At 33.3% G+C, this 64,679-nt stretch overlaps 3 protein-coding genes, 1 long non-coding RNA gene and 1 other non-coding gene across 12 annotated transcripts; all 5 read left to right on the top strand.

The window, feature by feature from the left end:
* Positions 1-9,892: 9,892 nt before the first annotated feature.
* LOC113715234 (small nucleolar RNA R71) lies at positions 9,893-9,999 on the top strand. The gene has a single exon (XR_003453876.1). It is a non-coding gene; the product is annotated as a small nucleolar RNA R71 (small nucleolar RNA).
* Positions 10,000-16,243: 6,244 nt separating this feature from the next.
* LOC113714639 (indole-3-acetic acid-amido synthetase GH3.17) lies at positions 16,244-21,102 on the top strand. 4 transcript variants are annotated; one of them, XM_027238611.2, is made up of 5 exons: positions 16,244-16,410; positions 18,359-18,652; positions 18,806-18,907; positions 19,004-19,785; positions 20,211-21,102. In XM_027238611.2, the coding sequence occupies exons 2-5, from the start codon at positions 18,360-18,362 to the stop codon at positions 20,777-20,779; spliced, it is 1,746 nt and encodes a 581-aa protein (XP_027094412.1). In that variant the 5' UTR covers positions 16,244-16,410; position 18,359; the 3' UTR covers positions 20,780-21,102. The 4 variants fall into 4 exon arrangements, with proteins under 4 accessions (XP_027094412.1, XP_071925398.1, XP_027094414.1 ...); XM_072069297.1 differs by having other exon boundaries at positions 16,244-16,415; XM_027238613.2 differs by lacking the exon at positions 16,244-16,410 and adding an exon at positions 16,437-16,459.
* A 14,460-nt stretch (positions 21,103-35,562) lies between these two features.
* On the top strand, positions 35,563-39,991 carry LOC113714637 (indole-3-acetic acid-amido synthetase GH3.17-like). Of its 3 annotated transcripts, none has more exons than XM_027238599.2 (5): positions 35,563-35,742; positions 37,256-37,549; positions 37,703-37,804; positions 37,901-38,682; positions 39,095-39,991. In XM_027238599.2, exons 2-5 carry the CDS (start codon positions 37,257-37,259, stop codon positions 39,664-39,666), a joined length of 1,749 nt encoding a protein of 582 aa, XP_027094400.1. In that variant the 5' UTR covers positions 35,563-35,742; position 37,256; the 3' UTR covers positions 39,667-39,991. The 3 variants fall into 3 exon arrangements, with proteins under 3 accessions (XP_027094400.1, XP_027094402.1, XP_027094401.1); XM_027238601.2 differs by having other exon boundaries at positions 35,563-35,791; XM_027238600.2 differs by having other exon boundaries at positions 35,563-35,796.
* A 2,631-nt stretch (positions 39,992-42,622) lies between these two features.
* On the top strand, positions 42,623-44,875 carry LOC140016056 (uncharacterized). Its single transcript, XR_011822391.1, has 3 exons — positions 42,623-42,789; positions 44,185-44,247; positions 44,742-44,875. It is a non-coding gene; the product is annotated as an uncharacterized lncRNA (long non-coding RNA).
* A 4,690-nt stretch (positions 44,876-49,565) lies between these two features.
* On the top strand, positions 49,566-54,397 carry LOC113714641 (indole-3-acetic acid-amido synthetase GH3.17-like). 3 transcript variants are annotated; one of them, XM_072069632.1, is made up of 5 exons: positions 49,566-49,800; positions 51,721-51,988; positions 52,137-52,238; positions 52,333-53,114; positions 53,495-54,397. In XM_072069632.1, exons 1-5 carry the CDS (start codon positions 49,623-49,625, stop codon positions 54,064-54,066), a joined length of 1,902 nt encoding a protein of 633 aa, XP_071925733.1. In that variant the 5' UTR covers positions 49,566-49,622; the 3' UTR covers positions 54,067-54,397. The 3 variants fall into 3 exon arrangements, with proteins under 3 accessions (XP_071925733.1, XP_027094417.1, XP_071925734.1); XM_027238616.2 differs by having other exon boundaries at positions 49,660-49,800; positions 51,695-51,988; XM_072069633.1 differs by having other exon boundaries at positions 49,719-49,854; positions 51,695-51,988.
* The last annotated feature ends 10,282 nt before the right edge of the window (positions 54,398-64,679 follow it).

The following is a 64,679-nucleotide window of genomic DNA, read 5'->3' as shown; positions in this document are numbered from 1 at the left end:
AGTCTTGGAAATCACACATGGCAAGACAATCATGAGGATGAAAAGAAGTATAATAATTTTATCACTTGGTTGCCTCAATGGTTGGAAATAGAGCTAATTGAAGCAGATCCAGAATTGCAAGTAGTGGTGAGAAGAAATCTTGCGAAGGGAGATAATGAATTGAAATACCTTCTCGTAAGTCAACTGGATTTGGACTCAAGATAACCGCACATATTCTGGCAGATATCTGGCTTGTGCAATAATAAATTCCTACCCTTAAAGATGTAAACAAGTACAATGACAAGTAGGGTCGTCTCCGCAGGGATTAGGAGAAAAATTTGTTTCTTTCCAAGTAAAAATTAACTTGGGGGAGTTTGGATAGTTGAAAATAAAAATAAACAATCAATGCAAATGAAAAATAATTAAACTAAAGCAAATTAAATTTAATTCAAGAATAAACGAGCTCTAACCAGGGAAATAACTTCGAGAGTGGTTCAAACAACTAATCATCAATGCAAAAATTATTTCAATTATTCGCTAATAAACAGGTTATAGTTATTATACAAGCGCTGAATAACTAACTTTTCCTTAGTGTTACGATAGTTAAGATACGCTCGTTAACTATTTCACTAACCAAGAGATAACCTAAGTACGCCTATAGGATTTAATTTCTTGATTGCATTAAAAATTAGAAAAATCTTGTTCTAATTAACAAACACACTACCAGGATTTATTTAAATTAGATAGTATGTCTCCCTAATATGGTCTCAATCACATTAGTTGTCACTAATTTAAGACAATCAAACAATTACGGATTTAATTGTCCTAATTGATAATAGTTCGTTAGGTTGAATTAAATATCAGGCGTCTTTGATATTCAAACAACTAACAACCATAAGAAATTCAATCAGAAAACATGCAAATATTAATGAATAAAAGAAATTAATAAAAATAGTTAGATCTCACAGTTATTGGTGAACCAAACTCCTTGTTAATCCTCAGTTAGAAATAAAAGTTTAGCTACACATCATGGAGAAAAATCCACAAGAGTTTCTTGATAGAAATTTCATTCGGTTCGGGTCCATCCCTTTGTTCCTTCTTGTTTCCTACTTAACAACTACTACTACGAATAAAACTTGTTTTTCAAATAGAAAAAGGAAACTACTAAAGATCATAATCCAAATTTCCTAATTCAATACTAAAACTAATAATGAAAATTAAAATCTTCAAAATCTTTCTCCAAAAACTACCCTGAGTTCAACTTGGATTTGAAAACAGACCCCAAATGCACCACTATCAAATCAATTCTTAGAATGTTAGAAAATTGCTCATTTCAATCATGTTTCGCATATTTCCTTACAAGTAGCACTATTAATCAAATATCAGTAAAATCCGACAACTAAAACAATATTTAGCAAGAATAAAAGGAAAATTAATCATAAATTTAATAACAAATTTCAACCTATCAATTTTCCCCACACCTAATCCATGCTTGTTCTCAAGCATGAGAACAACAATTTAGTAAATAAACTCAAACAATGGTCATCACTTACGCCATCTATTGCAAGATGCAATCAACCCACGTCAAGCATTAGTGGCTAAGTTCCAAGACATATTCTCCAGTTAACTTCTAAAATAAAAAACTCATCCAATTCACAACTAACTAATCTAAGAAATTAGAATATTATACCAGCATTTATCAGCAATTGGTTCAATTGTTAACCAAAATTTCAACACTAAACCCATGGATCAACAGGTACATTTTTCACCTTTTTTTTCACAACTCTCATTCATTTGTCATCGGTTTCTTTTTTCTGATTTTTTGAAAAAAAAGTCTTTTGACGCGAACTCTAATATCTACCAAATAAGGAACCCGAATACTCAACTTTTATCGCCTTAGAACCACATATTCATAGATATCACCACTTTTTGACGCGAAAATCGATACTTTTGGTGAAAACTCCCAATTACTTGATGACGACACTAGCAGAGTACAGCCAAAAAACATTCAAACAGCACCAAAGTGAAAAAAATAAAATTAAAAATCACAAAACCTATTTCATTTCTCAAACATGGAGGACTAAGGTTAAAAATTGACCAATTTATATAATAAATGCCAGACAATATTCACATTGCCTAAACAAGTTAGCCAAGAACCATAAAAGTCACAAAATTTCAACATTCACCAAGGAGATATGCTCAGATTTCGCCACATCAGACTCAACTCATAAGAAAACTTAGCAATAGAAAAGTTTGAGCCATCTAACTATATTTGATCACAAACAACCATAAAACTACCCAAAAGTGACAAAAAGAAAACAAAACACCTAAAATGAACAGTACTCGCTATACTCTCACCCCCTCACACCTAAACATGACATTGTCCCCAATGTAACAAGTAAGAGCACAAAGAAAAAGAGAGGCAATGAGACTTTCCTGAATAATCGTGAGGGAGGACCGTGGCCAGCTATAGAATAGGCAGGAATGGCGGCATAAACTCCATATGGTGGAAGAATGCCGCAAAATTCTAGGACATCTAGGACATATGAAGTGCAAAATTGGTCACCCGCTCATCGATATGATAAACTTGTGCTCGAAGATGCCTCAATTCAACATCCAAAGATAACTGCGACAAAGGCGCGGAGGTAGAGGAACTAGGCTCATCGACGGCTACTCTCGAAGTAGATGAGGGGCCAGCATGCATGAAAGAACAGTGAGCGGGGATACGAGTAGCCCCAGGAGAGGAAACTAATATATGTTATTAACTGACTCCATGATGCCTATTTTTTCTAAGCAAACTTCATCCAAAGGATCCATTTGACAAGTTACATGCAAATCGTGGTCAAATAGATCAAGAACGCCCAAGTTAACTGCCAAATAGGTGGTGTACAAGTCAAGAATCAAAGGGTTGTTTTGTTTAGTCAAAATTGTTTTAAATTGAGAGGCCAGCCAACATTCCAAGTTAACTTTGATATTGTTTTGCATACAACAAATAAAAAAAATTTTAGGTTTAGAAAAGGTTCCTGAGTTGTCCTTCCTAGCTGGATAACTGTAAGCCAAGAAACGCTAGACATAACGAGGACTGGGGTCCTTGAGATAGAAACTCTTGGATTGATTAGGATCATAACAATCCCCGTCCATAAACACCTCATTCCATATGTCCATGTGAAAGGAGAAGAATGACTCTACATAATTACATGCACTCTCAGCATACTCCCTAGAATTGGCATACTCGTCGTCAATGAACCCAAAAGCCAAGTTAAACTGGGTAATGAAAAAATTAACCTGCTGACCCATAAGCCTAAATCGAATCACATCGAGAGTTGTTATAGAATAACCTGTAGGAAGGTCAAACTCGAAAGTGGCGTAAAACTCTCTGACCAATTCAACAAACACAGGACAGTAAACTGTAGCATAAGGGCGCCACCCTATGGTTGTGAACATCCGCTCAACATTAGCCTGGATGCCCATAGCAGTCATGGTAAGATTGTTAAGGTACTTGCAAGGGATAATGCGCTGTTCACAACAAGTTGAGTATCATTGCTTGTCAACGGCTCTGGTGAAATTCAAATGACCTCCAAAGTGAGAGGGGGAAGAAATATGGACCCTTGTCCCTACCTAAGCGTGCTCGTTTACCTAAAGAAGAATGGTGGTGTGAATCACTGGCAAGGATAGTTGGTTGTAATGTGATGGTCTTGGCCTTAGAGGTTTTGATTTTAGAGGCTAACTTTTTCTTAGCCACCGAGACAGTGAATCAAACAGAACACCAAACAATGATTATGAAATTGCTACGGACAAACTCCCAACGGATGCCGAACTACTAATTACAGCCAAGCAATCTTAACAGAAAGTAAAGCAATAACACTTTAAGAAAGTGAACTTTAACAAATAGAAGAACGGAAATGTCAACAACCACAGTCAATGGCAATAGCAATAAGGAAATAGAATTCGCAATGGCACAGTCAATTTTCCAGATGAGCAAAGAAACACAGTAGGTCCAATTCATCCAATCTAATGACTAAATCGATTAAAAAAACCACCACGCACCAAGAATTAACTATGTCAGGACAATTAACACGAGTAGTCAATCCCCCAAGTAGCAACCAAGTAGTCAAGAAAATAATAATAAATTTCTCTTTAAGTTGCCCAGGCAAAGTTCAATACCAAGAGCCCGAGAAATAGAAATTAAAATTAACAAGGCAATAGTCAACTGTGGAGACAATTGATGCAGATTTAAACAAGCAAAGAAATAATTGCCACACAGATAATGTCCAACTAGTGATAAAGAGAAACGAGAGGACAAGGAATAACTAACTAGTGATGGCCTAGGGGTGAACGGCCAGAAGGTGACGAACGGCGATGCTGACACTGGTGGACGCGATGACAGATGGAAACGAAGTTGACATCCAAAGCGTAGGAGAAAGCCAGCGATCAGAGAAAACCACAAGTGAAGGCTACAGGAAAAAAGGGCTAATGGCGACCACAGGGTCTTGTGGTGAAAGGGATTGCGGCGCGAGATGGCGATGGTGATGATGATTGACGATAGTGGCGAAGCGGGAAGGTGGCACGGAACAGGGGCTATGGTGACGGCGGTGGGAAGAGCAAGGGGTCAGGCATGCATCTGGAGAAGAAAGAAAGAAAAAGGGAGAAATAAGAGAGAAAGAAAGAAAGTGGAAAGAAAGAAAGAAAGAAAGAAAAAAGAATATTCTTTTGATTAGTCAGTTTATTTTTTTTTTGCAAGAAAGAAAGAAAAAGAAAAAAAGGGAAATTTTTTTTTGCCCTCCCTTATTGGAACAAGACGTGAGCATGTCTTGTAGATCTAGAGTCTTCTGATGGTGAGGTTGAACAATTTCTCATTAGTACGTGTTCTCAAGGCATGGGCACATCTTGTCACTTTGTCATCCAGTGAAATTTTTAAAATTGGAATAGAGTTCTCCATCAACATGACATGGGCACATTATATTGGTCTATAATCTTCTGATTGTGGAGTTAGTTAATTCCATATTAGCACGTGCCCACAAGACGCAGACACGTCTTGTTAGGGGGACATCTGCTAATCATAAAAAATGCAAATTAAACCTATTAACTATATAAAATCTAGGATAAACATAATAAAAATGGACAGTCAACAGAAAAAGAATTGGATTACCTCCCAATGAGCGCCTTTCTTTAACGTCTTTGGTTAGACAGGGTTGAATATTGCTCAAACAGTATATGTGAGATCTTCAAGATGTATTATGTCCACTTTCTCCATTGAAACACCTTCATGATAGGGTTTAACATGATGGCCATTGACTAAAAATTGCTTATCTATCTATAAATTTTGAATTTCCACTGCACCATAGTAAAAATATTAGTCACAACAAATGGACCAATCCAACGAGAATACAGCTTACTTGGCAAGAGTTTTAAACAAGATTGATAGGGAAGAACTTTTTGCTCAACTACAAAGGATTTTCTTGTCACTTATTAGTAATGAAAAATCCTCGTTTTTCCCTTATAAATGATTGCATTCTGGTATACCTTCTTTCTCAACTCCTCCAATTCTTGTAATTGGAGTTTTCTATGCATTTCGACCTCATCGAGATCGATGCTCCAGTTTTTTATTATCTAATATACTTTGTACTCTAGTTCAACTGGCAGATGACACGACTTTCCAAATACTAACCTATAGGAAAACATCTCTATAGAAGTCTTGTAGGTGGTCCTATAAGTCCATAATGTATCTTCCAACCAAGAACTCCAATCTTTTCTATCGGGGACTCCAATATAGACTTGATTTCTCGATTCGAAACCTCTGGTTGACCATTCGTTTGGGGATGATATGACATAGACACCTTATGAGTCACTCCCTATTTTCGGAATAGAGCCACCAGCACTTTATTACAGAAGTGTTTTCCTCTATCACTGACCATAGCTTGTGGTACACTAAAATGAACAAAAATATGTGATCGAATGAAATTTGCAACCACTTTAGAATCATTAGTTTGGGTGGCTTTTGCTTCCACCTATTTCGACATATAATCTACAGCCAACAATATATAAAGAAAATTATAAGACAAAGGGAAGGGACTCATAAAATTAGTATCCCACACATAAAAAATTTCACAAAAAATCATAAGAATTTATGGCATCTGATTTTGATAGGATATATTTCCTATCCTTTAGCATCTATCATAGGATTTACAGAATAAATATGCATCATGGAAAATGGTGGGCCAGTAAAAATTATTCTCTAACACTTTGTGAGCCATCCTTTACGGTTCAAAATGACCTCCACATGTATAAGAGTGAAAAAAATGTTTGAATTGAATTGAACTCATTTTCACTTATGTATTTTTGTAGTACTTGATCTGCACATTGTCTCTATAAGTAGGGTTATCCCACAAATAATACTTAGCATTACTCCTAAACTTTTTTTTTTTTTTTGCTTTTGACCAACCTGCAGGCAGTGATCCACTGACCGTCCCATTGGGCCGGGCCCCATGATGCGATTAATTATTGATTAAATAGTTCACAATATCTGCATACCAAGGGAGAGAAGAGTGGAAAATAGTTGCTCATCAGGGAAAATCTCCCTTATTATGAAATCGTCTTAAACAACGGGTGAGCAACTCAAATGGTCTGCAACTAAGTTTTTTGCTCCTTTTGTCATCACGAATCTCCAAATCAAATTCTTGTAGAAGTAAAATCTACTTAATTAGTCTTAGTTTAACATCTTTCTTGGTCAACAGGTATCGTAGCGCTGCATTGTTAGAATACACAATCACTTTAACTCCTAACAAATAAGAACGAAAGTTTTCTAAAGAAAAAATAACTGCTAAAAGCTCCATTTCAGTGGTTGTGTAATTGAGTTGAGCTCCACACAAAGCCTTGAACACATAGTAAATCGCATGTATAGCCTTTCCAGTCTTTTAGCCCAGTATAGCCCCTATTGCGCTATCACGTACATCATACATGATCTTAAATGGAAGATTTTAATCCAAAAGTTGTATAATGGGTGAAGAAGTCAACAACTCTTTCAAACGATCAAATGCTTTCTTGCACTTCTCATCAAAATCAAATGTTATATCTTTTTGCAGGAGTCTAAACAATGGTGCTCCAATTTTGGAGAAATTCTTGACAAATTTGGGATAAAAACCTATATATCTCAAGAAAGAATACACTTCCAGCACACTGGTAGGTTATGACAAGGAAGATATGAAATCTATTTTTACCTTATCGACTTCAATACCCTTAGATAACACTATGTGATTTAAAACTATCCTATACTCAACTATAAAGTGACACTTTTTCCAATTAAATACGAGATTAGTTTCAATACATCTTTTAAGAATTAGAGTCAAATTCTTAAGGTATTCATTGAAACTATCTCTATTGACACTAAAATCATCCATAATGACCTCTATTATTTTCTCAACATATTAAGAAAAAATACTTATCATACACATCTAAAAAGTCACAGGAGTGTTACACAATCCAAAGAGCATTCTTTTATTTGCGAATGTACCGAATAAGCATGTAAAAGTAGTTTTCTCCTGATCCTCTAGCGTTATTGCAATCTGAAAATATCTTGAAAAATCATCCAAAAAATAGTAGTAAATATGACAAGCTAATCTTTTAACCATTTGATCAATAAAAGGGAGAGGATAGTGGTCCTTTTAGTGACGGTATTTAACTTCCGATAGTCGATGTATTACCGCCATCCCGTTAGTTTGTGAATAGAAACCAACTCCCCATCATGATTAACTTCTACTGTAATCTCGACCTTTTTTTAGAACTATTTGCATTGGACTCAGTCAGGGGCTATCAGAGATGGCATAGATCATTCCCACATCCAGCAATTTGAGTATTTTCTTTTTTACAACTTCCATCATTAAAGAATTTAGTCTCCTCTGTACTTGTCTTACAAGTTTTGCACCTTTTTCAAGCCGTATTCTGTGCATGCACACCAAGGGACTTGTACCTTTAATATCAGTTATGATCCATCCTATTACCTCTTTATGGTCCTTTAAGATACAAATCAATCTTTCTTCCTGGTTGGGATCTAATTTTGCAAAAATGATGATAGGAAGCATCTCTTTATCTCCTAAATATGCATATTTCAAGTGCTCTAATAGAGATTTCAGTTTCACTTCAGATGCCTGTATCACAGAAGGTAATAACTTTTGAAGAGAATCTGGTGTGGAAAGAAGTGCAAGTTCATACCTTGTTTTTGCAAATGCCAACGACTGCAGGGTTCCAACCATACATTCAAGCTCTTCTTCTAATTCTATATTATAAGTTGCCTCCAACTCGAGATGTGTAGTAAGAGCAACCTTTAGTTCATCCCTACCATCAATCTCAAAAATTTTTTGTACCATAAGGTCAATCACACTCTCATAGCAAAGATAGTATGAGAGTCAGATGTGTATTTCATACTTTCAAATATATTTAAATAGACCACCTCCTTATCAAATTCCATTGCTAGTGTGCTCTATTTAATATCTATTTTCTTCCCAACCATACTAAAAAAAGGTATCCCTAATATAACCGGTAATGGATTTAGTAAACGTTCATCGTTCATGTCAAGCACATAAAAGTCAGCGAAAAACACAAGTTCATTAATTTGGACCAATGCATCTTCAACCAATCCATCGGAGTATGCGTTAGTACGATCGACTAATTGAATTATAATGCTCGTTTCCTTTAAGGGTCCTAGATTTAAGAAGGTATATATATTTTTCGGCATCACATTAATAGTAACTCCTGAATATCCATACTTTGGTGAAAGTTTCTTTTGTAATACAGTTGAAACATTTTTTCCCACTATAATTCTTTCATTGCCTCTCAATTTCTATCAGTTGACGCATAAATTCTTTAGAAATTTGGCATACCTGGACACCTGCTTAATTGCATCCAACAGAGGAATGTTTATCTCCACCTTCCGGAATACCTTTAGGATCTCCTTCTCCTTGTCTTGTCTTTTTAACTTTTCTAACTTGCTACGAAAAGGTGGTGGGATAGTGTTAATTTTAATTGAAGGATCCGGAGTTACCTCAAGAATTGTCTTGTTTCTTACTTATTCCTCTGGTTCCTTTTCAATCTGATCATTGTTCCTGTCCTTCGGAACTACGGGTTTTGACCCTTCATTTCCTTCCCACTTCTAAGGGTCATGACGCTCACGTTCTTAGGATTCACCTCAAGTTAAGAACGTAGTCTCCCTGATCCTCGGAATTCCGGATGGTTTGTCACAGAGGTTAGCTGATTTACCTGATTTCTTAGATTTTGTATACTTGCATTCGCCATCTGCTGAAATTGCAAGGTATTTTGCTGAAATTGCGCAATGTTAATAACTAATATCTTGACCATATCCTCTAGGGATGTATCTGTGTTGGATGAGGAGGGTTGAGGTTTTGATGGGTGTTGTGACTGAAACCCTTACTGTCTGTTGGGGACAAAATTTTGCTTATTCCCCCCATAGCTAAAATTTGGGTGGTTCCTCCAACTCGGATTATATGTGTTGTAGTAAGGGTCGTATTGCCTACGGGTTGCGAGCATGTATCCAACCATATTTACTTGTTCTGTGCTATCATCTTGTAGCATTAGACATCCATCAGTGGGATGACTAATATTTTTGTAAATTCCACATGTTTTGACTTGCTGTATATTCCCCATTGCTATCTGACGAATCACAGAAGTTAACTCTGCCAACTACTCTTGCACCAATGAAATGCTTACCTCATTAACACGATGAGTTGGAGTACCCTCTCTTGTGCCGAACTACTGGGAGTTTCCAACCATTCTCTCAATTGATTCCCAAACTTCTCGAGGGATTTTATTCAATAAAACACCTTTACTTGCATCGTTAATGATACTCTTATCTCTGTAAAGCAAGCTTTCATAAAAGTATTGGATGAGAAGTTGTTCGCTAATTTGATGTTGGGGACAATTGGTGTACAATTTCTTGAATCTCTCCCAATATTCATAGAGAGATTCTCCCGAGTTCTACTTAATTTCGCAGATCTCTTTCCGTAAGCTAGCAGCCCAGGATGTAGGGAAGTATTTTTTTCAAGAAATTTCTTTTCATATCCATCCATGTTGAGATACTCCCTGCTGGCAAGTAATATAGGCAGTCCTTGGTAGCTCTCTTTAATGAAAAAGGGAATGCCCGCATTTTGATTTGCTCCTCAATGACATCCGGTGGCTTCATACTTGTGTTCACCACTATGAATTCATGTAGGTGCTTGTGAGGTTTTTCACCTGGCAAACCATGAAAATTGGGGAGAAGGTGTATTAGTTTTGATTTCAATTCAAACGTTACATTTTCAGCATAATCAGAAAAAAGTAATGCATAAAGGCTGCTGGTTTAAATCCTAAGTAGCCAACTCCTTCAACGTTTGACTATTATTTGCCATGATAATTTTCTCGTGCTCAGTATCGCTTGAGTACTCACTTGCGGATTCCAATAAATCCATAGCCAAATTAATCCCTAGAGATGTAATAAATGACTGCTCTTCCTTTCGTATTCGGGTTTCTTTTAGTAGCCTACGCACTGTTTTCTCAATCTCGCGATCAAAAATTAAATCCCCTATATGAGAAGAACGAGACATAAACTAGCAAAAATATCAGAAAATAAAATAAAATAACAAAAGAAACAAATATTTTAATGCCAATCTCCGACAACGGTGCCAAAAATTGACAGTTGTCGGGAATTGTGCAATAATAAATACCTACTCTCAAAGATATAAATGAGTACAATGACAAGTAGGGTCGTCTCCACAGGAATTAGGAGAAAAATTTGTTTCTTTTCATGTGAAAATTAATCGGGGAGAGTTTGGATAATTGAAAATAAAAATAAACAATCAATAGAAATTAAAATAATTAAATTAAAGTAAATTTAATTTAATTCAAGGATAAGCGAACTCTAACCAAAGAAATAACTCTACGAGTGATTCAAATAACTGATCATCGATGCAAGAATTATTTCAATTATTCGTTAATAAATAGGTTATAGTTGTTATACAAGCGATAAACAATCAACTTTTTCTTAGTGTTTCAATAGTCACGGTACGCTCGTTAACTACTTCCCTATCCAAGAGATAACTCTAAGTACGTCTAAAGGATTTAATTTCTTGATTGCATTAAAAATCAGAAAAATCTTGTTCTAATTAACAAACACATTACTAGGGTTTTGTTTAAATTAGATCGTATATCTCTCTAACATGGTCCCAATCACATTAGTTGTCATTAATCTAAGACAATCAAACAATTACGGATTTAATTGTCCTAATTAACAATAGTTTGTTAGGTTGAATTAAATACCAGATGCCTTTGATATTCAAACAATTAACAACCATAAAAAATTAAACCAGAAAACATACAAATATTAACTAATAAAAGAAATTAATAAAAATGGTCAGATCTCATAGTTGTTGTGAACCAAGCTCCTTGTTTCTCCTCAGCGAGAAAATAAAAGTTTAGCTATGCATCATTGAAAAAAAATCCACAAGAGTTTCTTGATAGAAATTTCATTTGGTTCTCTCAAAAAGTAGATGGAAAAAAAAAAGAAGAAAAAAAGAACCAAGCAATGGCTCTTTCATGCTCCAAAGAGTCACCTCCAATTCGTTTTCTGGCCGACTCCTAATCAAATGGGTCCGTCCCTCTGTTCCTCTTTGTTTCCTACTTAACAACAACTGCTAATCATAAAACCTGTTTTCCAAATAGAAAAAGGAAACTACTAAAGATTATAATTCAAATTTTTTAATTCAATACTAAAACTAATAATGAAAATTAAAGTCTTCAAAATCTTCATCCAAAAACTGCCCTGAGTTCGATTTTGACTTAGAAATAGGCCATGAACGTGCCACCATCAAATCAATTCTTAGAATGCTGGAAAATTGCTCCTTTTGATCGTGTTTCGCATATTTTCCTATGAGTAGCACCATTAACTAAATATCAGTAGAATCTAACAATTAAAACAATATTTGGTAAGAATAAAGGAAAAATTAATCATAAATTTAATAACAAATTTCAACCTATTATATTCATTTGGCTATTGAATCAATTGGGTGTTAAAACTGTATTGATTTAGATGTGTAATTCGGTATTATATTAGTTGATAGTTGAAGGCAAATGGTTGCTAAAAGAAATATTCTCCAAAGTGAAGATTTGTTAGGAAATTGACTTAATTTCTTTTAGGCAGATTTCTTAATTTGTGTGGAAATAACTAGTTTTTTAATTTGTTCTAGTTACTCGAAGTAGTAACCAAGAAATTTCATATTTGTATGAGTTTAGGAATTAGGAGTTATTTTCTTAATTTGTGTGGAAATAACTAGTTTTCTAATTTGTTCTAGTTACTCGAAGTAGTAACCAAGAAATTTCATATTTGTATGAGTTTAGGAATTAGGAGTTATTTTCTATTCCTTGTGAGATTAGGAATTAGCAATTATTTCTTGTTATTATTTGAATGTTGGCCAAGTAACGTAACTTATAAATAGGTGAAGTTGGCATGCTACAGGGTAGCACATAAGAGCGATATGTAGTCTTATACATGAGGTGAGAGAGGATTCTTGAAATATGAGAGATCGTATATAAGGGGTAAACTTGGGTTCAAATTATATTCTTGTATAAAGTTTTACTCTCATAACAAAGAACGGATTTCTCTCCATGGACGTACACTCAATGATGGAGGCAAAGCACGTTAAATCTTGTGTGTCGTTTATCTTTCATATTTATGGTTTATTTGTCATTAAATTATTATGTACTTGATATCTCAATAGTCATGTATTCCACACTTGGATCCCAACACAAACTTCAAGGGTAAAAATTCAGAGGTCATACATTTATCTTTTTTAAATGACATATTTCCTCCAATGGGAAAATGCTATTTTCATCTGATGACATGAGAAGGGTGAACTTATCAAGGCTAGAAATTATGATGGCATAATTGTCTTTTCAGCTACTGACATGAACCAAAGTTCATTTCATGGGTTTGACTATTAGTCATGGGGTTTGATATGCATACTTGGTGAATAAAGGGGCAAAATTATAATTGAGCCTTATTGCATGTGGCTACTCCAATTAACCTAAATTTATCATGGCTGGATCCATAACTCACATTAAAAATTGTACAACTTTCTTCTGTAAATCAATATGTTGATGTTAATTGTCGAAAAATATATGAATTCGTTGTGTTTGCTCCACCATTAACCAGTCATCATAAACTTTTGAGGTTCATCAAGTTGTTCGGAACAGAGCAGGAATACAATGTTGCTCCGTTAAGTTAGTGGTAGAGCGACAAATATAGACACAATTGTTGTTTCAGCTAGTTTGATCCAATGTTTTGAAAACCGGACCGGACCGGACAGTTCGACTAGTTGAACCGCGAACCGACCATGCCTCCGGTCCGATTTAATTAAAAATCCAAAGAATCAATTGAACCGGTGAAAACCGGGAGGTTCAACCGGTTTTTATTAAGTATTTATTTTCTAAAACAAATATTTGAGTTGTATTCAAAATTTTTAATACAAAAATGAATAAAAAATTATTAAACCTTTGAACCAGGGTCGAACCGATCCAACCGTGAACCGAAAGGTTCTCCGGTTCACTCTCTGATTCGGGTTTAAAAACATTGGTTTGATCTAAACAAGTCCTAATAGGATGCCAAAAAAAGCATGTAGTCTTAATTTTTTTTAGTAATAATAATGTTTGAGTACGTGGAGAACAAGATTATCTTATTCCAATCCAGAGCAAGCTAACGATGCATTTATCAGTACAAAAAATGCCCAGAAATTGCACAACAAATTCTTCTCGAAATTCTCCATATGTCATATAAAGCACCTTAAAATCCTCTAGATGTCACATGGAGTGCCTTGTAGTAGTTCTTATAGATTGCTTATTAATGAGAGACTACTGGTAGCGAGATTTGTATTTGAACTTCTCTTAGATAATGTGAACGAACCTTACCAATTGAATCCACTCTCATAAATACTAGTAATACAACAATATGCAAAATTACAATGAATGTTTCTATTCACTGCAACTAATTGTGTCTTGACAATCAAGCCTATCAATCCAATTTCAAATCCACCACCACCATGTATGAAGCAATTGCCTAGCAATTTCAGAAAGTCCCTTCCCCCAGTTGACTACCAAATGAAATTTATACACATGGAATGGAAAGTAAAACATGTGGGAAATTAGGTAAGGAAAGATCTAATAATCTCATAACACAAGGGATTATCTGTTTGGGAGAAATATAGTTTTGGTTCTCAATGTTTAACCTATATGTCAAATTAGTCCTCAATATTTTGTCAAAAACAAATTTAGTCCCCAAAGTTTGTGATTTTAGACAGCTTTAGGACAACTAATGGAAAATCATCATAACTAATGGTCAACATCAAATTAGTGTTAGTCAAAAAGTTTTGAATTTTATATTTCTAGTCCCAAATGTTTCACTTTTCGATCATTATGGTCCCATAGGTTTTAAGTAGTTATAACTAAGGCTTTTAAAATAAAATAATATGTGAATTAAATTAAATATATGACAAATTTGTTCCTAAATTTCTATAAAATTTCATGAAAACACATTATATTGATACAACATGATGGTAGCTTAAGTAGTACATCTTTGTTAAATAAATTATAATTGGATGACAATATACCAATAATAAATAAAATATAAAATAGTGGAAGAAAAAGAGAATTCTAGTTTTATAATTTAAGTTTATTATAATTACTACTACACAAATTGTTGCATGTCTTGCGTATGTAGACTTCAAATCCTTGTAGTTAGCCATTGTAATTATAAAAACTAGTGAAGATAAGTATCAATATGAAGTGATCTTAGGAATTCTTTAGAAAATTTTCTTTATTTCTTGTTGTGTTTCTTATAAATTAAAATCCAATGTTCCAATATTGTAGATTTAAAGCATTTATTTTTAATATCTATGTAATTTTTTTTTATAAAATATCATAATGTCATTAAATTCTATAATAATTGTAGAAATTACATCATTAGACATACACAGATATCAAAGAACAGATCTGAAGAAAGGATACTACAGATATGAAATACAATAAAAATCAAATTTTAAAAAAATGAGATAAAATAATTGTAACTCCATGGACATTTGTGCATGTTTCCAATCGCTAGATCTACGGATTAACTACTTCAAGTCCAATTATTATGGTGAGATCTGCCGAATAGATCCAAAAAATTTCAAATTTCATAATCAAAATCTGAAAAAACTCAGATCTAATAGAAGAAAAATAAAAAAAAAATACAGTAAAACTCTCACTAGGAATTCTAGGAGAGAAGAAAACTCTCACTAAAAAAATTTAGGAGAGAAAAATACTCTCACTAGACGATTCTAACGAGAGAAGAAACACTCACTAGAAAATTTTAGGAGAGATTTTATTCACACAAATGAAAAAAAAAACTATAGGGAAGATTCTTCCCATGGGGAAAGATTAAAAATATTTGATCTCTCTCCCATGGGAGAGTTAGAATGGAGTTTTACTTAAAGAGTTTTCTCTACAGAGAAGGAAGAAAGAAGGAGAAGAATCCAACCTTATAAAGTTTGATAGTCATTTAATGTCCTTTGATCTAATCTATGTATTTTGATAATCATTTAATGATTCATATGATGTGTAAAAAATACCAATTTCATTTCAAACTCAATTGTTAACCTATGAAAATGTAGAAAAATCAAATTAATTACAAAAGTATATATTCAAAGGGAAACTTAATTAAGTTTTTTTAGTTATCATTAAAAATAAAAATAATAAAACCTATTATCAATTAATTATTAATAGTGAGAAACAATAAGACATATATATTTTAACAAATTTTAGACTAACCATGCAAAAAAGAAGAAACATATGGGATACTATTGGCACGAATAAATAAAATAAAAATAAAAAAGAAGAAAAAGAAGTTTAATTAGAATTCCTAATACCCATTTAATATTAAATCCTTAATATCATTGTTTAAAATTTAAGAGAAGATAATAATTCAAAATCAAAATATTGGAGACTAAAAGTGCAAAGTTAAAATTATTGACTAAGGGTAATTTGATGTTAACTATTAGTCATCGATCTATTTCCTCTAATTGTCATAAATCTGTCTAAAATCACAAACTTTGGGGACTAAATTTGTTTTGATCAAAACTTTAAAGACTAATTTGATACATGGGACAAATATTGGGGACTAAAAGTTCAATTCTCCCTAACTAAATATATAATCTCCAGTCAACATTTGATGAATATGGACTGACGCTAACAACTTCCTGTAGCACTGGTAATTGGTCAACCTTTCGAGTTCAGACAGCTTCACTGTTCTCTAGTCCCTGCATCACTGAAAAGCAGTCGACAAAAATTAGGTTTCAAAGGCTTCATTTTCTGCAAAATTTTTGCGGTGGAATCATAGTGCAATCAAGTTTTTTCCAGGTGAGGTATATTTGCGCCGTAGGATTATATGCAATCAAGTTTCTTTTAGGTGATGTATATTCGCTTGCTTTATTAATTTCCTCCTGTTGTTTCTGATGTGATTCATATGTTTTCCTTTTTTCCTATGCGATATGCTTACTTGGCCATATATTTACATCTTTTTGAACGGTTTGCATTTGTAGGTCGAAAGTCAACAAGATTCATACAGTCAAGTTGTTAATCCTGTCTAATATGTAATTCTTTTAGTTCTGTTTTTTCTCTGAGTTTTGGTTATCATGCTGATAAGTTTGGTGATATTAGTTGCCTTTGGTTGAAGGACGAAGCTCTGGTAAATTGGTAGTCAAAACACTACTCACCTTTTTATCTGGCAAACTCCGTTTACTAGAAAACCACCAAAATCAACACTTCTATATTAATTAGGCTAAATTACACTCTATCCTCCTGTGGTTCGGTGCTTTTCCATATAAATTTCTTACCATTTCAAAAACTATACGTAATTCTATCATGGTTTGAATTAAAATGTCAAAATGACTGAATTTACATTCGATAATATAATCTGCTAAAATATAAAAAATACCCCTATGTTAATATGAAAACTACTTGTTAACCAAAGGGATGTTATGTATAGATTTTGAAAACAAAAGGTAGTTTTGTGGAAAAACACTAAACCATAAGCGACTAAAATGTCATGCATTTTGTGTTTTCATTATTTGGCCATTTCAGACATTTTAGTTTCTAGATGAGGATTATCTCAACATTTCAGTTGATAGGGATATACACGAATCTAATCAAGTTGAAAACCCTTATGTTCAAGTTTGTTTGATTATTTTAACAAGCTTGAAATTTTGTTCAAATTTGACTTATTTATTTGCCAAACCGAGTTTGAACGAATTTTTTATCAAGTTTGTATGTTATCGAACATAAAAAACTATTCAAATTTGGCTTGACTAATTGGTTAACCAAACTTGAACGAGCTCTTACCAAGCGAACTCGATTCGAGTATCGAATAGGTTAGTTCATTTTTCAGCCCTATGAGTTGGTTCCCTTATAGAGTACCATTTTTGTCACTTTGAAACTTTAGTCCCAACATAAGGGTTTATGCATAGCTTTGGAAACTATAGAAGGGTTACATGGAAAAGCATTAAATCATAGGGGGTAAAGTATAATTTGCCCTATTAATTATATTGCAGAATACAACTGGTATCTAGTATATTTTTGCCATATTTTGGAAAATGCATACGAATAAGCTTCCTTTTATGTATAGAAATGTGCTATTCATTTAAATTTTGGATCACCTCTCTAGGGGTATTATTAGCCAAATCAAGCCCAAATATTAAGGCACTAGAGCTCAAGATCAAAGAAAGTTAATTTGTGGTTAAGTCCGAGCTCAAGTTCGATGAATATCACGTGTTCATGCTTGAGTTTGACTCAAGAAAATTATGAGGACGAGATGAAGCTCGAGATCAAGCTTGCTCGACAAAATATAGATAAAAACTTTATAAGCTAAATAAGGAATATTATATGGAGATCCCACTCAATTCGTATAGCAACTCAAATTACTCGAATTTGATTTGAGTTAGATTTTGACTGAACTCAAGCATGGATATAGATCCATAAGAGCTCGATTGAAGCTATATTCAAGATCATTTGGCGATTTTTGATTGTGAAAGTGATGAACATAGCATAAGGAGACCAAGCAACTCAATGAGTTTTTCTGTTTACATCATTACAAATTTACAATGGTAACATACAGCAAACTAACTAGGCATCTAGGAGAAGGGAATGAGGATGAGAGGATGGATCACCCGGCCAATGGGTTTAAGAGAGCTTAACCATGGCGTAAATCTTTTCCTCAAGACAATGTAGTTGAGCGTGCTTATTCATTAATTAATTTCCCTGTATATTTCCCATCCCCAAACTCAGATTCTGCATTTCTTTTCTTTACCAGAATGCTGCCAACCTTTGATCCAAGAGATACTGAAGCTGGTTCGAGGATTTTGGAGGATATAACCAGCAATGCTGGTCATATACAAGAACAGGTCCTGGAGGAGATTTTAACTAAAAATGCAAGCACCGATTACTTGAAAAGTTTTCTTAATGGTCACTCTGATAAGGGACTATTCAAGAATAAAGTTCCTGTGGTAGATTATGAAGATATCAAGATTTACATCGATCGAATTGCACTGGATGGAGAGCCATCTCGGATTTTAACTAATGAATCCATTACTGAGCTACTGATCAGGTAAATCAGTTTCTTTGATTTATTGTAAATAGATTAAAGGAAACTCCTAAATGGAGTGAGAGTGAAGTCAATAGTGTTGAAGAGCGAGTTATTTCTATTCGTTTTCATGAATTTCTTGTTTTTCTTAACTGAAAACATCAACTTCGTTGGCAGCTCGGGCACTTCAGGTGGGAAGCAAAAGTGGATTCCAAAAACTGCTGAAGAGGGAGAGCGCAGGGCCTTCTTTTTTTGTCTCCTTGCTACTGTTCAGAATAGGTAAATTCACTAATGCAATGAATTTACAGTTGTTATTTCATCAGCAGAATTATGAGAGTCAAATAAAAGGTGCTAAATGTATAGCTTTGAACTAAGGTACCTCCATGGCTTAAACGATGGGAAAGCGCTGTTCTTTGTCCTTATCAACCCGGATATCCACACTCCTGGTGGCTTAGTTTTAAGAACAAGTACAGCAAGCGAGATAAAGAACAGAAAAGACAGATATCCTGAGGTTATAATGTGTGAAGATACCAATCAGAGCTTGTATAGTCAATTACTTTGTGGCCTTGTGCAGCGAGATGCGATAGTAAGCATTGGTACATTTTTCGCCTCGGGTTTGCAAAGGATAATCAAATTTTTTGAGGAACATTGGCAAGAAATGTCTTCCAACATAAGAACTGGACAAATGAGTGATTGGATCACTGACCCAAAATGCAAAAGGACGGTCTCCTTGATTTTGAGCAAACAAATGCCAGATTTGGCTGATTCAATTGATCTTGTATGCCAAGAAAAATCTTGGGAAGGAATAATTAAGAAGATCTGGCCAAGGACCAAGTATGTCCAGGCCATAATTACTGGGTCCATGGCACAGTACATTCCCGCGCTTGAATTCTATACAGGAAGGTTACCTGTAGTTTCACCAGCATATGTTTCTTCAGAGGCATGTATTGGGATAAATTTTAAACCATTATGCAATCCTTATGATGTCTCGTATACTTTAATACCAAACATGGCTTACTATGAGTTCATACCAATTGGTAATCATGAAGATCCAAACTGCACCAATAGCAAGGATGCTCACTTGAAAGATCACATTGTGGATCTTGCTAATGTTAAGATTGGCCAACATTACGAACTTCTTATCACAACCTGTACAGGTAAGATCTATATACTTTTGACCTAAAAAAAGTTCTCTATACTTTTGATTGACCCAATTGCATATGGTATACTGTAGACGTGAACTATAATTCTGTTAGTCTGTCCCATGAAGAAGTACTCTGCAGACACAAAATTCCCTCTTGAACTGTTTGCATCTTATCACCAGAAGGTGTCTTCCGATTTCCATCTGAATGTATTTATCATGTTCTAAAATGGAAGTATCTCCATTTGTTTCTGCTTAACAATTGCCTTGAATATGTAATGTGCAAAAGTTGATCTGATGTTCAAATTTGTCAGATATAGGTACTGCATTCTGGTTTTTCGTACATCTATTATCCTGATAAACATAAACAATGATGATTAGGGAATTTAGAAGCTCAAACGCTCTAATATCTAGAATATTGATAGAAGCGTGTACTTTCAGGTTTATACAGGTACAGAATGGGGGATATTCTCCTGGTGACAGGTTTTCACAATATCACTCCCCAATTCAAATTTGTACAAAGGAGAAATGTGGTTTTGAGCATTGACACAGATAAAACAACTGAACAAGACCTCCAGAATGCAGTTACAATTGCAATGCATATCCTTGAACCACTTGGCTTCTTTCTTTTGGATTACAGTAGCTATGCTGATACATCTTCTATTCCTGGTCACTATGTACTCTTTTGGGAGCTTCAACTCAGACCAAACGATGATACACCTGAACTTGATCAGGTTAAAATGGAAAAATGTTGTAGTTTAGTGGAACAATCTCTGGACCAGGAATATAAGTTGCTGAGGAATCAGAGCAACACCATTGGCCCTTTGGAAGTAAGAGTTGTCAAACAAGGTTCATTCAATGTGCTCATGGACTTTTATGTTTCTCAAGGAACTTCTTTAAACCAGTACAAGACACCTAAGAACATAAAGTCTGAGAAAGCCATTGAAATTCTGGACTCCAGAGTCGTGGGAAAATTTTACAGCAGAGAAGTGCCTAATCAAGTCTCGTAGCCTGTGGTCTTCAAGAATCTTTTTGCATATTTCATTCTAGGTCATATACCTTGTCTTGCAATGTCGAAATGTAAAAGTACTTCACCATTGTATGGACGTATTTGTTTTCTACTATTTTTCAGTTTGTTTGTGAAGCTTGGTGGATGAGGATAGTATCTGAAACTCTTGTACTCATCAAATTGAGGGTAATGCTATTCTTGTAGCAAAAGATGTTACACTCCTCTCATGGAGTTTCCTAGTGAGTTTATTCTCTTAGGGATTTTGAGTGACAGTTTTCTCCTCTCCTAGAGATTTCTAATGATAGCTTTCGTAGTTTTTTGCTATTTTTTGCATTTGATCTAAGTTTTTGCATATTTGGTTGGCGGATCTGAAATCTTTTAGATCTACCTCGTTAGATCTCACTTTAACATCTGAATTTAAATCAGCTCATTAGCAGATCTGGGAGAAAAAAAGCATTGGAAGCATGCATAGATGATATTGGAACAATAAGTGTTTTATTTTTTGATATTTTTGGAGTTTCACAGTGTAATATTTTATTAATTTTCTAGATTTGTAATATCTAAACAAACACGACTAATTTTGGTTTTCATTTTTCTTTCTTTTGAAAAGATCATCTACATCTGACCCTTCTCCACTTTGCTTTCGCTTGGAATGCCCTTTTGCAGCACATATATTTCTTTATTTAATTCTTGGGCGATGAAGGTGACACTAGGAGATGGTGTTATTTTGTTAATTGTTATCAATTGAAAGCAACTTTTTTTGGTTTAAAGTATCCTTCATTTAAAGTCTGAAAAGACCATTGAAATACTGGACTGCAGAGTAGTGGGAAGATTTTACAGCAGAGAAATGCCTAATCAAGTATCGTAGCCTAGAGCTGAAGAATCTTTCTGTGCATTTTATCCTAGATGAAATACAAAGGCGGTTATACATCTGGTCTTGCACCATTGATATTTACAAGTACTTCTTCACCATTATGGATGCATTTGTGTTCTGCTATGTTTTCAGTTTGTTTGTGAAGCTTGGTGGATGAGGATAGCACCTGAAACTCTCGCACTCGTTAAATTGAGGGTAAAACTATTCTAGTAGCAGAAGAAGTTTTCCTCATAACCAATTGGTTCTACGCCAAATGTAATTAAGTAATTATAAATACTTTCCAACATTAAATTCAAATAGAAGATGAACAAAATTCATCTTTCCTCGATGTAACATAAAAAATAAAATAATTAGTTTCATTCAAGTAATTATGACATGATAAGAGGAGGTATGAATTAGGTCGCTATTTTTAAAACGATTCACGCCCTTATATAGTATTATTTATGTATTAGGTCTCAATATGTTGCTTCTTAGATACAACAATCTAATTTTTCCTACATTGTAAGCTGCTCCAATTTAAACAATTGAAAATAAACAAAAACCTAACCTAAAACCGTTCTTTGCCCCATATAAAAATAGTCCAATAATGCATACATCTCTCTAGTGTATTATTTTCGTAGTAGCAGCAACTTTAGTAGAAAAATAGGGATGATTTCAGAAACCTCCTCTGAGGTTTCTCATAATATTACTCAACTCCTCTGAGGTTTCTAAAATCTCACTTGCCTCTCGTGTCAATTTGATAAGACTAAATATTCTTATCAGATGTCACAAATCCACAATATTACTCTTACTCTTAATAACTATTTAACCAAAAAATCAAAAGAAAATAAAATTTTTAAACCAAAAAATGTAGATTAGAACAAAAAAAAAATTGTTATCTGATAATGGTCTATATTTCTCTATATCGAGATCATGGTGAGATTACAAAGGACGTGGATAAATTAAATCTAGTTAAAATCAACCACTTAGGAGGATTTTGGTGTAATTAACACATTGAAAACTTTCGTAAACAGTTATATGAAAGTCGAGAAATTTTTTTAGAAATTACATTTGAATACATGATGTTGTTTAAGTTGTATTGAAAAATTAAAATAATCTCTTCATATATGTGAATTCTTCAAGGTGTAAATTTTGCTTTGTTTCAAAACAACTAAAATAAATAGTTTAAGTGAAGAAATTCACATGTTATAAGAAGTTAACCTTATTGTATTTTTTATTGTTGTTGGAAACTTTATAAGTAGGATAACATAAAGATAGTACTGGAATAAAAGTTTTATCTTTCTTGCATTTCCTTTAAAGGAGCTAAAATGTTACAATAAATGTCAATTTAAGAGAAGTAAATGAGATTTTAAAAATCTCAGGGGAGCTGAGTGATATTATGAGAATACGTAAAATATAGTACAAGTATCCCCTCATGAATACGTAAAGTTAGAAAGATTAGTGTAAAAAAATATAAAAATAATGTATTGTTTAAACCTCTTTTGATAAAAGTACAAAAAGGGAGAGATGGTGTTGACTCTTTCAATCACTTTTTATTCTCACTTTCCATTCTTCCCAATTACAACTAATGAACACTCACTAAATACCTTTATCACCGATACATGTAATGTAAGGACTATAATTATACAACTTTATACTAGCGTTACATTTTCTATATTAAGAATTCTTTTTCATGTGAATGTATAAATAATCAAACTCTTTTTTCCAAAATAGAAAACCTATTGCTTTACATCCTCTAATAAGCACTGAATGTTAAGGTTTTCATACAAAGGCTTCCATTTGGAAATCAGAAGTAAAATTCCTAAAAAGACACCTATTAAGAATTAAGGATAAAAATTTAGTATTATGTTATGGATAAAAATTCATATAGTGTAGCTAAATACTATTTTCACACAACAAATTACTTATATATATATATATATATATATATATATATATATATTAGTATAATGGAAAAAGTGGGTTGAAAGAGTATGGTAACAATTGAAATAAGTCAGTCACAAAAAGGAGAAATTAAGATGTTTTCTCATTTTATTTTTATTTGCTCATTTCTTAGTCGTTAGTAATTGATTTAGTTCTTTTAATTTAGGTTTGGTTTTTTTTGGATCACATTGAAGCAATTTTTTAATAAAATATTTTTTTAATAAAGTATAGGAACTTTTCTAAATTTGGACAAATTTTGAGGGCGATAACTGTAGTATTTTGCAAGGTGCAATTTTGTCATTTCATTACTACCGTTTGTTGGGTTTAGACGCTATTATTTGCAAGGGTATAAATGCAATTTGCTCAAATCACAGGGTTCATTTGATAATTTAATCAACCTTCAGGGAAGGTAGACGTAATATTTTTTGAACATTTAGAAATTCTATGTAAACTTTTTATACATCCTTACAACAGAGATGTGATATTTTGTTTTTGTTCATGCATGTCCCATATGTAATAATTGTGTCTTTGTTGTTAAGTTTTACAAGTAATTCATCTAGAATTATATATTGTTCAAAAAATATTACATCGTTCGGAATGATTATTGCTAACAACCATTCGTGTTCTTGGTGCAGATGTTAAAACCTGTGGGATAAAAAAGTCGAATAAGAGTTTTATACTATGACATTATCCGGTCGTCATTTATTGAATAAGATTAAAACCAACATCCTCGTCACATCAGTGGTTCAGACAGCTCTACTTTACTGCTCCTTTTGGGACAAAATAGCAGGTCTTAGTCCCTCCCAAAGGCTACATTTTCTACATTATTTTGCCGTGGGATCTCATTACAATAAAATTTTTTATGTCAGGTATGTTTGCTTTTCTTTTTCCTACTCTTTTTTTTTTGCTTGTCTAATGGCAATAATCTATACTACTTCTATTTTATGGGGAAGGGGGAGTGCACTGTTGCACTCTCTGGATTTTTTTGACTTGCCCTCCCTAGATTTTTTGAACAAAGGAAGCAGTGAAACTTCTTTGTAATGCACTAGGCTGAGTTTGAACCCCTTAATCTAGTACATGAGAAAAAAATTGTAAGAGACTGTCTCTGGCAACTGGACCAAAGCCCAATGGTTTACTTTTCTTTTTCCTGCTCGATCAAGTTATTTTTCAGCATCCTATTGCTAAAAAGCTGTTAATATGTTGCTTTGCAATACAGATACAGTTCTTGATCCTATTGTCGTTTACACTAATGATGACGAGATTTTAATATTTTATGTTTACACTGTCGAATGGTTTTCTTTCCTTCACGCCTCATTAGATCTCGCTTTAACATCTAAATTTGAATTAGTTAATTAGTAGATCTGGGAGAAAAGAAGCAACACAGTTGGAAGCATGCATAAATGATATTGGGGCAATAAGTGTTTTATCTTTTGATATTATTGGAGTTTTACAGTGTAATATTCTATTAATTTTTTAGATTTGTAATATCAAGTATTTGTTTTTCAGATCTATTTGTATTTGTGTATGATTGATTTAATTTGTGCTATTAGTATGGATTTAATGTTATGATGATGTTTTATATATATATATATATAAAAAAGTTGGTCAAATGTAATTCAATAATTATGAATATTAGGAACCCAAATTTGGAAGAATGGCTAGAGTGGAGCTTAAAACAATATGACATTGTAGAGATAGAAGACGCAGATTGACAAGTGTTTGATTCAAGAACTTTTCTTATTATGCTTGGTATGGACAAATAGTGACAGCCGGTTTCGGTCAGGAATCTCTTACCAAGTATTGTCGAGCAGTATAGAAGGAGCTGAAGTCTATCAATTGGAGTAAGCCCAAATTGGATGGGTGAAACTAAATGTTGATGGAGGGTCAAGCAACGGTTTAGGACAAGCAACAGCAGGAGTACTAAATAGAGATGAAGGGGGTTACTGGATGAATGGGTTCGGTGTCAGCTTGGGAACTACAAATAACATGGTAGTAGAACTATGGGCCATCATTTATGGGTTGAGTATGGCAAGGGATATTTGTTGCAGAAATTAGTACATGAAAAAAAATTCTAAGAGACTGTCTCTAGCAACTGGACCCAAGCCCAATGGTTAACTTTTCTTTTTCCTGCTCGATCAAGTTACTTTTCAGTAGAGGTTGCAATTTGTCCCAAATTCCAATGGGCTACCCATGCCCAAAGGGACTTTGAGCGGAATGGGTATTATAATTTGATATTGGGTTTAAAATGGGACATATTCCAATTGTACCCATTAATTGATGAAAAATGTTGGGAAATACTTGGGTACCCATTGGGTCCAAATATCTCCCCACCCATATTTGGCACCTCTTCATGATATCAATGAGGAGCCTGTTTGTCCTAGGACATTTGTTTTCGATTTTGAGCAGCCATCCTTCACTGAAGAGAACATCAAGGAGCTCATTTGGCGGAAATCTGTAAAATTTAATCCGGATCCTACTCATTGAGAATAGAATTAATGGTGTATAAACAAGTATTTTGACACGACTTCCACTTAATACTTTTTATTGTATCCAGAGTGAAACCCCTGATTAGAATCATGAAATAAAACAATGGAAATGTTGAGGTTAACAAAATTGCTACATGGTAGATCTCAATAGATTTTTCTTCTGTCATTTTCTTTGTATTTTAAATGTTCCAATATTGTACAAAGAAATTGAAGCAGCGTTCACATAGGCTTAACTTACATCTAGGAATGCCAATTTCTCTTTGGGTGATCAAAAAGAAGAATCCCTTCTTGCTGTGAGCTTATCTTGTAATTTTCTGTTCAATTGCATAACTTTAATCAAATGTTTTATGTTATCGAGTATCAAGGCTGCTGAGTAGTTGTCCTGAGAACTTGCATAGTTTGTGATTTTGCAGGTCTGAGGCTTGCTACAATTTGACGTTGTAAAAGCACTGTACTATTTCCTCTGTTTTGTTGAGACATTTTGACATTTCCTGATAAGGGAGAGGATATGTTCATCCTTATGAAAATGTTATGTCTTTTTGAAATAACTGTTGATCGTTCTAGAGTGTAAAATGAATTCATGAAAATATAAATTCAAAATAAGACTAAAAGAAATTTAATAAATAAAAAATATTAAAATTATTTAAAAAATAAAAAATGAATTAAAGGAAAAAATATGTAGAAAATAGATTTGGGTATTGGACGGGATCAATCTAAATCCATCCCAAAGTGATACCGCCCAAGTTAGTCCCAAAACACATATGGGTAAGATTGATCCCAAACCCATATGACTTGGTTTCATTTCAAATCCAAGTAAATCCCGCTCATTCCGCCCATTTTGCCACCTCTACTTTTCAACATCCTATTGCTAAAAAGCTGTTAATATGTTGCTTAGCCGGACAAGGGGCACAAACGGTTGCAGGTGCAACCGTTTCTGCCGGTTGTATTCATTTTTCACTGTACGTAATTTTCATTGCACACGGTGTAACTTTCTTTGCACACGACGTAATTTTACAACACTTTTTTGTGGGCCCCACACATGGTTTGAAAATCGAGTTACAAGACGTGATTTGAGCCGCACAAAATTTTTTGGCCAAATCATGGCCGTCAACTGCCAGGAACGGTTCCTGACAACCATTCCTGGCCCCATTTCCTGCTTAGCCATATTCTGACAACCATTCCTGGCTCATTTCCTGCTTAGCCATATGGATACAGTTCTTGATCCTATTGTCGTTTACACTAATGATGACGAGATTTTAATATTTTATGTTTACACTGTCGAATGGTTTGCATCTGCAGATTGAAAGTCAAAATGGATACTCGTCTTTATTTTTCGTTCCTTCATGCAACAATTCATGTACCATTCCTACTATATATTACTCCCTAGATAGAGGATAAGGGGAAGCTAATGGAACTTGTGTATGGGATAAGAGGAACTTGCAAAATCTCTCTCAAATCTCTCTTGGTAGCCCACTAACTAAAGGCAAAGGCAAGTTGATTACGTGTCTAATCACGTGAACATTAAACTATAAAACAGTCTTGATTCCCTTAATTGTTGATGGCTACTTCATCTCTACTATACAGGCATCTCAAAAAAAGATAGCTTCTTCTTCTGCTGTTCCTGTCTTTATTTTTAATTTTCTTCGAAGGTTTTTAGTTTATTTTTTCAGTGTGTTTAAATAAATCCCTTCCTTTGTTCTATTTACTTTTGGTTTAATGAAGGGTTTATTCTTCTTATCCCGTAATCAATCTATTGATCTTATTCTCTTAAGGATGAGGGAGGAAGAAAGAAGATAAAATAACAAGAATTTGGTAACGGGGTATTTCTCTTTTCCCTAAATGGGAATTTTCGATCACTAAACTTTTGTTAATCAAATTTTTCTTGGTGATATTTATATTTTCTTCAAGTTTATTGGAATTTTTTTTACTGCAACAGAATGCTCAGCTCCTGGTTAAGTGATAGTGTTAGAAAAGCTTTTTCAAATCAGTGATGTTATAATACATATGCGCTATAAAATTGTACAAATATTTTCCAATGAATGACAACATATTCAAGAGGTGTTACAGAATGTTTTGTTAAATAATTATTTGGAAAAACCCTTTGAAAATAATAATATATCATTTTTTTATGATGTAATGTGTTTAAAATATAACAAAAATAGGATTCTCACTATGTTGTAATTCTCACAGGTGGCCGATCTAATAAGGATCTTTTCAAGACGAACAAATATCAAACCTTTCATTGACCGAATCGCTGCTGGAGAGCCATCTGATTTAATATTTGTTGAAACCATTATTGAGCTAATCATAAGGTAGATACATTATAATAATTTAAGAATTGTAGCTGTTGGAGAATATGGGGATTACACGTGTATGGTACCTACCACAGAGCTATTACAAGAATAATTTCAAGAACTTGACCAATAATTTTGAGGAATTCAAGAAAGTTTCCAAGGCATGTGATCACTCTTCTTAAGGTCTTAGTTGCCCCCACAATCTTGCTAACTGGGTTGAAATGGCAAATTACTTTTAGGATATAATGAAACGAAAACTATCGTATAACAAGTTTAGTTTTCACAAGAAAGAGATGCAAGAAGTTGGTTTGAGGGGTTGTTCTGGTTTAAGGGTCGCCGCAACTATGAAACGGGGCTACCAGTAAAAGTAATATTAATTTATATTTATTTTGACTGCCTTCATTTTAGTCAATTTTCTGCCCTTTGTTTTTCCAATGTTTCGCCGCTCATCTGCATCAAAATTCTTCGACTTTTTGACTTTTTCTTCATTTGCGTCTACTATTTTTCAATTTTTTTATTTTCCTTTGCGGCGTCAATTTTTTTATTTCCCTCCCACCACAAATGTCGTCAATTTTTCTTTTAATCGTGCACCGTCGGCCAAAAATTTTTTTTAGTGAAAAATTTTTTTAGAATGAAAAAAATATTTTAGTGAAAAAGCAATTTTTTAAGTAAAACCGCAAATGGAAATTGCGGCGATAGTTTTCCTCCCATCCCAACATCTAATTATTTTTTATTAAAAAAAGCGCTCAACCTGTTATTAATTTTTTTTATAAAAAAATTTATTAAAAAAAACAGCCAACTAAAGCCACAACTTGAATTCGCGGCCTTAGTTTTTTCACCATCAATCACAACAAACTTTTTAGATCTGCAAAATCAAAGCTACCGATTTACTCAATAATGTCTCAAACCATGTTATCACTATTCCAATTATTGCCGAAAAATGGCATGTTGACGTCAAAGTAGTACTATTCCAACTATTGCCGACAAATCCATGTTCACGTCAAAGTAGCACATCAAAGTATCCTTGTTCCAATTATTGCCGAAAAATGTCATGTTCACGACAAAGTAGTACTATTCCAATTATTGCCAGACAGATCCATGTTCACATCAAAGTATCTGCAGTATTCCAATTATTGCCGGAAAATGTCATGTTCACGTCAAAGTAGTACTATTTCAATTATTGCCGATTGCCGATTCAAGGACAAGCTAACGTAGTGAACGAAAGTACAAGCAAAGGAATCACACTTCTGGCATGTTGGGGTTTCCTTAGAAGTTTTATTCGGTGGTTGACGAATTATCTCCATATGAAAAAGCCTTCTGCTACTCCGAGTCAGGTTGACATCTCTCAAACAAAAGACCAAAAAAAGGCCTTACTCCTATCCTATTAGAAAAGCTTTTGAGTCCAAAAGCACCTTTGGTAAAATTAACTTTCTTTTTTTTTTTTTTTAATTTTGCAATATTGTCCATGTGATGAGCGGCGATGTTTTTATTTTAATTTTGTTTTCACTTTTGCAAAAGAAATGAGCGGCGAAGGAATTTTTTTGTTCTCACTTTTCGAAAGTTTTAAATTTTCTTCCGCGCCGCCGATCATCTCATGAGCAGCAATACATTCCTTTTATTTTTTTTAGCAAAACCTAATAGCAACGAAAGTTATTTTTGTTCTTGCGTAATTTTAAAATCAAAATTTGTAAATTGTATTACTAAAATCCTATTATAAACTAGAATTATAAAAAATATAATATATAATATTAGAATTATGTTAATTTTATAAATTAAGATGATAATCAAATGTGCTATTAAATTACAAATAAAATTTGACTAAGTCATAGTTTTGAAATTTTTTAATGTTAATGTTAATTTAAATAATGATAAATAATGTAGCATTGAACAATATTTATAGAATGTAATAATGATAATAAATTAGGCTTAATTAGGGTTTAGCATTTAACATTTCACTAAAATATTTTTTCATTATAAAAAAAAATTTCACTAAAAAAAATTTTTAGCCACAATCTTTTTTTTTTTTTTTTTTGTCGGTAACGATAGATGTCCTATAATCTAATTTAGTCTAATCTAGGGGGAAGGGATAAGGGGAGATGGCCAACTAAAACTAGCCATATATTATAGCAAATTTAGCCGCAATCCAATTGATGACATTTGTGGTGGAAGGAAAATAAAAAAATGACGTCACAAATGAAATTTGCGATGTCAGAAAAATAAAAAATTGAAAAAAAGTAGCCAATGAACAACGAAGTGCGCATGAAAAGTACACTGCAAATGACCAAAAAGTCAAAAAGTGCACATGTGAACAAAAAGTCAAAAAGTGGAAATGGAAATTTGATGCTCCGCCGCTCATCTGATTAGTGGCGGATCATTGGGGAAAAAAAGGGGCAGAAAATTGACTAAAATGAAGGTGGCCAAAATAAATCTAAATTAATATTATTATTTTTACTCGTAGCCTCATTTCATAGTTGCGGCGACCCTTAAATCAAAACAACCCCTCAAATCACACCACTTTTTGGATAATTTTTATTTTAGCAATATTCTAAGAAATTCGTCCACAAGAGAGGTTAAAATACCTCTATTTATAGGCAATTCAAGAGCAAAACTACATGAACTTTACTTAATATCCATTTTTTAATATAATACACCAAGTTCATGAATTGAGCAGTTCCATACATGAACTAATGAATTTGAGAAAATACAACAATGTATTCTCACTTAATGTCCATTCATGAATTTAGTATTTCAAATTCATGAATTAAGTAGTTTCATGAATTAATGAACTTGAGAAGATATATCAATGTATCTTCACTTAATATCCATTTATGAATTTAGTACACCAAGTACATAAATTGAGTGGTTCCATAAATGAACTAATGGACTTGAGAAGATACTTCAATGTACCAATGAATCTTGTAGGAAATTCATAAATCAAACTTCTAGACATGAAAATAAAGTTCATGTCACAAGTCATGATCAATTTTCATACTACAAACTAATTTCCAACAGTAGCATCCGTGGAAATTTAATATAGTGCAATCACATTGGCAATGTAAATTATGGATTACGAAAATTACTTCCATTGATCAACGTAAAAAGTTTTTTTTTTTTTTGTGTTTTATTACCACTGTGATTTTTTAGTAGTCTTGCGGAAATATTTGCAGCTCAGGTACTTCAGGAGGGAAGCACAAATTGATCCCAACGACCAGTGAAAAGCCAAACTTCTGTGCATTCTTCTACATTAACCTCGATTCTAAAGTGCTAAACAAACAAGAAAAGAAAACAAAGACAAAAGAAAAGCTATTTTCAACTTTTTTTTTTCTTGATTTATTGCGTCAGGTTGAAAACAGCAATCCAAAGAAGAATATACAGCAAGCTGATCTGCTTTTTCGATTCAGGTATTTCTCAAACTTGAATGGAGGAAAACGGATGCACTTTCTTTTCATGGCGCACCCTATAACTACTTCCAGTGGATTGGTGGTAAGAAATGTAATAAAAAGTGGATTTACCGATAAGAAATTAAGAAGAAAGACAAATTCAAGAGGGACTAAATCCTTTAATTTTCTACTGAAATCATTTTGGCAGTCGGAAAAAAAAAAAAAAAAAACTTTGCTCCAATTTGCCGTGTCTTCTGTACACAGCGGGGTTTCGTGGTAAGCATTACTCCACTAGGTAAGTAGTGGAGTAACAACTCTAAACACAAATGGTGTTTCAATTTGTTTGATCTGCAAACAGGTCCTAACAAGTGACAAGATGCCAAAAATAGCATGTAGTCCTTTTTTTTTTTTTTTTTTGTAATAATAAAGTTTAGAAGGAAAAAAGGTTATTCCATTCTAAGCTAAAGTAGGCCAATGATGCATCTTTCAACAATTTATAGTGGATTTTACAGATTGCCTATTAATAAAAGACTGTTGATAATGGAAGTCGAATCTCAACTTCTTTTAAGCAAAATAAATGAGTCTTGCCAATTGAACCCACTCTCAACAATCTATGCAATATCCATTCAACCTAGGTTTTTGTATTGTGTTATTTTTAGGGTTTTATAGGCATAAAATGGGGGATATTCTCATGGGGACAAGTGTTCACAATACCACTCCCCAATTCAAATATGTACAAAGGAGAGACTTTGGTTTTAAATATTGGCACAGAATAAATAGCTGAAGAAGACATTTCATTAAAGATCATGTGCTTTGTACGTATTTGTAATCCCCCGCAAACAAGGACACAATAGAGAAAAAAATTTTAGATTGTGCACCATGAGGGTATAATAGTTAGTTATGGGTAAATTTGTCATTATGACCATGGGAACAGAGTTGAGCACACTCCTTTAGATTTGACCACCGTTCAAAATGCTATATTTCAGAGTTGCAAACTTCAAGGAGTGAAAATCCAGGGGTCATACATTTAACTTTTTTAAATGACATATTTTATCCGATGGGAGAATACTTTTATCCAATGGCATGAGAAGGGTGAACTTATCAAGGCTAGAAATTCTGATGACATAATTGTCTTTTCAGCTACTGACATAAAACAAAGTTCATTTCATGGCTTTGACTATTATTCATGGGGTTTGATCTGCATACTTGGTGAATGAAGGGGCTAAACTATAATTGAGCCTGATTGCGTGTGGCTACTTTAATTAACCTAAACTTATCAAGGTTGGATCCATAACTCATTCACATTAAAAACAGTATAACTTTCTTCTATAAATCAGTACGTTCACGTTAATTGTGGAGACATATGTAAATTCGTTGTATTTGCTCTACCGTTAACTAGCCATCATAAACTTTAAGGTTCATCAAGCTCTTCGGAGTAGAGTAGGAATACAATATGTTCTTCCACAACCAAGTTAGTAGCAGCAACCATTGTTTTCAACTAGTTTGATCTAAACAAGTCCTAATAGGACGCCAAAAAAAGCATGTGGTCTTAATTTCTTTTTGGTAATTATAACATTTGGGTGGAGAAAAAAGATTATCTTATTCCAATTCAGGGTAGGCTGGTGACGTATTTATCAGAACAAACAATGCTAGGAAATTGCACCACAAATTCTTCTCAAAATTCTCCATATGTCATATGAAGCACCTTGAGATCCTCCATACGTCATATGGAGCACCTTATAGTGGTTCTTAGAAGTGGCAAAATGGATTCATATCCACCAATCCATCCATATAAACCAACCTTAAATGGATTTGGATGATCCATATAAATTCAATGGTTTTAAATGGATAACCATTTAAATCCAATCATATTGGTGGATTTAAATGGATTATCCATGTTATCCATATTCATCCATTTAACTTAAAAAATAGAAAACACATTTATAAAAATGCGAGATAAAATCTTATGGGACCATCTATTCTTTTCTTCATAACTTTCTCATATGTCAAATTAATTTTGTGGGACCACCTATTCTTTCCTTCGTAACTTCCTCACATGCCAAGTTACCAATAACATTAATTGTATTTTATTTGCTTCTAGTTCCTAGACTTCTTCCATCCTTTTCAAAATTATATTTTAGTCTCTACTCTTGTTTTTTTTTAATTAAACTCTCATGTAGTAATGATTGCAAACATTTATATTCTTAAGTAAAGAAAAAGCAAGAATGCATCATGCAGTGTCAAAATAATTTTTATTTTTTTTAATTCTTTTATTTATAAAAAGAATTTTTCTAACGAGTGTCCCCGCAACATTGGTTAAGATATGTAAATGACACCTTTTTTTTTTTTTCCAAATTCTCATACTTGCAATCCCTCTCCCCTTATCACCCAACCCAACTATCCAAAAAAAAGGCACCTAATTTACTATGTAATATAAGGTAGCTTGTATATCAATTGTATAATAAGGAGTTTCATACATTTTTAGATACTACGTGCACATGTGAAGAAAATATTTTACTTGTCAAATAACATAAGATTTCTTATTAGAGCTCCAATTTTATTCAAGACATCACTCTTGAACAGGAGTGCAAAAAATTGGAAACGTAAACTTCTTTTCACTGTAAAGCCGTATTCAATTCATTCAAAAGTTATAAAAATATAGCCAAGTTCTTAATTGTTCATTACTTTACAAAATGATACTTAAAGTAATGACGAAAGGTTAAATTGACTACAGCAGTTAAATTTTCTTGGAACTAAACTAATTTTATGAAGAACTGAAATAGAGTAGTAGTACAAGCATTTGTTATTACCAAAAGGTTTTAGCTGATTTAAGGATAGAATTTTGGGGATCTGTATTTTTTGAAAAAAAAAAACATTTGGATCTTAAATTTAGGATTTGGGAGAGTAAATGGATAAATGGATGGATCATGGTTTACACTATCCATTTAAATGACATCCATTTAGATCCATTTATTAAATGGTTTTAATTGGATTGGATTAATTTGATCCACTATCCATTTAACTAAAACCATTTATCAACCATATATCCATTTTGCCACTTCTAGTGGTTCTTATAGATTACTTGTCCCCAATGTTTAGCTTATATGTCAAATTAGTCCCCAATATTTTCACAAATATAAATTTACCCCCTAAAATTCGTGATTTTAGACAGCTTTGGACAACTAATGGAAAATCATCATAACTAATGGTTAACATCAAATTGGCGTTAGTTAAAAGTTTTGAATTCGTATTTCTAGTCCCTAATGTTTCAAGTTTGGATCATTATGTTCCCATGAGTTTTAAGTAGTTGCCATTAGAGCTTTGAAAATAAAATAATATGTGAGTTAAATTAAACATACAACAAATATGTTCCTAAATTTCTATAAAATTTCATGAAAACACGTTATATTGACACAGAATGGTGGTAGCTTATATATATCTTTGTAAAATAAATTACAATTTGGATGACAATATGGCAATAACAAATAAAATATAAAGGAGAATTCAGGTTTTATAATTTAAGTTTATTATAATTACTACTACACAAATTGTTGCATGTCTCGTGCATGTAGATTTTAAATTTTTGTAGTTAGTCATTGTACTTATTGCTTATTTTTGCGCAAAGTTGGATAGACTGGGACTACATTTGCTTTGCAAAATAGATTAAGGACTAATTCTACGTATGGGTGATAGGTTAAGGACCAAAATCACAATTCTCCCATTTCTTTTAATCTAAACATTGAAGACTAATTTGATACATGGACCAAACATTGGGAACTAAAACTGCAACTTTCCCTGTATGTATGTACAATTTCGGGTCAACTTTTGACGAATAGGGACCGACGCAAACAACTTCCTGTATCACTGGTAATTGGTCAACCTTGGCAGCTTCACTGCTCCCCAGTGCCTGCATCACTGAGTAGCAGTCGACAAAAATTAGGTCTCAAAGGCTTCATTTTCTGCAAGATTTTTGCGGTGGAATCATAGTGCAATCAAGATTTTTCCAGGTGAGGTATATTTGGGCCGTAGGATTATATGCAATCATGTTCCTTTTAGGTGAGGTATATTGGCTTCCTTGATTAATTTCCTCTTGTTGTTTCTGATGTGATTCATATGTTTTTCTTTTTTCCTATGCTGTATGCTTACTTGGCCACATATCTACAATTTTTTCGAATGCTTTGCATCTGTAGGTCGAAAGTCAACAAGATTCATGCAGTCAAGTTGTTAATCCTGTCTTAATATGTAGTTCTTTTAGTTCAGTATTTTTCAGAGTTATGGTTATCATGCTGACAAGTTTGGTGACATTAGTTACACGTTTTATTTGGCAACTCCGTTTACTGGAAAACCCCCAAAATCAACACTTTTGTATTAATTAGGATAGATTACACCTTTAGTCTCCTGTGATTTAGTGCTTTTCCATATCAACCTTTTACCATTTCAAAAACTATATGTAACTCCATCATGATTTGGACTAAAATGTCAAAATGACCGAGTTTGTATGTTATCGAACATAAAAAACTATTCAAATTTGACTTGATTAGTTGGTTAACCAAACTTGAACGAGCTCATACCAAGCGAACTCGATTCGAGTATCGAATATGTTAGTTCATTTTTCAGCCCTATGAGTTGGTTTCCTTGTAGAGTACCATTTTTGTCACTTTGAAACTTTAGTCCCAACATAAGGGTTTATGCATAGCTTTGGAAACTATAGAAGGGTTACATGGAAAAGCATTAAATCATAGGGGGTAAAGTATAATTTGCCCTATTAATTATATTGCAGAATACAACTGGTATCTAGTATATTTTTGCCATATTTTGGAAAATGCATACGAATAAGCTTCCTTTTATGTATAGAAATGTGCTATTCATTTAAATTTTGGATCACCTCTCTGGGGGTGTTTTTAGCCAAATCAAGCCCAAATATTGAGGTACTAGAACTCAAGATCAAAGAAAATTAATTTGTGGTTGAGTCCGAGCTCAAGTTCGATGAATATCATGTGTTCATGCTTGAGTTTGACTCAAGAAAATTATGAGGACGAGCTGAAGCTCAAGATTGAGCTTGCTCGACAAAATATACATAAAAACTCTATAAGCTAAATAAGGAATATTACATGGAGAACCTACTCAATTCGTACAGCAACTCAAATTACTCGAACTCGATTTGAGTTCGATTTTGACTGAACTCAAGCATGGATATAGATCCATAAGAGCTCGATCATTTGGCAATTTTGGATTGTGCAAGTGATGAACATAGCATAAGGAGACCAAGCAACTCAATGAGTTTTTCTGTTTACACCATTACAAATTTACAATGGTAACATACAGCAAACTAACTAGGCATCTAGGAGAAGGGAATGAGGATGATAGGACGGATCACCTGGCCAATGGGTTTAAAACGGCTTAACCATGGCGTAAATCTTTTTCTCAAGACAATGTAGTTGAGCATGCTTATTCATTAATTAATTTCCCTGTATATTTCCCATCCCCAAACTCAGATTCTGCATTTCTTTTCTTTACCAGAATGCTGCCAACCTTTGATCCAAGAGATACTGAAGCTGGTTCGAGGATTTTGGAGGATATAAGCAGCAATGCTGGTCATATACAAGAACAGGTCCTGGAGGAGATTTTAACTAAAAATGCAAGCACCGATTACTTGAAAAGTTTTCTTAATGGTCACTCTGATAAGGGACTATTCAAGAATAAAGTTCCTGTGGTAGATTATGAAGATATCAAGATTTACATCGATCGAATTGCAGTGGATGGAGAGCCATCTCGGATTTTAACTAATGAATCCATTACTGAGCTACTGATCAGGTAAATCAGTTTCTTTGATTTATTGTAAATAGATTAAAGGAAACTCCTAAATGGAGTGAGAGTAAAGTCAAAAGTGTTGAAGAGCGAGTTATTTCTATTCGTTTTCATGAATTTCTTGTTTTTCTTAACTGAAAACATCAACTTCATTGGCAGCTCGGGCACTTCAGGTGGGAAGCAAAAGTGGATTCCAAAAACTGCTGAAGAGGGAGAGCGCAGGGCCTTCTTTTTTTGTCTCCTTGCTACTGTTCAGAATAGGTAAATTCACTAATGCAATGAATTTACAGTTGTTATTTCATCAGCAGAATTATGAGAGTCAAATAAAAGGTGCTAAATGTATAGCTTTGAACTAAGGTACCTCCACGGCTTAAACGATGGGAAAGCGCTGTTCTTTGTCCTTATCAACCCGGATATCCACACTCCTGGTGGCTTAGTTTTAAGAACAACTACAGCAAGCGAGATAAAGAACAGAAAAGACAGATATCCTGAGGTTATATTCTGTGAAGATACCAATCAGAGCTTGTATAGTCAATTACTTTGTGGCCTTGTGCAGCGAGATGCGATAGTAAGCATTGGTACATTTTTCGCCTCGGGTTTGCAAAGGATAATCAAATTTTTTGAGGAACATTGGCAAGAAATGTCTTCCAACATAAGAACTGGACAAATGAGTGATTGGATCACTGACCCTAAATGCAAAAGGACTGTCTCCTTGATTTTGAGCAAACAAATGCCAGATTTGGCTGATTCAATTGATCTTGTATGCCAAGAAAAATCTTGGGAAGGAATAATTAAGAAGATCTGGCCAAGGACCAAGTATGTCCAGGCCATAATTACTGGGTCCATGGCACAGTACATTCCCGCGCTTGAATTCTATACAGGCAGGTTACCTGTAGTTTCACCAGCCTATGTTTCTTCAGAGGCATGTTTTGGGATAAATTTGAAACCATTATGCAGTCCTTATGATGTCTCATATACTATTATACCAAACATGGCTTACTATGAGTTCATACCAATTGGCAATCATCAAGATCCAAACTGCACCAATAGCAAGGATGCTCACTTGAAAGATCACATTGTGGATCTTGCTAATGTTAAGATTGGCCAACATTACGAACTTGTTGTCACGACCTGTACAGGTAAGATCACTGTACTTTTGATCTAAAAAAAGATCTCTATACTTTTGATTGACCTAATTGCATATGGTATACTGTAGACGTGAACTATAATTCTGTTAGTCTGTCCCATGAAGTACTCTGCAGACACAAAATTCCCTCTTGAACTGTTTGCATCTTATCACCGGAAGGTGTCTTCTGATTTCCATCTGAATCTATTTATCATGTTCTAAAATGGAAGTATCTCCATTTGTTTCTGCTTAACAATATGTAATGTGCAAGAGTTGTTCTGATGTTCAAATTTGTCAGATATAGGTACTGCATTCTGCTTTTTCGTACATCTATTATCCTGATAAACATAAACAACGATGATTAGGGAGTTTAGAAGCTCAATCGCTCTAATATCTAGAATATTGATAGAGGCGTGTATTTTCAGGTTTATACAGGTACAGAATGGGGGATGTTCTCCTGGTGACAGGATTTCACAATATCACTCCCCAATTCAAATTTGTACAAAGGAGAAATGTGGTTTTGAGCATTGACACAGATAAAACAACTGAACAAGACCTCCAGAATGCAGTTACAATTGCAATGCATATCCTTGAACCACTTGGGTTCTTTCTTTTGGATTACAGTAGCTATGCTGATACATCCTCTATTCCTGGTCACTATGTACTCTTTTGGGAGCTCCAACTGAGATCCAATGATGACTTTCCTGTACTTGATCAGGTTAAAATGGAAAAATGCTGTAGTTTAGTGGAACAATCTTTGGATCTGCAATATAAGATGCTGAGGAATCGGAGCATCAGTACCATCGGTCCTTTGGAAATTAGAGTTGTGAAACAAGGAACATTCAACGTGCTCATGGACTTTTATGTTTCTCGAGGAACTTCTTTAAACCAGTACAAGACACCTAAGAACATAAAGTCTGAGAAAGCCATTGAAATTCTGGACTCCAGAGTAGTGGGAAAATTTTACAGCACAGAAGTGCCTAATCAAGACTCGTAGCCTGTGGTCTTCAAGAATCTTTTTGCATATTTCATCCTAGGTCATATACCTTGTCTTGCAATGTCGAAATGTAAAAGTACTTCACCATTGTATGGACGTATTTGTTTTCTACTATTTTTCAGTTTGTTTGTGAAGCTTGGTGGATGAGGATAGTATCTGAAACTCTTGTACTCATCAAATTGAGGGTAATGCTATTCTTGTAGCAAAAGATGTTACACTCCTCTCATGGAGTTTCCTAGTGAGAGTTTATTCTCTTAGGGATTTTGAGTGACAGTTTTCTCCTCTCCTAGAGATTTCTAATGATAGCTTTTGTAGTTTTTTGCTATTTTTTGCATTAGATCTAAGTTTTTGCATATTTGGTTGTCGGATCTGAAATCTTTTAGATCTACCTCGTTAGATCTCACTTTAACATCTGAATTTAAATCAACTCATTAGCAGATCTGGGAGAAAAAAAGCATTGGAAGCATGCATAGATGATATTGGGGCAATAAGTGTTTTATTTTTTGATATTTTTGGAGTTTCACAGTGTAATATTTTATTAATTTTCTAGATTTGTAATATCTAAACAAACACGACTAATTTTGGTTTTCATTTTTCTTTCTTTTGAAAAGATCATCTACATCTGACCCTTCTCCACTTTGCTTTCGCTTGGAATGCCCTTTTGCAGCACATATATTTCTTTATTTAATTCTTGGGCGATAAAGGTGACACTAGGAGATGGTGTTATTTTGTTAATTGTTATCAATTGAAAGCAACTTTTTTTGGTTTAAAGTATCCTTCATTTAAAGTCTGAAAAGGCCATTGAAATACTGGACTGCAGAGTAGTGGGAAGATTTTACAGCAGAGAAATGCCTAATCAAGTATCGTAGCCTAGAGCTGAAGAATCTTTCTGTGCATTTTATCCTAGATGAAATACAAAGGCGGTTATACATCTGGTCTTGCACCATTGATATTTACAAGTACTTCTTCACCATTATGGATGCATTTGTGTTCTGCTATGTTTTCAGTTTGTTTGTGAAGCTTGGTGGATGAGGATAGCACCTGAAACTCTCGCACTCGTTAAATTGAGGGTAAAACTATTCTAGTAGCAGAAGAAGTTTTCCTCATAACCAATTGGTTCTACGCCAAATGTAATTAAGTAATTATAAATACTTTCCAACATTAAATTCAAATAGAAGATGAACAAAATTCATCTTTCCTCGATGTAACATAAAAAATAAAATAATTAGTTTCATTCAAGTAATTATGACATGATAAGAGGAGGTATGAATTAGGTCGCTATTTTTAAAACGATTCACGCCCTTATATAGTATTATTTATGTATTAGGTCTCAATATGTTGCTTCTTAGATACAACAATCTAATTTTTCCTACATTGTAAGCTGCTCCAATTTAAACAATTGAAAATAAACAAAAACCTAACCTAAAACCGTTCTTTGCCCCATATAAAAATAGTCCAATAATGCATACATCTCTCTAGTGTATTATTTTCGTAGTAGCAGCAACTTTAGTAGAAAAATAGGGATGATTTCAGAAACCTCCTCTGAGGTTTCTCATAATATCACTCAACTCCTCTGAGGTTTCTAAAATCTCACTTGCCTCTCGTGTCAATTTGATAAGACTAAATATTCTTATCAGATGTCACAAATCCACAATATTACTCTTACTCTTAATAACTATTTAACCAAAAAATCAAAAGAAAATAAAATTTTTAAACCAAAAAATGTAGATTAGAACAAAAAAAAAATTGTTATCTGATAATGGTCTATATTTCTCTATATCGAGATCATGGTGAGATTACAAAGGACGTGGATAAACTAAATCTAGTTAAAATCAACCACTTAGGAGGATTTTGGTGTAATTAACACCTTGAAAACTTTCGTAAACAGTTATATGAAAGTCAAGAAATTTTTTTAGAAATTACATTTGAATACATGATGTTGTTTAAGTTGTATTGAAAAATTAAAATAATCTCTTCATATATGTGAATTTTTCAAGGTGTAAATTTTGCTTTGTTTCAAAACAACTAAAATAAATAGTTTAAGTGAAGAAATTCACATGTTATAAGAAGTTAACCTTATTGTATTTTTTATTGTTGTTGGAAACTTTATAAGTAAGATAACATAAAGATAGTACTGGAATAAAAGTTTTATCTTTCTTGCATTTCCTTCAAAGGGGCTAAAATGTTACAATAAATGTCAATTTAAGAGAAGTAAATGAGATTTTAAAAATCTCAAGGGAGCTGAGTGATATTATGAAAATACGTAAAATATAGTACAAGTATCCCCTCATGAATACGTAAAGTTAGAAAGATTAGTGTAAAAAAATATAAAAATAATGTATTGTTTAAACCTCTTTTGATAAAAGTACAAAAAGGGAGAGATGGTGTTGACTCTTTCAATCACTTTTTATTCTCACTTTCCATTCTTCCCAATTACACCTAATGAACACTCACTAAATACCTTTATCATCCGATACATGTAATGTAAGGACTATAATTATACAACGATACTAGCGTTACATTTTCTATATTAAGAATTCTTTTTGGGAGAACCCTAAAAAAAAAAAATTTCACATTTTCTCAGCATTATTTTATTTCTTTGCATTTTTACAAGCAAGTACAGTTTTAAAATCATTTTTCCTAGTATGAGTTAGTGTACATTAATTTAAAGTGCGTTATAGATGTGGGACCCGCTAGTGCGATATAAGTTTGGTGACTAAGTGATTTTTGTGCTAAGTGTTATTATTATACAAGGTGCTAGAGGATAATTAGAGATTTGTTATATGATGTAACCATTGGAAGCCAAAGGATTAGAGAAAACACTAGAAGGGCCAAGTGTTGCAAACCCATTGGAGGTTGGACTTTGACCTCATTTTCACCTTTACTAAAAACCAAAATTTGACCCAAAATATCTTCATTTTTCTTGCTTCTTGGCCGACTCTCTTGAGGGGAGAAACAAGAGAGCTCTTCAATTTCTTGCTTCCAAACTTGCTCAAATCTTGAGTTTTAGCCAACCAAATTTGAAACTACACCATACAAGTGCTCAACTAGGAAGCTTGATGGTTGTGGTGGAGTTGTTTTGGAGGAGGAAAGACTAAACCACTATCTTCTTGTGGTTTTAAGGTATCTTGCCAAGAAATCTCTCTTTACTTTTAATACTAGATTCATTGTTAGCTTATTTGTGGTTCAAAGGTGTTTGTAATGCTTATATCAAGTGATTTTAGATTGTTGGGGGTGATGAATTTGAGTTAGGGTTTGAATGATTCACTTATCATACTTATTGTGTGGGTGGTATATGATGTATATAAGGTGATATAAGAGGTGATAGTGATGATTTCAAGCTAAAAATGAGATTTATACCTTGATTGTAGCAAATTTCCAGAATTGAAGTTAAACTATACCCAGTTCTGCCCGGTTCTAGTTCACCATGTTAGAGGCCGAATTAGGCTTAGCCTAAAACATGAAAGTTGTAGAGAATGATGTTTTATAATTGCCTACAAAATTTCAATTCAATCGGAGAAAGGTAGACTGTGAAAAGATCGAAATACCCTGACTGCCCTAGGTGAATCCAGTGCTCAGTTTTGAATATTTCACCAATCTTGTCGTGTCTTTTCACCATGATATGTACTGAACTAGTATCTAGCCAAAACATAAAAGTTTTAGTATTATGTCTTAGCTATTCAATGCCACTGGAAACGCCTCAATCGGACTTCGGTAGCCTGAGTTATTGTCGTTTAAGCATAGTGTGGTTAACTGACCTGTTTGTGAGATTCTGGTTCTGTAATTCGAAATTTTGACCTAGATACACTATGAACTGGACTAAGTGGTCTTCATCAAAGTTGTAGATCTCTGTCTTAGCTTCGAAACGGTATAAATTTTACCTCAATCCGATAAGCGTAGTCTCGGTTGTGTCCGTTACGCAAAACAACGTCAAAACTGTCTTTTGTTTCTTGACGCAAACTTCATTTCCGCACATGTTCCTAACTTGATTTTGTACTTGTATGACTTTGAACCTATGGAATGGCTATTGAAATGAGATGATTTTGTGTGTGACTTTGGGATTGATTGAGGAAAACAATGAAGCTATAAATGGTTGGAAAATAGGTAAATACAAAGGGCATGCTGCCTAAATTTTCGCTTGAGGGCTAGGTAGATATACTTGCGACTTGAGCAAGGCTTGAGAGCGAATACCACTTGAACCATTTAGGATATTGGTGTCTTCTTTTATCGAGGTATATAAGTTAGAATTTAGTCAGAACTTGTACCCTTGGAAAAAAAAATGAAATTTACGACTAATAGAAATATGTTTTCTTTGTCACTTCGACTCAAATGGAGATTTTAAAGTTTTACGAGTGAGCATAAGTTTTACAAATATTTTACTTATATTCTTTGGTTTCAATGTACTCTTTTCACTACCAAAATCATATTTATATTTTGTACTAGTACGTATTCGAATTTTCTTCGAATCACTTAAATCTTTGATAGTTGAAGCATAATGTGTTCTTTTGATTATATTAGGGTTCCTTGGTGATTGAGGGTAATACCCGGAAGAACACTTTGGACGTTATTTTGCGTACATAGGTGAGTGTTCCTTGTTTGCTATATTTTCCTTGACTTCATGGCTTGTGTTATTGTTTGATAATGTGTTAAGTGCTTTCAAGAATTTTCAAAACGAGTTTTCTAGGCGAGTGTGTACTTTATCACACTCGACCTAAATAAATGTAAAATTTTCAATGATTTCAAGGATTGAAACGTTACTTGTGCATGATGTAAGCCTTTTGGCTGAATTGGGGGTGAATGAAATAAACGAATGAACGAGGGTTTCACTTACAAAAATGCATTTTCAAATGATTGGAGGAATAAGGGGAATGACAGGAGAACGAACGAACGAACGAATAAATGGCTCCCTGTGAGCCCGTATCCTTTTAATGTATGTATTATTATTGCTTTCTAGTGTAAATGTTTCTTGAATTATTGATACTCTATGTTTAATGTATTGGATTGATTGTTTGATTATGTATTCGGAACCTCACTGAGCTTTTAGCTCATTCCTTTAGTTTTGTTTTCCTTAACAGGGGAAGACGAGCAAGGATGAGAGCTCTGTATAGACTAACTTGGTTCAGCCTTTGAATTTTTTGTAATGGTTCTCGTCCTAGTGCTTGGCACGGACTGAATGTATGCAGAATTGAGAACCTTTGTATATTCGATGCTTGTACTCCCTTTTGAGATAGCAATGTATATGAGTTTTGCTTTAAGTTTTGGATTATGGTTATACGAATTCTTGTGGTTTTATTTCGGAATTGATTGAGGTTTGACTGAGTCCCGGTGAGAGTTGGGCAGGCAGTCTGCCAAACCCTTTGGTTCGCCATAGGGTAAGGTGGGGCTGTCACACTTTTTCATGTGAATGTATAAATAATCAAACTCTTTTTTCCAAAATAGAAAACCTATTGCTTTACATCCTCTAATAAGCACTGAATGTTAAGGTTTTCATACAAAGGCTTCCATTTGGAAATCAGAAGTAAAATTCCTAAAAAGACACTTATTAAGAATTAAGGATAAAAATTTAGTATTATGTTATGGATAAAAATTCATATAGTGTAGCTAAATACTATTTTCACACAACAAATTACTTATATATATATATATATATATATATATATATATATATTAGTATAATGGAAAAAGTGGGTTGAAAGAGTATGGTAACAATTGAAATAAGTCAGTCACAAAAAGGAAAAATTAAGATGTTTTCTCATTTTATTTTTATTTGCTCATTTCTTAGTCGTTAGTAATTGATTTAGTTCTTTTAATTTAGGTTTCATTTTTTTTGCATCACATTAAAGCAATTTTTTAATAAAGTATAGGAACTTTTCTAAATTTGGACAAATTTTGAGGGCGATAACTGTAGTATTTTGCAAGGTGCAATTTTGTCATTTCATTACTACCGTTTGTTGGGTTTAGACGCTATTATTTGCAAGGGTATAAATGTAATTTGCTCAAATCACAGGGTTCATTTGATAATTTAATCAACCTTCAGGGAAGGTAGATGTAATATTTTTTGAACATTTTGAAATTCTATGTAAATTTCTTATACATCCTTACAACACAACAGAGATATGATATTTTGTTTTTGTTCATGCATGTCCCATATGTAATAATTGTGTCTTTGTTGTTAAGTTTTACAAGTAATTCATCTAGAATTATACCTTGTTCAACAAATATTACATCGTTCAGAATAATTATTGCTAACAACCATTCGTTTTCTTGGTGCAGATGTTAAAACCTGTAGGATAAAAAAGTCGAATAAGAGTTTTATACTATAAGGAATTATGACATTATCCGGTCGTCATTTATTGAATAAGATTAAAACCAACATCCTCGTCACATCAGTGGTTCAGACAGCTCCTTTTGGGACAAAATAGCAGGTCTAAGTCCCTCCCAAAGCTACATTTTCTACATTATTTTGCCGTGGGATCTCAGTACAATAAAATTTTTTATGTCAGGTATGTTTGCTTTTCTTTTTCCTACTCTTTTTTTTTGCTTGTCTAATGGCAATAATCTATACTACTTCTATTTTATGGGGAAGGGGGAGTGCACTATTGCACTCTCTGGATTTTTTTGACGTGCCCTCCCTAGATTTTTTGAACAAAGGAAGCAGTGAAACTTCTTTGTAATGCACTAGGCTGAGTTTGAACCCCTTAATCTAGTACATGAGAAAAAAATTCTAAGAGACTGTCTCTAAGAGACTGGCATCCGAAAAAAGAAAGCTATTGTTCTTCGAAGGTTTTTAGTCTATTGTTTTCAGTGTGTTTAAATAAATCCCTTCCTTTGTTATTCTTTCTTTTGGTTTAATGAAGGGTTTATTCTTCTTATCCTGTAATCAATCTATTGATCTTATTCTCTTAAGGATAAGGGAGGAAGAAAGAAGACAAAATAACAAGATTTTGGTAATGAGGTATTTTCCTTTTCCCTGGTTGGCAATTTTCAATCACTAAACTTTTGTTAATCAATTTTTCTTGGTGATATTTTGATTTTCTTCAAGTTTATTGGAATATTTTGTTTCTTTTTACGGCAACAGAATTCTCAGCTCCAAGTAAAGTGATAGTATTAGAAAGGCTTTGTCAGATCAGTGATGTTACACTACATTTGTGCTATAAAATTGTACAAATATTTTGCAATGAATGACAGCATATTCAAGAGGTGTTATAGAATGTTTTGTTATATAATTACTTGAAAAAACCTTTGAAAATAATAATATATTATTATTTATAATGTAATGTATGTAAAATATTAAAAAATAGGATTCTCATAATGTTGTAACTCTCATAGGTGGCCGATCTAATATAAGATGAAAAAATATCAAGCCTTTCATTGACCGAATAGCTGCTGGAGAGCCATCTAATTTAATATCTGCTGAAACCATTACTGAGCCAATCATAAGGTAGATAGATTATAGTAATTTGAGAATTTCAAGAAGTGCAGAATCCCGAGGAAATTTAATATAGTGCAATCACATTGCCAATGTAAATTACGGATTACGAAAATTACTTCCATTGATCAAAGTAAAAAGTTTTTTTTTTTTTTTTTTTGTGTTTTATTACCACTGTGATTTTTGAGTAGTCTTGTAGAAATATTTGCAGCTCAGGTACTTCAGGAGGGAAGCACAAATTGATCCCAACAACCGGTGAAAAGCCAAACTTCTGTGCATTCTTCTACATCAATCTCGTCTCTAAAGTGCTAAACAAACAAGAAAAGAAAACAAAGAAAAAAGAAAAGCTATTTTCAACTCTTTGTTTCTTGATTTATTGCGTCAGGTTGAAAACACCAATCCAAAGAAGAAAATTTTAGATTGTGCACCATGAGGGTAAAATAGTTAGTAATGGGTAAATTGGTCATTATAACCATGGGAACAGAGTTGAGTATACCTGTTTAGATTTGACCACCGGTCAAAATGCTTATATTTCAAGTTAAGAGTTGCAAACTTCAAGGGTAAAACTTCATCATTTAACTTTTTTAAATGACATATTTCCTTTGATGGGAGAATGGTATTTTTATCCAATGGCATGAGAAGGGTGAACTTATCAAGGCTAGAAATTCTGATGGCATAATTGTCTTTTCAGCTACTGACATGAACCAAAGTTCATTTCATGGCTTTGACTATTAGTCATGGGGTTTGACCTGCACATTTGGTGAATAAAGGGGCTAAATTATAATTGAGCCTGATTGCGTGTGGCTACTTTAATTAACCTAAACTTATCAAGCCGTGATCCATAACTCATTCACATTAAAAACACTACAACTTTCTTCTATAAATCAAGTTAGTTGTCGAGACATATATTAATTTGTTTTGTTTACTCCACCGTCAACTAGCCATCATAAACTTTGAGGTTCATCAAACTCTTAGGAATAGAGTAGGAATACAATGTTGCAAACTTTGAGGTTTGCATCCCTAATACGAAGTGTCTTGTAGTGGTTCTTATAAATTGTTTACTAATGAGAGATTACTGGTAACGACACTTGTATTTAAAATTTCATTAGATAATGTGAACAAACCTTACCAACTAAATCCACTCTCATAAATACCAGTAATACAACAATATGCAAAATCAAAATGAATGTTTCTCTTCAGTGCAACTAATTGTGGCTTGACAATCAATTTTATTAATCCAATTTCAAATTCACTACCACCATGTGGGGCATCAATTGTATGATGTAATTGCCTAGCAATTTCAGAAAGTTCCTTCCCCTAGTTGGCCACCAAATGAAATATATATATATAAAATGGAAAGTAAAACAAGTGGGATTTTAGGTAAGGGAAGATCTAATAATCTCACAACACAAGGGATTATCTATTTGGGAGAAATATTAGTTCTGGTTCCCCATGTTTAGCCTATATGTCAAATTAGTCCCCAATATTTTTACAAAATAAATTTACTCCCCAAAATTTGTGATTTAAGACAGCTTTAGGACAACTAATGGAAAATCATCATAACTAATGGTTAATATCAAATTGGAGTTAGTCAAAAGTTTTGAATTCGTGTTTCTAGACCCTAATGTTGGAGTTTGGATGATTACGGTCCTATGAGTTTTAAGTAGTTATAATTAGAGCTTTGAAAAATAAAATAATATGTGAATTAAATTAAATATACAATGAATGTGTTCCTAAATTTCTATAAAATTTCATGAAACCACATTATATTGACGCAGCATGGTGGTAGCCTATATATATCTTTGTTAAATAAATTATAATTTGGATGACAATATAGCAATAATAAATAAAATATAAAGTAGTGGAAGAAAAGGAGAATTCTAGTTTTATAATTTAAGTTTATTATAATTACTACTAGACAAATTGATGCATGTCTTGTGCATGTAGATTTTAAATTCTTGTAGTTAGCCATTGTACTTATTGCTTATTTTTGTGCAAAGTTGGATAGACTGGGACTACATTTTTGTGATCTTGCCACTGGCCATTTGGTCCAGTGGTCATCACTATCTTTGGGCTGGAGGTCAGGAGTTCAACCTCTGCCTTCCACAAACTTGCCACTTTACGTGGCTGGTCTTCTGCTCCTACAGGATAGCTCGAGCGGTCCGCTCCCCCTCCTTAAGGTATGGCGACCTTCCTGGTTTGTCTAGGGTTCGAGTTCCGTTGTTAACATGCTCAGTGTGGAGTGGAGCCTCCTCTCTCGGGCTGCAGGGGATTAGTCGGGCCCGTAATGATTGACCCGAACACCCTAGTGTTGACAAAAAAAAAAAAAAAAAGGGACTACATTTGCTTTGCAAAATAGATTAAGGACTAATTCTACGTATGGGTGATAGGTTAAGGACCAAAATTACAATTCTCCCATTTCTTTTAATCTAAACATTGAAGACTAATTTGATACGTGGACCAAAACATTGGGAACTAAAACTGCTAACTCTCCCTGTATGTATGTACAATTTCGGGTCAACTTTTGATGAATAGGGACCGACGCAAACAACTTCCTGTATCACTGATAATTGGTCAACCTTGGCAGCTTCACTGTTCCCTAGTGCCTGCATCACTGAGTAGCAGTCGACAAAAATTAGGTCTCAAGGGCTTCATTTTCTGCAAGATTTTGCGGTGGTATCATAGTGCAATCAAGATTTTTCCAGGTGAGGTATATTTGGGCAGTAGGATTATATGCAATCATGTTCCTTTTAGGTGAGGTATATTGGCTTCCTTGATTAATTTCCTCTTGTTGTTTCTGATGTGATTCATATGTTTTTCTTTTTTCCTATGCTGTATGCTTACTTGGCCACATATTTACAATTTTTTCGAATGCTTTGCATTTGTAGGTCGAAAGTCAACAAGATTCATACAGTCAAGTTGTTAATCCTGTCTTAATATGTAGTTCTTTTGGTTCAGTATTTGTCAGAGTTATGGTTATCATGCTGACAAGTTTGGTGACATTAGTTACACGTTTTATTTGGCAACTCCGTTTACTGGAAAACCCCCAAAATCAACACTTTTGTATTAATTAGGATAGATTATACCTTTAGTCTCATGTGATTTAGTGCTTTTCCATATCAACCTTTTATACATTTCAAAACTATATGTAACTCCATCATGATTTGGACTAAAATGTCAAAATGACCGAATTTGCATTCGGTAACCTAATCTACTAAAATATCAAAAATACCCCTATGTTAATATGAAAACTATTTGTTAACCAGATGTTATGTATAGATTTTAAAAACAAAAGGTAGTTATGTGGAAAACACTAAACCATAAGGGACTAAAATGTCATGCATACTGTGTTTACATATTTTGGCAATTTTAGTCATTTTAGTTTCTAAATGATGGTAATCTCAACATTTTAGTTGATAGGGGTGTAAACGAATCTAATCAAGTTGAAAACCCTAATATTCAAGTTTTTTTGATTATTTTAACAAGTTTGAAATTTTGTTCAAACTTGACTTGTTTATTTGCTGAACAGAGTTTGAACGAATTTTTTTTATTGAATTTGAATGTTATTGAGATAAAATCCTGTTCAAATTTGGCTTAACTAGTTGGCTAACCAAACTCAAACGAGCTCTTACCAAGTGACCTTGATTTGAGTATCGAGTAGGTAAGTTCATTTTTCCACCCTATGAGTTGGTTCCCTTGCAGAGTACCATTTCTATCATTTTGAAACTTTAGTCCAAACATAAGGGTTTATACATAGCATTGGAAACTATAGAAGGGTTACATGGAAAAGTATTAAACAACAGGAGATAAAGTATAATTTGCGCTATTAATTGTATTGCAGAATACAACTGGTATCTAGTATATTTTTGCCATATTTTGGAAGATGCATACGAATAAGCTTCCTTTTATGACTAGAAATGTGCCATTCATTTAAATTTTGGATCACTTCTGTAGGGGTGTTATTTGCCAAATCAAGCCCAAATATTGAGGTACTAGAACTCAAGATCAAAGAAAATTAATTTATGGTTGAGTCCCAGTTCAAGTTCAATGAACATCACGTGTTCATGCTTGAGTTTGACTCAAGAAAATTATGAGGACAAGCTGAAGCTCGAGATTGAGCTTGCTCGACAAAATATACATAAAAACTCTATAAGCTAAATAAGGAATATTATATGGAGATCCAACTCAATTCGTATAGCAACTCAAATTACTCGAACTCGATTTGAATTCGATTTTGATTGAACTCAAGCATGGATATAGATCCACAAGAGCTCGATCGAAGGTACATTCAAGATCATTTGGTGATTTTGGATTGTGCAAGTGATGAGCATAGCATAAGGAGACTAAGCAACTCAATGAGTTTTTCTGTTTACACCATTACAAATTTACAATGGTAACATACGGCACGCTAACTAGGCATCTTGGAGAAGGGAATGAGGATGAAAGGATGGATCACCTGGCCAATGGGTTTAAAAGGGCTTAACCATGGCGTGAATCTTTTCCTCAAGACAATGTAGTTGAGCGTGCTTATTCATTAATTAATTTCCCTGTATATTTCCCATCCCCAAGCTCAGATTCTGCATTTCTTTTCTTTACCAGAATGCTGCCAACTTTTGATCCAACAGATACTGAAGCTGGTTCGAGGATTTTGGAGGATATAACCAGCAATGCTGGTCATATACAAGAACAGGTCCTGGAGGAGATTTTAACTAAAAATGCAAGCACTGATTACTTGAAGGGTTTTCTTAATGGTCACTCTGATAAGGGACTATTCAAGAATAAAGTTCCTGTGGTAGATTATGAAGATATCAAGATTTACATCGATCGAATTGCACTGGATGGAGAGCCATCTCGGATTTTAACTAATGAATCCATTACTGAGCTACTCAAAAGGTAAATTCAGTTTCTTTGTTTTGTTCTAATTAGATGAAAGGAAACTCCTGAATGGAGTGAGATCAATAATGCTGAAGCACGAGTCATTTCTGTTCTTTTTCATGAATTTCTTGTTTTTCTTAACTGAAATCATTAACTTCGTTGGCAGCTCGGGCACTTCAGGTGGGAAGCAAAAGTGGATTCCAAAAACTGCTGAAGAGGGAGAGCGCAGGGCCTTTATTTGTTGTCTCCGTGATACTGTTTTAAACAGGTAAAGTCTAATGCAATGAATATACAGTTGTTATTTCTTCAGTAGAATTATAAGAGTCAAACAAAAAGTGCTAAACGTATAGCTTTGAACTAAGGTACCTACAGGGCTTGAGCGATGGGAAAGCGCTGTTATTTGTCCTTATCAACCCGGATATCCACACTCCTGGTGGCTTAGTTTTAAGAACAGCCTCAGAAAGCGAGATAAAGAATAGAAAAGACAGATATCCTCAGTTTATATTGTGTGAAGATACCAATCAGAGCTTGTATAGTCAATTACTTTGTGGCCTTGTGCAGCGAGATGCGATAGTAAGCGTTGGTACTTTTTTCGCCTCGGGTTTGTTAAGGATAATCAAATTTTTTGAGGAACATTGGCAAGAAATGTCTTCCAACATAAGAACTGGACAAATAAGTGCTTGGATCACTGACCCTAACTGCAAAAGGGCTGTCTCCTTGATTTTGAGCAAACAAATGCCGGATTTGGCTGATTCAATTGATCTTGTATGCCAAGAAAAGTCTTGGGAAGGGATAATTAAGAAGATCTGGCCAAGGACCAAGTATGTCCTGGCCACTATTACAGGGTCCATGGCACAATATATCCCTGCACTTGAGTTCTATACGGGTGGGTTACCTGTAGTTTCATCACTTTATGGTTCTTCAGAGGCATTTTTTGGGATAAACATGAAACCCTTGTGCAGTCCTTATGATGTCTCGTATACTTTTATACCAAACATGGCCTACTATGAGTTCTTACCAATTGACAATCATCAAGATCCAAACTGCACCAACAGGAAAGATGCTCATTTGAAAGATCACATTGTGGATCTTGCTAATGTTAAGATTGGCCAACATTACGAACTTCTTGTCACGACCTTTACAGGTGAGATCACTGTACTTTTGAATCGACCCTAACTGCCTGTGGTGTGCCACAGATGTGAACTATAATTCTGTTAGTCTGACCCATGAAAAAGTATTCGATAAAACACAGAAGTGCCTCTTCAAGGTGTCTACTGGTCTCCATTTTAAACGCTTTATCATGTTCTAAAATGGATAGTAGTTCCATTAATTTCTACTTAACAATTGCCTTGGACATCTAATGTGCACAACTTGTTCTGATGTTCAAATTTGTCGAATATAGGTTTATTACATTCTGGTTTTTCTGTACATTTATTATCCTGATACACAACCAATGATTATTAGACAGTTTAAATGCTTAAATGCTCTAATGTCTAGAATATTGATGGAAGAATGTATTTTCAGGTTTGTACAGGTACAGAATGGAGGATATTCTCCTGGTGACAGGTTTTCACAATTCCACTCCCCAATTCAAATTTGTACAAAGGACAAATGTGGTTTTGAGTATTCACACAGATAAAACAACTGAACAAGACCTCCAAAAAGCAGTTGCAATAGCAATGCAGATCCTTCAACCACTTGGCTTCTTTCTTTTGGATTACAGTAGCTATGCTGATACATCTTCTATTCCTGGTCACTATGTACTCTTTTGGGAGCTTCAACTCAGACCAAACGATGATACACCTGAACTTGATCAGGTTAAAATGGAAAAATGTTGTAGTTTAGTGGAACAATCTCTGGACCAGAAATATAAGTGGCTGAGGAATCAGAGCATCAGTGCCATTGGTCCATTGGAAATTAGAGTTGTGAAACAAGGAACATTCAACGTGCTCATGGACTTTTATGTTTCCCAAGGAACTTCTTTAAACCAGTACAAGACACCTAAGAACATAAAGTCTGAGAAAGCCATTGTAATTCTGGACTCCAGAGTAGTGGGAAAATTTTACAGCAGAGAAGTGCCTAATCAAGACTCGTAGCCTGTGGTCTTCAAGAATCTTTTTGCATATTTCATCCTAGGCGTTCACATTCCTTGTCTTGCAATGTCGAATTTAAAAGTACTTCACCATTGTATGGATGCATTTGTGTTCTACTATTTTTCAGTTTGTTTGTGAAGCTTGGTGGATGAGGATAGTATCTGAAACTCTTTTACTCATCAAATTGAGGGTAATGTTATTCTAGTAGCAAAAGATGTTATTCTCCTCTCATGGAGTTTCCCAGTGAGAGTTTATTCTCTCTTAGGAATTTTGAATGACAGTTTTCTCCTCTCCTAGAAATTTCTAATGATAGCTTTTGTAGTTTTTTTTTCTATTTTTTGTACTAGATCTAAGTTTTTGCATATTTGGTTGTCGGATCTGAAATCTTTTAGATCTACCTCGTTAGATCTCACTTTAACATCTAAATTTAAATCAGTTAATTAGCAGATCTGGGAGAAAAGAAGCAACACAGTTGGAAGCATGCATAGATGATATTGGGGCAATAAGTGTTTTATCTTTTGATATTATTGTAGTTTCACAGTGTAATATTCTATTAATTTTTTAGATTTGTAATATCAAGATTTGTTTTTCAGATCTATTTGTATTTGTGCATGATTGATGTAATTTGTGCTATTAGTATAGATTTAATGTTATGATGATGTTTTATAATAAAAAAAAAAGTTGGTCAAATGTAATTCAATAATTATGAATATGGATTGCTGGGCTATGACTGGATATCAACAATAGGGAAGAAACTAATCTACCAAGTAGATGGGGAAATTTAGGAACCCAAATCTGGAAGAATGGCTTGACTGGAGCTTAAAACAACATGACACTGTAGAGATAGAAGATGAAGATTGGCAAGAGTTTGATTCAAGAACTTTTTTATTTTGCCTGGTATGCTGGAACCTATATTACTGCAACTAAAGATAAAATCAATGCTCAAACAGTGATAGCCCAAGCCGAATTCAGTCAGGAATCTCTCACCAACTATCATAGAGCAGTACAGAAGGAGCTGAAGTTTATCAATTGGAATAAGCCCCAAATTGGATGGGTGAAACTAAATGTGGATGAAGCATCAAGCAACAGTTTGGGACAAGCTGGAGCAAGAGGACTAAATAGAGATGAAGGGGCTTACTGGAGTCAGCTTGGCAACTACAAAGAACATGGTAGTAGAACTATGGGCCATCATTTATGGGTTGAGTATGGCAAGTGGATATTTGTTGCAGAAATATGATCATTGAATCAGACTAAAACGTGAGTTTGGGACTGAATGACAAGGCACCTGAGGAAATCCCACACTACACTCTAAATTAGCACTTAAACAGTTGGCTAGCTAAACAATGGAAGTGAGAATTGAAGCATGAATGGCACGAGGGTAACAAGTGCACGGATTATTTAGCAAAACTAAATCTCCATTTGATAATCCAATTTAACACTTAAATTTAACGAATTCAGATCGTAATATATTCGGATGCATTTGATAATAAAAAATAGAACATTTGGATTAATTAAATGGCACTAAATTTTCTAGTCAAAACACACTCTAAAAAAAGGGTAAATTTTTTATACACTGACAGTGTATACACTATCACCGTTAGATTTATGACACATGTGCAAAAGTTGGATTCAAATTCAGATTTTACATAGTTGTCATTCATCCAAAACTGATAGTGTATACACTGTTAGTGTAGGAAAGGTTAATTCTAAAAAAATAAGTGATAAGTTATTCACTTATCACATAATGTAAAATACATCCAAATGTATCATATTTAGTAGTTAACAATTTAATTACTTAATGAATTCAAACTTCAGATTTCAGTTTTTAAATTTTAACTTAAATTCTTTGACACACCACCAGGCGAGTTTAGAAAATTATTGAATTTAGATGTTATGGATGTAATTGTACCTAGATTGGTTGCTATTATACGCAGACAGGGTATAATAGGCAGTAATGGGTAAATTGGTCGTTATGACATTGAGAACAGAGTTGAGCATACTCCTTTGGATTTGACCACCTGTTAAAATGCTTAGTTGAGACTAGCAAACTTCAAGGGGTAAAAACTTGGGAGTCCTGCATATAACTTTTTCAAATGACATATTTCCTCCAATAGGAGAATGCTATTTTTATCCAATGGCATGAGAAGGGTGAACTTATCAAGGCTAGAAATTCTGATGGCATAATTGTCTTTTCAGCTACTGACATGAACCAAAGTTCATTTCATGGCTTTGACTATTAGTCATGGGGTTTGACCTGCACATTTGGTGAATAAAGGGGCTAAATTATAATTGAGCCTGATTGCGTGTGGCTACTTTAATTAACCTAAACTTATCAAGCCGTGATCCATAACTCATTCACATTAAAAACACTACAACTTTCTTCTATAAATCAAGTTAGTTGTCGAGACATATATTAATTTGTTTTGTTTATTCCACCGTCAACTAGCCATCATAAACTTTGAGGTTCATCAAACTCTTAGGAATAGAGTAGGAATACAATGTTGCAAACTTTGAGGTTTGCATCCCTAATACGAAGTGTCTTGTAGTGGTTCTTATAAATTGTTTACTAATGAGAGATTACTGGTAACGACACTTGTATTTAAAATTTCATTAGATAATGTGAACAAACCTTACCAACTAAATCCACTCTCATAAATACCAGTAATACAACAATATGCAAAATCAAAATGAATGTTTCTCTTCAGTGCAACTAATTGTGGCTTGACAATCAATTTTATTAATCCAATTTCAAATTCACTACCACCATGTGGGGCATCAATTGTATGATGTAGTTGGCCCATGTGGGGCTACTTTTATTAACTTAAACTTATCAAGGCTGGATCCATAACTCATTCACATTAAAAACAGTATAACTTTCTTCTATAGATCAGCAGTTTCACACTAATTGTCGAAACATAAATGAATTCGTTGTATTTGCTCCACCATTAACTAGCCATCATAAACTTTGAAGTTCATCAGCCTCTTCAGAATAAATTAGGAATACAATGTTGCTCCACTAAGTTAGTAGCAGAGCAACAAATCTAGACACAACCATTGTTTTCAACTAGTTTGATCAAAACAAGTGCTAATAGGACGCCACAAAAAGCATGTAGTCTTAATTTCTTTTTGGTTATAACAAGGTTTGGGTGGAGAAAAGTATTATCTTATTTCAATTCAGAGCAGGATAATGACGTATTTATCAGTACAAACAATGCTAGGAAATTGCACGACAAATTCTTCTCGAAATTCTCCATATGTCATATGAAGCACCTTGAAACCCTCCATATGTCATATGGAGTGCCTTATAACAGTTCTTATAGATTACTTACTAATGAGAGACTGCTAGTAACGAGACTTGTATTTGAACTTCCCTTAGATCAGCTTCAAATAAAAAAACTTTCCTTAGATGATATGAACAAACCTTACCAAGTGAACCCAATCTCAAAAATACTAGTAATACAATAATATGCAAATTAAAATGAATGTTCCTCTTCAGTGCAACTAATTGTGTCTTGACAAGCAATGTATCCAATTTCAAATTCACCACCACCATGTGGGTCATCAATTGTATGATGCAATTGCCTAGCAATTTCAGAAAGTCCCTTTCCTTAGTTGACTACCAAATGAAATTGGGTAAATTCTATTTTGACCCCCTAAACTATATCCGATTTTCCATTTCAGTCCCTAAACTTTAAAATGGGACACTTAGATCCTCAAACTACTGAATCCGTCCCAATTAAGTAAAATTGTTGACAAAATCCACAAAATCGTCAGGGTTATCTGAGCGTGCAAAACAAGCGCCATTGACCAAGGGTAGGGATGTAAATTCCAAGAAAATGTATAAAAAGAAAGAAATTTATTTAGCACAAAGGAGCGAAAAGGAGGGAAACTTTCCCTCCTTTTATCAGGCACATTTGGGTGATATAATTGACTCAATCCAATACATAAAAGGGAAGAGATGTGCCCTAATAAAAAAGAAAGCAATTGGCTGAATATCCAAATGAGGGGTAAGAACTAAGAGGTTGAGAGCTTTAGAAAACCTGAAGATAAGAAAAGAAGACAAAGGAGAGATGGTTAGGGACACATGCAACAATGGAAAACAAGCATTGATGATGGCATCATGGACATATTTAAACCCAAGAAGAAGGTTTTGTCGATGTCCAAATTACAGGATAATTCCATTTCCATTATATCTGTTTGTACTTCTTCTCCTATGGTTCCGATTTGTATGCAATACACCTAAGTAAACCTGTATTTACTCTCTCAATGGTGTTGTTAATGTAGGAAACGGGGGAATGCAGTTATTGGAATTGGGTGGATCCTGAGATGTGTCAAAGGTCCAAGGATATAATCCCTGGACTAATAAGAACAAAAAACAAATTGAAATCTAAGATTGAGAGGTTGCAAGAGAACTCAAAACTGCAGGAAGCTAAAGATGTACTTGTTTCTTCACTGGGTTGTTGTTGTTATATGGATGCTTTTGTTCAAATCTGGGCCATAAAGGTCATCATTGGAGTTTGACAAGAATCATGTCCATCTATATGGGAAAAGAAGCAATGGTGTAGTAGAATAACATAGTGCAACATGCAATGCAATGCATGATGGTGCTATGTAATTGGGATGGAAAAGATGAGGCTCCGTTTGGATTAGCTGTTTTTGGAGTTATTTTTCAAAAACAGCACTGTAGCATTTCGTTTTTGAAATACAAGTCCATTTAGATTAGTTGTTTTTGGTGTTATTTTTCAAAAATTATATGAAAAACTTTTACTATAGATTTTTTTGATTATTTTTAGAGGTATTTTTAAAACATATTTTTGGGTATTTTTATAATTTATAATTTTTATATACATTTATGCATTTATAATACATTTATAAATATTTATAAATAAATGTATTTATTTATTTGCTAAAAAGTATATAAATGTATAAATAAATGTATTATATTATATATAATACATAATATAAATATATTTATAAATGTATAGGTGTATATTATTATAAATGTAAAAATTATAAATGAATATTATATAAATGTATAAATTATAATTTTTATATTTTTGTATAAATATATATTTATGCATTTATAATACATTTATAAATATTTATAAATAAATATATTTGTATATTTATATAAAAATATATAAATGTATTATATATTTATTATATTATATATAATACATAATATAAATACATTAATAAATGTATAAGTGTATATTATTGTAAATGTATAAATTATAAATGTATAAATTATAATTTATAATTTTTATATTTTTATATAAATATACATTTATGCATTTATAAGACATTTATAAATATTTATAAATAAATAAATATGTATTTATATAAAAATATATAAATGTATTATATTATATACAATACATAATATAAATATATTTATAAATGTATAAGTGTATATTATTATAAATGTATAAATTACAAATGAATATTATATAAATGTATAAATTATAATTTTATTAATATATATTAATATTATGTATAAATGTTTTAATATAATTAATATTAATGTACAAATGTATTAATATTATGTATAAATGTAAAATTAATATTATGTATATTAATATAAATGTATAAATGTATTATACTATATATAATACATAATATAATTGTATATTATAAATATACATTAATATATATTATGTATAAATTTAAATTTATATAAATGTATAATATATAATATATAATATATATTATATTATATATAATTTATATAATGTATAATATTCATATAAATATATTATAAATATATAAAAGTAATTTATAAATAAAATGAAATGTTTATAATATGTATAAATAAATATATAAATATTTAATATATATAATATACATTAATATTAATTATAAATATTATAATATTATAAATATGGTGTTTATGTAATATTTCAATTTGTAATATTTATTGTATATTTCATTAAATAAATATTCATGTAATATATAATATATAAATATATAATATATAATTTTCAATTTGTATAATATACATAATATTGTATATATATAATATAATATACATAATATAATATAATATAATATATCATACATAATATGCATTATTACATTATTACATATTATGTATATTAAATATTATACATAACATTATTATACATTATTATACACAATACTGTACATAATAATATTATACATTAATAATGTATATATTATAATATAATATACATAATATATTATGTATAAATATTTACACATTTATGTATACAATATTACATATTATGTTTATTATATTGTATTATGTATAATATACAATATTATGCATAATATTAATGTATATAAATATTTATATAATATATAATATATATAATTTTCAATTTGTATATTTCAATTTATATTAATATAATATATATAATATACATAATTGAAATATACATACATAGTTGTTTTTGATATAATGTTTGGATATGGTGTTTTTGGAGTTATTTTGGAGATACACATTTACCGTAGCATTTGGAATATGAAAAACAGTTTTTCAAATACAGCCCCAAAAACAAGGGATCCAAACGGACCCGTAATTTTTGTCTCTCTGTATAAGCTGCGGTTCTGATGTAATGTAGCATATGCTTGAAGGAGCACTTGGTTCACTAATTTTGGATACAATTTTTAGTTTAGGGGATTATGTGCTCTTTTGTTGAACTTTAGGGACCTAAGTGTCCCTAGCTAATGAAGCATTGGGATTGAACTATCCCTTTTTGTATAGTTGAGGGATTGAAGTGTCCCAACTTATTGAACTATTTTTGACAGTAAATGATAAACCTGTAAACATTTGTAACACCACCAATTGTTTGAGACAATAGATGCAATTGAAAATGGACTGAATTTGATCATTTAAGAAGAAGGCATGTTTAGCCTTACACCAAAAGACCAGACGTTTCACAAATTTACAAAACAATAGCAAAAATTTCTTGGCGTTTACAACATCAGTTGCCATTTACAAAACATCAGCTCCCCAAAATATACAGTGAACAATTTATAGCAATAGAAATTCGCAAAACCTAGCTAAACATAGAGCTGCAGCACATTGCCATTTACAAAACACAACTATTTTCTTGTGTGATTTAAATTTTCTAATTTTGCAGCTTCATTTGCATTCCTATAGAGCTGAACATTGGCCAATGCTAGTTGAATTATTCATATGACCTGCTGCTGCCTGCAATATAGATAGATTTACGCACATGTTTCCCCTCCAAGTGAAGAGGGTTGGTTGAAGTCGTCTGGTGACACGACTAGTTGAACCCAACTCTTCTGTCTACCTATCATCAATGTATGAGTCTTGTGGTTTCATTGTTATCCCTGGATTATGTGAATAAAGTTTGTCACCAGTATTGGAGTTCAACTACATGTCAGGAGATAACAAGTAGTTAATAGGAGAGTGAACATATTTGTATCTCACACAGCAACAAATGCAAATTTCAAAGCACTGACATGTCCAGATTCAATTTCCTTTGAAGCTGTCTCATATGGTTTAATCAGAGAATCAGTTGCAACACTGTTGAGTACAAGTTCTCCAGTCATGTCCAGTGAGTTTCTAAAGATTCATTGCCTCAACTTACAACCTTTCTTCGAATGGCCAGGTTTCCTGCAAAATGAGCATTTTCTTGTGCCCTTGATTGGTTGTTCTCCATCAATTTTCTGTTCAATCTGATTTTGAGGAGCAGCTGTGCAGCTCTCTTATGTACTTAATTGAGTGACATTAGCAGTACTTGGACTAGTACTAGTATGCCTTGTTTCATTTCTGATGGCATCTGTTTGATGTGTGCTGTTCCCACTAGATTCTTTATCCATATGCCCATCTGGTCTCTTTTCTACTGCAGCAGTTTGCTGGTTTTTTTAGGGCAACTCCTCCTATTATGTTCGTATTTCTTGCACAAACTACAACTCATCTTAGTGCCAATCTTGCTGACTTTGTGTGGTTTAGATGGATTCACATATAACTGCTTGTTCCTATCTTCATCTGGTCCTTTTTTCCTCAGCTTTTTTGGTCTTTCAGGTGATTTCCCATATTTTGGAGGCCTCATTAGTGGTAAATCTACTTGGGCCCACAGATTAGGACCATTAATTGGATTCAACATAGGTTCATAACTCTTCATGTATGTACTCTTCCAGTAGGTGGGTGCTATATTTTTTTTCTGATTTGGCACGTCTCCTATTAATAGCAGCAACTGCATGGCCACATGGGATTCCCCTCAGCTGCCATTTTCTACAAGTGCAGGTCTTGCTCCCCAAATCAACGGCAAACTGGTCACTAAAAGGACAACATATTTGATACTTCATCGTGCTAGCATAGTAGCAAATGTACATGCATTGCTCTTTCTTGGCCTTCTCAAGAATGTCAAAAATTGCTGGACATAAGAGACCTGAAAAATAAAAGAGCAAATTAGATATTGAACATAGTGTAACTTTAAAAATTGTGATAAAAAATAGTAAGTAAGTAGCTTAACCTTCATGCTTGGACATTGTCTCTCTATTCTTCTCCATTCTCTTTAACACATGTAAGTAAATAGTCTGCAACATGCCTACGATAGGCAATGATCCTGTCTTTAAAATAATTGAATTAAAAGATTCACACATAATATTAACCAATATATCGCAATCTAATCCAGTCTTGATATGAACCCTAGACCAAGTATTAGGGTCCTTTTCATCCAACCATGCATATGCATCCTTTGATTCTTGCTTCATCATCTCCATTTCTATTTTGAGCTGAGTTATATATGAAGCCCTTGCATATCTCCAAAGCCTTTCTTTAAGAGCAAGGCCTCTGTGCATTTGCTTGAAGTTGGTGTAAAGGTGTTGGACACAATAGCTATGCTCAGCTTGTGGAAGTTTGTCCGTAACTGCTTGAACTAGACTTTGTGCAACACAGCACAACAATCACATATGCCACATTAATATCAATAGTTTAACATAACAACAAAATTTGATTTGGTAATATAGCTAATACATACTACCTTTTGTTTGTCAATCATAATGCACCAAGTACTAGAGTCCGAAATTTTCAAATCTTGTACAAGCAATCTTAAAGACCAACTCAAGTTATCATAATTTTCTACCCCAACAACTAACAAAGCCAATGGAAACATTTTGTTATCACCATCCATTCCAACTCCTAATGAAAGTTGTCCATCATGTGGACCTTTTAGGAAGCAACCATCTAACCCAATTCACTTTCTACAGCCAGCTAAAAAACCTCTCTTTATTAGTTCTAAGCACATACACAGCCTTCTAAATCTAGAAACATCATCTTCATCTACATCAGCCTCAACAAGCACACTAGATCCCTGAGGGTAATGTTATTCTAGTAGCAAAAGATGTTATTCTCCTCTCATGGAGTTTCCCAGTGAGAGTTTATTCTCTCTTAGGAATTTTGAATGACAGTTTTCTCCTCTCCTAAAAATTTCTAATGATAGCTTTTGTAGTTTTTTTTTCTATTTTTTGTACTAGATCTAAGTTTTTGCATATTTGGTTGTCGGATCTGAAATCTTTTAGATCTACCTCGTTAGATCTCACTTTAACATATAAATTTAAATCAGTTAATTAGTAGATCTGGAAGAAAAAAGCAAAACAGTTGGAAGCATGCATAGATGATATTGGGGCAATAAGTGTTTTATCTTTTGATATTATTGTAGTTTCACAGTGTAATATTCTATTAATTTTTTAGATTTGTAATATCAAGATTTGTTTTTCAGATCTATTTGTATTTGTGCATGATTGATGTAATTTGTGCTATTAGTATAGATTTAACGTTATGATGATGTTTTATAATAAAAAAAAGTTGGTCAATGTAATTCAACAATTATGAATATGGATTGCTAGGCTATGACTGGATATCAACAATATGGAAGAAACTAATCTACCAAGTCGATGGAGAAATTTAGGAACCCAAATCTGGAAGAATGGCTTGACTGGAGCTTAAAACAATATGACATTGTAGAGATAGAAGATGAAGATTGGCAGGTGTTTGATTCAAGAACTTTTTTATTTTGCCTGGTATGCTGGGAACCTATATTACTGCAACTAAGATAAAATCAATGCTTAAATAGTGATAGCCCAAGCCGAATTCAGTCAGGAATCTCTCACCAACTATCATAGAGCAGTACAGAAGGAGCTGAAGTTTATCAATTGGAGTAAGCCCCAAATTGGTTGGTGAAACTAAATGTGGATGGAGCATCAAGCAACAGTATAGGACAAGCTGGAGCAGGAGGACTAATTAGAGATGAAGGGGCTTACTGGATGAATGGGTTTCGTATCAGCTTGGGAACTACAAATAACATGGTAGTAGAACTATGGGCCATCATTTATGGGTTGAGTATGGCAAGGGATATTTGTTGCAAAAATATGATCATTGAATCAGACTAAAATGTGAGTTTGGGGCTGAATGACAAGGCACCTGAGGAAATCCCACACTACACTCTAATTTAGCATATAAACAGTTGGCTAGCTAAACAATGGAAGAGAGAATTGAAGCATGAATGGCACGAGGGAAAGATTAATTCCAAAAAAAATGTAGGAAAGATAGTGTATACACTGTCAATGTAAGAAAGATAAATTCTAAAAAAATAAGTGATAAGTTATTCACTTATCACATA

The sequence above is a fragment of the Coffea arabica genome, chromosome 10c, assembly GCF_036785885.1.
Source record: "Coffea arabica cultivar ET-39 chromosome 10c, Coffea Arabica ET-39 HiFi, whole genome shotgun sequence".
NCBI lineage: Eukaryota > Viridiplantae > Streptophyta > Magnoliopsida > Gentianales > Rubiaceae > Coffea > Coffea arabica.
This window is presented reverse-complemented; position numbering and strand designations above follow the sequence as displayed.

What these genes read in the sequence shown, in the direction of transcription:
- LOC113714639 (XM_027238610.2), top strand. Translation starts at nt 18,193, where the DNA reads ATGAGGATGAGAGGATGGATCACCCGGCCAATGGGTTTAAGAGAGCTT. An exon ending in AATCTTTTCCTCAAGACAAT is followed by an intron (nt 18,273 to 18,358) that starts GTAGTTGAGCGT and finishes TTTCTTTACCAG; the next exon opens with AATGCTGCCAACCTTTGATC. An exon ending in ATTACTGAGCTACTGATCAG is followed by an intron (nt 18,653 to 18,805) that starts GTAAATCAGTTT and finishes CTTCGTTGGCAG; the next exon opens with CTCGGGCACTTCAGGTGGGA.
- LOC113714637 (XM_027238599.2), top strand. Translation starts at nt 37,257, where the DNA reads ATGCTGCCAACCTTTGATCCAAGAGATACTGAAGCTGGTTCGAGGATT. An exon ending in ATTACTGAGCTACTGATCAG is followed by an intron (nt 37,550 to 37,702) that starts GTAAATCAGTTT and finishes CTTCATTGGCAG; the next exon opens with CTCGGGCACTTCAGGTGGGA. An exon ending in CTTGCTACTGTTCAGAATAG is followed by an intron (nt 37,805 to 37,900) that starts GTAAATTCACTA and finishes CTTTGAACTAAG; the next exon opens with GTACCTCCACGGCTTAAACG.
- LOC113714641 (XM_072069632.1), top strand. Translation starts at nt 49,623, where the DNA reads ATGAATAGGGACCGACGCAAACAACTTCCTGTATCACTGATAATTGGT. An exon ending in TGCAATCAAGATTTTTCCAG is followed by an intron (nt 49,801 to 51,720) that starts GTGAGGTATATT and finishes TTGATCCAACAG; the next exon opens with ATACTGAAGCTGGTTCGAGG. An exon ending in ATTACTGAGCTACTCAAAAG is followed by an intron (nt 51,989 to 52,136) that starts GTAAATTCAGTT and finishes CTTCGTTGGCAG; the next exon opens with CTCGGGCACTTCAGGTGGGA.